Source organism: Idiotropiscis lumnitzeri, unplaced genomic scaffold (genome assembly GCF_059441095.1).
Source record: "Idiotropiscis lumnitzeri isolate Australia: NSW breed Sydney's pygmy pipehorse unplaced genomic scaffold, RoL_Ilum_1.0 HiC_scaffold_186, whole genome shotgun sequence".
Lineage (NCBI taxonomy): Eukaryota > Metazoa > Chordata > Actinopteri > Syngnathiformes > Syngnathidae > Idiotropiscis > Idiotropiscis lumnitzeri.
This window is the reverse complement of record NW_028283724.1, coordinates 157450-229538: the sequence shown is the minus strand read 5'-3', so window position 1 is coordinate 229538 and position 72089 is coordinate 157450. Positions and strand designations below refer to the sequence as shown.

The 72089-nt window shown below is 42.8% G+C and overlaps 1 long non-coding RNA gene across 2 annotated transcripts; it reads left to right on the top strand.

Annotated features, from left to right (window-relative positions):
* Positions 1 to 31363: 31363 nt before the first annotated feature.
* Positions 31364 to 38223, top strand: LOC148314894 (uncharacterized). Of its 2 annotated transcripts, none has more exons than XR_015841429.1 (7): positions 31364 to 31442; positions 32097 to 32216; positions 32816 to 32950; positions 34201 to 34389; positions 36684 to 36779; positions 37742 to 37894; positions 37999 to 38223. It is a non-coding gene; the product is annotated as an uncharacterized LOC148314894 (long non-coding RNA). The 2 variants fall into 2 exon arrangements; XR_015841430.1 differs by having other exon boundaries at positions 37678 to 37894.
* The last annotated feature ends 33866 nt before the right edge of the window (positions 38224 to 72089 follow it).

The window sequence follows — 72089 nt, the reverse complement described above, 5'->3', positions numbered from 1 at the left end:
ATGTTATAACAAAAAAAACAAATTATTATTAAAACGTATTATTTTTTTATTCCCCAGCCATTCTTTTTGTATTTATTTAATTACTCAGACTTTTACCTGCTGGTACGCCGTCTGGTGTGCCCTGTGAAATGAAAGGTGCCATTCTTTATTTATTTATTCATTTATTCATTCATAACTGACAGCTTCGCGCTCCGCTCGTGCCCGGGCGGAAGAGGTGCTCCAATTCGGCTTAACTGTGACACACGCCCACCCTCCTCCCCCGGAGCTTCCATTCGGTTAAACTTAGGGGCCGCTTGGCACCGCCCGTGCCCGGGGAAGGTGCTCCTCTTCGGCTTACTGTGTCGCGAGCATGCCCTCCTCCTCCGGAGCTTCCATTCGGTTAAACTTAGGGGCCGCTTGGAACCGCCCGTGCCCGGGGAAGGTGCTCCTCTACGGCTTACTGTGACGCGAGCATGCCCTCCTCCTCCGGAGCTTCCATTCGGTTAAACTTAGGGGCCGCTTGGCACCGCCCGTGCCCGGGGAAGGTGCTCCTCTACGGCTTAACTGCCACGCACGCCGGCCGGAGCTCTGGTACGGTCCGAACCGCGCGAAACGTCGCCACCGATCGTGTCCGGGGGAACGTGCTCTTCTTCGTCCACTCTTCTCTTCGCCCACGCTCTTCTTCGGCGCACGCTGGCCGTCTAACCGCTCCAGCGCCCCGTCGTGCCGCTCGGCGAAACTACAATGCCCCCGAATATTTTTTATACCCGCGAAGCACTGAACCCGCGAAAGGTGAACCGCGAAGTAGCGAGGGTTCACTGTATATATAAGACCAAGACCTACAAAAAAGTCTCTTGGAGCAATGAGCTAGGTTTTACAGGAAGTCGGCCATTTTGAATTTATTAAAAGGGGGCGGGTCACCACAATGGACTTTGTGTAGAAATTATTATTGGGGCCCGAGCAGCGACCGCGGCGAGGTCCCTATTGTTTATGTAGAAATTATTATTAGGGCCCGAGCAGCGACCGCTACGAGGTCCCCATTGTTTTTGTGGAAATTATTATTATTATTATTATTATTAGGGCCCGAGCAGTGACCGCTGCGAGGTCCCTATTGTTTTTCTAGAAATTGTTATTAGGGCCCGAGCTGCGACGGCTGCGAGGTCCCTATTGTTTTTGTAGAAAATATTATTACTTTTATTATTATTATTATTATTATTATTAGGGCCTGAGCAGCGACCGCTGCGAAGTCCCTGTTGTTTTTGTAGAAATTATTATTATTAATATTTTTCCGATTGTACGATCGCATTTTTGACCCCCGAAACATGCACAAAAACTCACCAAACTTGGCAGTCTCATCGGGCATGGCGAGAAATTTGATATTTTAACGTCTAATATGAACAGGAAGTGAGTTATGAATTTTTGAAAGTCCGACTTTTGCCCTTTTTTGCATGTTTACAGGGGTCATTCTTTTGCACCCTGATCCTAAAGGCTTCATCTGATTGCCTTAAAATTCTGTCTGTAGCATCTTAAGACCTGGGACAAACACTGGGGCTAAAATCTTTTGTTTCCGAAATACTATATGACGGGGGCGGGGCTTCAAAGTTTTCACTTAAGATTTCCTTTGCCGCAATGGACAAAATGCTTAATAACTCTCCTGCACATGCTGCTAAAAATCCAAAACTTCACATATACATAAAGAGTCGGTACCTGAAGACATCTATATGTTTATATTCTGTTATACACCTTGCGCCAATCAATATCATTTTTTACATTTTGACGTACTGCACGGTGCCCTTTTAACGAATCCGATTGAAAATTGGCTAGAAAAGACTCAAGACATTGATCTTACTCTATCCCTATTTTTGTGACTTTCCTTCGAAGGGCGTGGCTATTGCGGTGCCGCAGAGTCTGATTATTCTCCGTGGCAACAAAAGTTCCTGCAAAATGATTCAGATGATCCATCTTCTCGAAATTTTTCACATTTGAGGATATTCAGGCCCTGAAGACGGCTGCCAACTTATTTTTGATCGCAGTGGTAGCGCCACCAACTGGTTAAAACAAATACAAATTATTTTCGTTGATGTTTTTCTCCGGGCAGGTTAACAAAATCTACCTTATATTTACTCGGATGAGTGTTTAGGCCTTGAGGATGTCACAATACGAAAGTCTTTCGCCTTCTTCAGAGTGTCACATGATGGTGTCTTGTGACCCGTCTTTATCAGCTGATGTTCCATGAGGGCGTGACTTACCTGTCACAAGAATGAAGGCAAGTCACGCCCCCCGCTGTCCGTTCACTCCGCCAAGATGCTGCTCCAGGTGGTAGAGAGGATGAAGGCTCCCTTGTCTCTGTTCATGGTTTTTATGCCTCGCTTGCAGATCTCAATGGCCTCTCTGATCCAGCGCTGTTGTTTGTTCTCTTCGGTGCGGATGACCCTGCCCTTCTCCCGGTCCATGATGTGGTTTTCCCTTTTGCAGTGGTCAGTGATTGCTGATTTGTAATGTTCATGTTGTGCTTGTTCTTTTACTGCTATGATTTTTCATTTTTTTGACAGGTAATTCACACCCTCATGGAACATCAGCTGATAAAGACGGGTCTCAAGACACCATCATGCGACACTCTGAAGAAGGCGAAAGACTCGCCGAAACATGTCAGGTAAAAAATTTACCTAAAACATAATTGTCTGCTTTTAATGAATCTGTCAAATATCAATAATAAGAAGACAAAATGAACCTAATACAAATAAATGAATGCTTAATAACTCCCCTGCACATGCTCCTAAAAATCCAAACCTTCACCTGTAAATAAAATGTCCCGACCTGAAGACATCTTAATGTTATTATTTTGTTATACACACAGCGCCGCCAAGTGGAATAAAAAATTTGTTTTTATTTTAATTTTCACGTACTGCACGGTGCCCTTTTGACGAATCCGACTGAAAATTAGTCAGAAAAGACTCAAGACAATGATCTTACTCTCTGCCGAGTTTTGTGACGTTTTGGCAAAAGGCGTGGCTATTACGGTGCTGAAAAGTCCGATTGTACTTTGTGGCAACAAAAGCTCCGGCAACATGACTCAGATGATCCTATCTTCTCGAAGTTGTACACATTTGAGGATACTTCAACCCTGAAGACATCTACCAACTTATTTTTCATCGTAGTAGTAGCGCCACCAACTGGTAAAAGCTAATACAAGTTATTTTCTTGGATGTTTTTCTCCGTGCAACTCAACAAGGTCGCCCTCATATATGCTCGGAGGACTGTTTCGTCCATGAGGATGTCACAATACGAAATTCATCCTTTTTCGTGAAAAGTTGTGGGAGTGGCATTGCACTGTCCGGCAATAAAACAACGCTGATTATGAGGTTCTAAATATGAACGACAACTCGTGAAACTTGACACACACATCAGGCAGAGCAAATTTATCAATATTTTATACGTTAGTTGTGCAGCTTTTTTTAAATGGCTCGCCATGGCCCTCGAGAAATGTTCAAAAAAGCAGCCCTGGTTGAGTGTTTCACCTCGCTTTTTGTAAATTTTATGGAGTACAGTGAACCCTCGGTTGTCGCGGTTAATGGGGACCGAGACCACCCGCGGAAACTGAAAATCCGCGAAGTAGCGGCGCACCTTCAAAAATGCTTAAAAAAAAATACAATATATCTAATAAATATATATATATATATATATATATATATATAGATATACATATATATATACAGAGAGAGAGAGAGAGTGAAATTCATGTTATAACAAAAAAAACAAATTATTATTAAAACGTATTATTTTTTTATTCCCCAGCCATTCTTTTTGTATTTATTTAATTACTCCGACTATTACCTGCTGGTACGCCGTCCGGTGTGCCCTGTGAAATGAAAGGTGGCATTCTTTATTTATTTATTTATTTATTCATTTATTCATTCATAACTGACAGCTTCGCGCTCCGTTCGTGCCCGGGCGGAAGAGGTGTTCCAATTCGGCTTAACTGTGACACACGCCCGCCCTCCTCCCCCGGAGCTTCCATTCGGTTAAACTTAGGGGCCGCTTGGCACCGCCCGTGCCCGGGGAAGGTGCTCCTCTTCGGCTTACTGTGACGCGAGCATGCCCGCCTCCTCCGGAGCTTCCATTCGGTTAAACTTAGGGGCCGCTTGGAACCGCCCGTGCCCGGCGAAGGTGCTCCTCTTCGGCTTACTGTGACGCGAGCATGCCCTCCTCCTCCGGAGCTTCCATTTGGTTAAACTTAGGGGCCGCTTGGAACCGCCCGTGCCCGGGGAAGGTGCTCCTCTTCGGCTTACTGTGACGCGAGCATGCCCTCCTCCTCCGGAGCTTCCATTCGGTTAAACTTAGGGGCCGCTTGGCACCGCCCGTGCCCGGGGAAGGTGCTCCTCTACGGCTTAACTGCCACGCACGCCGGCCGGAGCTCTGGTACGGTCCGAACCGCGCGAAACGTCGCCACCGATCGTGTCCGGGGGAACTTGCTCTTCTTCGTCCACTCTCCTCTTCGCCCACGCTCTTCTTCGGCGCACGCCGGCCGTCTAACCGCTCCAGCGCCCGTCGTGCCGCTCAGCGAAACTACAATGCCCCCGAATATTTTTTATACCCGCGAAGCACTGAACCCGCGAAAGGTGAACCGCGAAGTAGCGAGGGTTCACTGTATGTATAAGACCAAGACCTACAAAAAAGTCTCTTGGAGCAATGAGCTAGGTTTTACAGGAAGTCGGCCATTTTGAATTTACTTAAAAGGGGCGGGTCACCACAATGGACTTTGTGTAGAAATTATTATTGGGGCCCGAGCAGCGACCGCGGCGAGGTCCCTATTGTTTATGTAGAAATTATTATTAGGGCCCGAGCAGCGACCGCTACGAGGTCCCCATTGTTTTTGTGGAAATTATTATTATTATTATTATTAGGGCCCGAGCAGTGACCGCTGCGAGGTCCCTATTGTTTTTCTAGAAATTGTTATTAGGGCCCGAGCTGCGACGGCTGCGAGGTCCCTATTGTTTTTGTAGAAAATATTAATACTTTTATTATTATTATTATTATTAGGGCCTGAGCAGCGACCGCTGCGAAGTCCCTGTTGTTTTTGTAGAAATAATTATTATTATTATTTTTCCGATTGTTCGATCGCATTTTTGACCCCCGAAACATGCACAAAAACTCACCAAACTTGGCAGTCTCATCGGGCATGGCGAAAAATTTGATATTTTAACGTCTAATATGAACAGGAAGTGAGTTATGAATTTTTGAAAGTCCGACTTTTGCCCTTTTTTGCATGTTTACAGGGGTCATTCTTTTGCACCCTGATCCTAAAGGCTTCATCTGATTGCCTTAAAATTCTGTCTGTAGCATCTTAAGACCTGGGACAAACACTGGGGCTAAAATCTTTTGTTTCCGAAATACTATATGACGGGGGCGGGGCTTCGAAGTTTTCACTTAAGATTTCCTTCGCCGCAATGGACAAAATGCTTAATAACTCTCATGCACATGCTGCTAAAAATCCAAAACTTCACATGTACATAAAGAGTCGGTACCTGAAGACATCTATATGTTTATATTCTGTTATACACCTTGCGCCAATCAATATCATTTTTTACATTTTGACGTACTGCACGGTGCCCTTTTAACGAATCCGATTGAAAATTGGCTAGAAAAGACTCAAGACATTGATCTTACGCTATCCCTATTTTTGTGACTTTCCTTCGAAGGGCGTGGCTATTGCGGTGCCGCAGAGTCTGATTATTCTCCGTGGCAACAAAAGTTCCTGCAAAATGATTCAGATGATCCATCTTCTCGAAATTTTTCACATTTGAGGATATTCAGGCCCTGAAGACGGCTGCCAACTTATTTTTGATCGCAGTGGTAGCGCCACCAACTGGTTAAAACAAATACAAATTATTTTCGTTGATGTTTTTCTCCGGGCAGGTTCACAAAATCTACCTTATATTTGCTCGGATGAGTGTTTAGGCCTTGAGGATGTCACAATACGAAAGTCTTTCGCCTTCTTCAGAGTGTCACATGATGGTGTATTGTGACCCGTCTTTATCAGCTGATGTTCAATGAGGGCGTGACTTACCTGTCACAAGAATGAAGGCAAGTCACACCCCCCGCTGTCCGTTCACTCCGCCAAGATGCTGCTCCAGGTGGTAGAGAGGATGAAGGCTCCCTTGTCTCTGTTCATGGTTTTTATGCCTCGCTTGCAGATCTCAATGGCCTCTCTGATCCAGCGCTGTTGTTTGTTCTCTTCGGTGCGGATGACCCTGCCCTTCTCCCGGTCCATGATGTGGTTTTCCCTTTTGCAGTGGTCAGTGATTGCTGATTTGTAATGTTCATGTTGTGCTTATTCTTTTACTGCTCTGATTTTTAATTTTTTTGACAGGTAAGTCACACCCTCATGGAACATCAGCTGATAAAGACGGGTCTCAAGACACCATCATGCGACACTCTGAAGAAGGCGAAAGACTCGCCGAAACATGTCAGGTAAAAAATTTACCTAAAACATAATTGTCTGCTTTTAATGAATCAGTCAAATATCAATAATAAGAAGACAAAATGAACCTAATACAAATAAATGAATGCTTAATAACTCCCCTGCACATGCTCCTAAAAATCCAAACCTTCACCTGTAAATAAAATGTCCCGACCTGAAGACATCTTAATGTTATTATTTTGTTATACACACAGCGCCGCCAAGTGGAATCAAAAATTTGTTTTTATTTTAATTTTCACGTACTGCACGGTGCCCTTTTGACGAATCCGACTGAAAATTAGTCAGAAAAGACTCAAGACAATGATCTTACTCTCTGCCGAGTTTGTGACGTTTTGGCAAAAGGCGTGGCTATTACGGTGCTGAAAAGTCCGATTGTACTTTGTGGCAACAAAAGCTCCGGCAACATGACTCAGATGATCCTATCTTCTCGAAGTTGTACACATTTGAGGATACTTCAGCCCTGAAGACATCTACCAACTTATTTTTCATCGTAGTAGTAGCGCCACCAACTGGTAAAAGCTAATACAAGTTATTTTCTTGGATGTTTTCCTCCGTGCAACTCAACAAGGTCGCCCTCATATATGCTCGGAGGACTGTTTCGGCCATGAGGATGTCACAATACGAAATTCATCCTTTTTCGTGAAAAGTTGTGGGAGTGGCATTGCACGGTTCGGCAATAAAACAACGCTGATTATGAGGTTCTAAATATGAACGACAACTCGTGAAACTTGACACACACATCAGGCAGAGCAAATTTATCAATATTTTATACGTTAGTTGTGCAGCTTTTTTGAAATGGCTCGCCATGGCCCTCGAGAAATGTTCAAAAAAGCAGCCCTGGTTGAGTGTTTCACCTCGCTTTTTGTAAATTTTATGGAGTACAGTGAACCCTCGGTTATCGCGGTTAATGGGGACAGAGACCACCCGCGAAAACTGAAAATCCGCGAAGTAGCGGCGCACCTTCAAAAATGCTTAAAAAAAATATACAATATATATAATAAATATATAAATATTTATATTTATATATATATATATATATACGGGGAGAGAGAGAGAGAGAGAGAGTGAAATTCATGTTATAACAAAAAAACCAAATTATTATTAAAACTTATTATTTTTTTATTCCCCAGCCATTCTTTTTGTATTTATTTAATTACTCCGACTTTAACCTGATGGTACGCCGTCCGGTGTGCCCTGTGAAAAAAAGGTGGCATTCTTTATTTATTTATTCTTTCATAACGGACAGCCTCGCGCTCCGCTCGTGCCCGGGCGGAAGAGGTGCTCCAATTCGGCTTAACTGTGACACACGCCCGACCTCCTCCCCCGGAACTTCCATTCGGTTAAACTTAGGGGCCGCTTGGCACCGCCCGTGCCCGGGGAAGGTGCTCCTCTTCGGCTTACTGTGACGCGAGCATGCCCTCCTCCTCCGGAGCTTCCATTCAGTTAAACGTAGGGGCCGCTTGGAACCGCCCGTGCCCGGGGAAGGTGCTCCTCTTCGGCTTACTGTGACGCGAGCATGCCCTCCTCCTCCGGAGCTTCCATTCGGTTAAACTTAGGGGCCGCTTGGAACCGCCCGTGCCCGGGGAAGGTGCTCCTCTTCGGCTTACTGTGACGCGAGCATGCCCTCCTCCTCCGGCGCTTCCATTTGGTTAAACTTAGGGGCCGCTTGGCACCGCCCGTGCCCGGGGAAGTGTTAAAGAAATTTAAGTTTGTATGTTCATCTGTTAGTTTTGTTGTTTAGTTTGTCATCTTAGCAAGTTTCAAACTATAACTAATCTTACAGGCCCCCTTTGTTGCACATGCATTCGTATCTTTCTGGCCTCTAATTAAACTTTCGACAGCTACGGGTGCCAGGTACGGCCTCATCGCGAATGTGACTCCCCAACGCCAGAACCCTTTTCTGTAAACACCTCCCTTGGGGTGTTGATGACCTCTTTAACCCTTCGTAGATAATGTTGGGGCCCGAGGCCTCTTAAGGCTGTAACTTATGCATTTAGGGAGGTCCAACACAAGGCTTGGTATTTCTAAAGCAACAATATCGTCATGGCCATAAAATAAGTTCAACATGTTAAGCCTTGTGAAAATACACTACACAGGTCAAATGAAGTTCAGAGTGAACATGCTCCCTTTTGCTGTTAGAATAAGCAGAAGTATGAACAAAAGGTGTCTTGTAAGCTGAAACCGTTAGAATAGGCAGGAAGAGGGTGGGCAAGTGGGATGGAGTCAAATGTCAAGTTTTCCATTCTGTATGTATTGCATATTCAAATTGCTTATGCTGATGCAAATAAAAACCATGTGTGCAGTCGAACACGCTGGCTTCGCCTCGGAGTTCGAGGGCTGCCCCGCGCGGAAATGACAGACAATCTTGGCTGGTTGATTCATTTGTTCAGGCTTGTTTTGATAGAAACATCCTTAACATTACTTGGTCCTTCGAATGCCGGATGAAAACGTGTGATCTGCGGTGGACGATTGACGACGACTGAAAACGGCGCCATCGTGAAACGTCCTCTCTTCCAGGAGGCCGGTCCTCGGCCATCCTCCACCGGAGAGAACACAGACTTCATCCATGAACCGCGAGTGTCTCGACCAGAGGAGAGATTGTCACAGGTCAGTGGTTGTATACAACAGATAGTAAAAAACTTTTTTGGGTTTTTGAAGGATAGTAGGGTTTCAGGGAGTTCCTTTACCCGAAGAGATAGTACATCTTAGCTTAGCTATTTTCTGGAAGAAATACAGATTTAACTTTGCTATTTTGGAAGACTTGTTGGAAGACTCGGACAGTACAGAATTAACTGTTGTTTATTCTGGAAGGCAGATTAAGGCATTCCTTGTCTGGTAGAGAGTACAAGTGTAGTTGATTATATCTGCTCGGATAGTACAGAATTAACTGTTGTTTTTTCTGGAAGACAGATTTAGGGGTCCTTATTTCTGGTAGAGTACAGATGTAATTATTACTATATTTGGAAGTGATAGTACAACGTTTGTTATTTATAGAAGACGAAAATAGTTTATCTATTTTCACAGACACAGAACTGATCAATCTGTGAGTGTGTATGTGTATTGTATGAATGTCCAACGTTTGAGAAATCTAAAACTGACCGAGGGTTGTGAGTAAAAACACCCAGGAATACCCGCTCCAAATTGGGAGTAGAAGCTTGGTATTCAACCCAAAGTCAGGCAATTTGAATTTTTCTCAACACTGAGGAACCATAACTAGACACCATAACAATTAAGACTGTCAGAAATGGCGGCAGAATTGATGAAGGAAGTTAACTGTCAACTTTCCGAATTTGAAATAAAGGAAAAATGTAGGTTAGTTGAAATTGAAAAATATTGATTAGCTTCTCGTTTGTAGCTGTTCAATGTTGAGAACTGTGTGTGTTGTTTTGTGGGCCCGTGTATATGTCTGAGTCTGACTATGTGTGTGTGTGAGAACAAAGAAGAGAAAGGGTGGGGGTTGAGTCAGTGAGCTGGAGTGTGTGCGATTGGGGATTACTAATACCACTTGGTATTTTATCCCATGTAATACAGTAGGATTATAAACAGCAGACTGTTGTGGATGTAATAGACAAGAAATCTCCACCTGAAAAAGTTGAAGTGAGAATTGCCACAACAGGAAAATTGAGTTGCTGTCCTACTGATGAGAAACCAGTTTTTAGAACACCCTAGGTGTTGACAAACTGGTCCAATTTTCTAAAATTGGGGTATTGGGTAGTATAGTAAAGTCCAGGGAAACTTTGCAGTGTAGAGATTGGAAGTTAATAAGAAAAGAAAAGGAATGTGTAAAGAAAGAAAAAGAATGTGTAGAAAAGGGAAAGGAACAATTAATGTTCCATAGAAAGGATTGATGAAGTCCAAATGATAGGGCAAGTGAGAAAGGTGTCATAGGCAGATTTGCAAGTGGAAAACTGTATAGAGTAACAGAATGAGAACCTATGTGGTTGAGGGATGTAAGACACTGAGTTGGTTGCATGAATTGAAAGAGAGAAGTAGGTGTTATGAAAGATGGAATGAAGGTTTTGAAAGTGAACATGAGGAATCTTTGCAAAAGCATAGGTGTTTCCTGATTTTGAATTTTAAGTGGTGTCAAACCTGAGGTGCGGGGGCAGAATTTGGTTCTCTAACTGAGAGGCAAGGTAGGTTGAGAAGGAAAAGCGTAAGTGAAATAGGATGAGCGGAAAGTTAAGAGGGGGTTGGAGATGACTGAGAGGTAAAGTAGGTTGGGCAGATGCCAGAAGGAAAGCGTAAGTGAATTGGAACGAGCGGAAAGTTTAGGGGGAAGGAACTGTTGCCATTGGCTTGAGATTGCCTGCTCGTAAATTGGCAGGGAGGAGTGGCCAGTAAACTGGAGCCTTTGGTAGGGGGCGTAACCCCTGGCAGCTTGGTTGCCTGGGGACCGCGTGATTGGCGTATGAACAGTGAGGCCCCCCCCCCTCCCTTCTTTTTCTGCTGTGAGCGTCTAGGATAGGCTTGCACACGAGGGCGGCCAAGGAGAAGACGAGTAATTTACATAATGAATGAAGGGTTTGAGAACTTGTTTTAAGGAAGTGTACGATTGGGAAAATGAATGACTCGGCCGGGACCCCAGTGGGGCTTCGGACTGCGAGTTGATGTCCAAACCTCTGGATTCCCCCTCTGACAGTGACAACAGTGAGGACATTGAGGAAGATATTAAACATATGTTTGACCTCGAGAATTACTTAATGCGTCATCAAACTGAACCGATGAGATGCAGCTGTTAAAAAAGGAAGTCACATATTTAGGCCGCATTTTGACTGAAAAGGGGCGCATTTTTGGTGACAAGCAAAAAGAAGGCGTTGCCCGAGCCCTAAAACCAATAACAAAGAAGTAAATGATGTCCCTTATAGGTGTACGCAATTATTGCCAGGCATGGATTGCAAAGTACTTAGAAATCACACGACTATTGCTGGACATCATTTATGACAAGCCAATGACATTTGAGGAAAAAAAAAATGTTTGAACACTTGAGGTTGACAAGCTTTTGAACTTGTCAAGTGTGAACTCATTGATTAAGATGTATTAGCACTACCAAATTACTATGAGCCATTTGAGCAAACAGTGACTGCAAAAAATGGTTTCATGACCTTGTGTGGCTGCAGACGCGCAGGGCTCATGAAATCACTTGCATATTAGTCACAACAATTGGATCAAGCAGCCTTCACCCACCACATTCACATTGCACGGCGACCTAATTGTCACATTACACTGATAAGGTGCGCTCAGCCCAGCGTCACTTTTTCCCGCACCAGTAGAAGGCACACCACACGACTGTGGAAGCCGAGTCCAAATTACCACCAAACAGCGACCTGACCTCTTGGACACCTTTCTCCCGACTGGAGAGACAGTTTTTTGACGGCCGCAAAGGGGTGGGAATTTTTTTTTTAACAAAGCATTTTGTTTCAAGGGATATTAAAATCTGTATGTGCAGGACAAGCAGCAGAAACTTCTGTGCTGATCCAGAATTGTAAGATGTTTTCTAAAAAACATTTTACAATTTGGACTGACTGCCAAGATATATGTTTATGTGTTCTGTCGACATTGGGCAAACGGCGTTTTAAAAAATCACAAAAGATGAAAGAAAAGTTGTGCATAAAGCACGTCTAAATAAGTATTTGTAAATGCAAAATTTTCTGAACAGAAAATGAAACGATTACAATTGAATACTGCCTCGCTGACAATGCAGCAAGGGGTAATGCACACACACACACACACACACACGCAGCAAATCAACTTGACAATTTGATCTCACGCCAGGGAAAAATACACCACTAATTGAATGCACACATTGGGAGAAAAAAGGTGCAAACATTGCTGAGGAGTAGAGGAGTAACATGAGTGACACATGTGTGTCAACAGGGGGAAGTATGATATGAAATTGTTCCCACATATAGACTTTTCAACAAAAAACTTTTTTTTAGACAAAGTGTTAGTTGTTTGGGTTGCAATATTGTTTGGTTATAATTAATGTGTTTTCAAAATGGATTACGTTGTTTCCAACAACACATGATGATGTTAAAACAGTTGGAAAAAGTGTTGTGTAATCGAATTATCCTGACATTTGGAATTTCAAGAGTGATTTAAAGTGAAAATGATGCATTTTGTGAATAATGTTTGTAACAAGTGGGACAGTTGTTGCAAAATTGACTCAAAGCGTCATTTTGCATACAGTCTGCAGGACTTGTGGAACGCACGAATGGAACTGACTTATCAAGACAAAGAGAAAAAAAAAAGAGACAATGGCCAGACTGTGTTTCAATCACAGCAATGAGGATAGTGCCAGCCGAAGGAAGGACACTATCCCCTTTTTATCCTATATGGCCTCACACATAGACTCTCAGGTTCATCAGAACCACCAGCGACTGGCACATCTGTCCCAGTCCACATGAAAGACATGTTTGACCACAATTACTGGCCAGTGTGTTTTGATCCACAGATAAACCACGTCCATGTGGGAGACCAACTCTTCCTCAAGGTGCTGAAACGACCTCGTTGGGACAGTGAACGCTGGGACGGCCCTCATCAGGTGATTGCAGTGACCCCGACGGCAGCAAAGGTCGAGGGGCGTGGCGGCTGGAACCATCAGTCGCAGTGCAAGCTTCTCCGGTCCCTGCTGAAGGCTGAGCGACGCAAGTCCCTTGGAGAGGATCTCCACCACGTACACTCCAATGTACCAACAAAAGACCACAGTTGGAAAGAGGGTTTTCCGTGGCAAACACACCCCTCTCGGAAGGATGGAGCAAGCCGCCGAACAGCAACTGGGCACTGCCCTGTCGACCAGATGCATCATCTACTTCCTTGCAGGGCTGTGCCTGGTCAGCGCACAACCTCGAGACCAGGACAACGTCAAACGCAGACGAGTTGCACAGGCGCAGACTGCTGACTACACGCACATCAAATAAAACCTGCAGCCTCTGAAAAAACGCTCAAGGTCACTGATTCATGTAACTTGCATCACAGAAAAGAGTTGCAGTTGTGAATGTTTGATGTTCCGGGTTTATTTTGTACATACATGTATTGGACCAAAAACTGCATTAGCTTTGCTTTATTATCTTTTAATTGTTATTATTTTTTTGGGCTTCTCGTTCGGGGCATGGGTTTCTACCCTTTTCTCCAAGAATTTTTGAGTTTTTGGGTAGTTTTTCTCCCCCCTCAAGCGACAGCCTTTGATGATGAGATTTGAAACTTGATAAACAGGAGGGATATGTTAAAGAAATTTAAGTTTGTATGTTCATCTGTTAGTTTTGTTGTTTAGTTTGTCATCTTAGCAAGTTTCAAACTATAACTAATCTTACAGGCCCCCTTTGTTGCACATGCATTCGTATCTTTCTGGCCTCTAATTAAACTTTCGACAGCTACGGGTGCCAGGTACGGCCTCCTCGCGAATGTGACTCCCCAACGCCAGAACCCTTTTCTGTAAACCCCTCCCTTGGGGTGTTGATGACCTCTTTAACCCTTCGTAGATAATGTTGGGGCCCGAGGCCTCTTAAGGCTGTAACTTCTGCATTTAGGGAGGTCCAACACAAGGCTTGGTATTTCTAAAGCAACAATATCGTCATGGCCATAAAATAAGTTCAACACGTTAAGCCTTGTGAAAATACACTAGACAGGTCAAATGAAGTTCAGAGTGAACTTTTGCTGTTAGAATAAGCAGAAGTATGAACAAAAGGTGTCTTGTAAGCTGAAACCGTTAGAATAGGCAGGAAGAGGGTGGGCAAGTGGGATGGAGTCAAATGTCAAGTTTTCCATTCTGTATGTATTGCATATTCAAATTGCTTATGCTGATGCAAATAAAAACCATGTGTGCAGTCGAACACGCTGGCTTCGCCTCGGAGTTCGAGGGCTGCCCCGCGCGTAAATGACAGACAATCTTGGCTGGTTGATTCATTTGTTCAGGCTTGTTTTGATAGAAACATCCTTAACAGGAAGGTGCTCCTCTACGGCTTAACTGCCACGCACGCCGGCCGGAGCTCTGGTACGGTCCGAACCGCGCGAAACGTCGCCACTGATCGTGTCCGGGGGAACGTGCTCTTCTTCGTCCACTCTCCTCTTCGCCCACGCTCTTCTTCGGCGCACGCCGGCCGTCTAACCGCTCCAGCGCCCTGTCGTGCCGCTCGGCGAAACTACAATGCCCCCGAATATTTTTTAGACCCGCGAAGCACTGAACCCACGAAAGGTGAACCGCGAAGTAGCGAGGGTTCACTGTATGTATAAGACCAAGACCTACAAAAAAGTCTCTTGGAGCAATGAGCTAGGTTTTACAGGAAGTCGGCCACTTTGAATTTACTTAAAAGGGGGCGGGTCACCACAATGGACTTTGTGTAGAAATTATTATTGGGGCCCGAGCAGCGACCGCGGCATGGTCCCTATTGTTTTTGTAGAAATTATTATTAGGGCCCGAGCAGCGACCGCTACGAGGTCCCCATTGTTTTTGTGGAAATCATCATTATTTTTATTATTATTATTAGGGCCCGAGCAGTGGCCGCTGCGATGTCCCTATTGTTTTTCTAGAAATTGTTATTAGGGCCCGAGCTGCGACGGCGGCGAGGTCCCTATTGTTTTTGTAGAAATTATTATTAGGGCCCGAGCAGCGACCGCTACGAGGTCCCCATTAACCGCGATAACCGAGGGTTCACTGTATTACTCTTACTCGATCTTGGCGCCGCTTTTGACACTTGATCATAACATATTATTAAAACGCCTTGAAACTTGTGTTGGCATTTCAGGTTCAGCACTTTCTTGGATTAATTCGTATCTGTCGGAGACGACGCACCGTGTAATTCATGGCAATGCGTCTTCTGATCTTTGTAAGATCACACGCGGAGTTCCGCAGGGATTGGTACTAGATGCTACCGCTTGGTGATATTATACGGAAATATCACATTAGTTTTCATTGTTATGCTGATGATACGCAATTATACATGCCGTTGGATATAACGAATCCGTGTGATTGCTATAAATTAGAGGCATGCCTTGCCGAAATTAAACTATGAATGTCTTTCAATTTTTTGCGTCTTAACTCAGATAAAACCGAGATGCTGATCATTGGACCAGCGCGTCATCTGTACCTTTTTCAAAGACACCACTATGAGTATCGATAAATTGCCCAAAAGGATTCAACAAAAAATCTCGGTCTTATATTTGACACAACTATGTCGTTTCAAATGCACATTAAAAATATTACTAGAACTGCATTTGTTCATCTGCGTAACATTGCTAAAATTCGCCCAATTCTATCAACTTGTGATGCAAAAATCTTAATCCATGCGTTTGTTACGTCTCGCCTCGACTATTGTAACGTTTTGCTCTCGGGTCTCCCCATGTCTAGTATTAAAAGTTAGTTCAAAATGCAGCAGCTAGACTCTTGACTAGAACGAGAAAGTTTGATCATATTACCCCGATACTTGCCAATTTGAATTGGCTTCCGGTCCACTTGAGATGTGATTTTAAAGTTCTGCTACTTGCCTATAAAATATTGCATGGCTTAGCACCTTCCTATCTCGTTGACCTCGTGGTACCATATGTTCCGTCCCGAAACCTTCGCTCACAAAATGCTGGTCTTTTAGTGATCCCGCGAGCCAAAAAGAAGTCCACAGGTTCTAGAGCGTTCTCTATTCGGGCACCAATGCTTTGGAATGTACTACCCTCAGGTATTAGAGGCGCCACCTCAGTAGAAATGTTCAAAACACTATTAAAGACGCATTTATACTCTTGTGCATTTAGTTGAACTATTTGTTGGCCTGTTTACTGCCGCTTTTTCTCTTATCTTCTCTTTTCTGCCCCCTTTTCCCCGGCTGGGGGATTAGGTGACGGTGACCCACTAGGAAGTTTAAGGCATTGACAAACTGGGCATGCACCTGTTCCAGTGATGTCGTCTTCCTGCAGCGCGACATTTATTTATATACTTTAGCATCTAATTTAATTATTTGTTGGCCTGTTTACTGCCGCTTCTCCTCTTTTCTGCCCCCTCTTCCCCTGCTTGGGAATTAGGTGATGGTGACCTGCTATGAAGATTACGGCACTGACCAACCGGGGAGGGACCTTCTCTGCCGAAGTCGTCTTCATGCAGCACCTCTTCTGATTTCCCTATATTTCAGCACTTTGTTGAACTACTTGTTGGCCTGTTTACTATTTCTGTTCTTTTTTTTCTGTTCCCAATTCCACGGCTTGGGAATTAGGTGATGGTGATTCACTTGGAAGTGGCTGTTCTGAATTTACCCCAAACTGACTATTTCAAGATCAAAGGCTCAACCTCGGATATGCTGCCATGGCGATTACGGTCCTGGATGAGGACCCACTCCACTAAAGTCATCTTCCTGCAGCACTTCATTTAATTGACTCTCACATTATCTCATCTAACATTGTATAGCATCATTGTATGTGTCAAATGTTGCCCACTTGGCATCCAAAGCAGCCTGGTCATCCTGGAAGGGGGTTTCCCCCCCATCTGTGGTCCCTTCTCAAGTTTTCTCACTTTTCCCCCAATGGGGTTTTGAGTTTTTCCTTGCCCTCCTGGGGGTTAAGATCAGTGGATGTTGATTGTGGTTATGTAAAGCCCTTTGAGACTGTCTGTGATTATACACATAAAATTGACTTGACTCGACTTGGACCAGAATAGAAGTGGATGAGGGAAAAAGGGAGGGGCGGTGTTGACTGATATTGTGCAGATGGAAGTAGGCTGACCGGGTTGTGTTATTATGCTTATGGAAAGATAGAGTGCTGTCAAGGATGACACCCAGACTCTTGACCTGAGGGGATGGGAAAACAATGGAGGGGCCAACAGGAATGGGAAAACTGCCAACTTTGGATTGTATTGATTTTGTACTGAAAAGAATAACTTCTGTTTTGTCGCTGTTAAGCCTCATGAAATTATTAGAAAACCAGTCATTGATTTCAGATAGACAGGAGGTGACGGAGGTGGGAGGGAGTGATATGCTGGGTTTGCAGGAGAACTAGAGCTGGGTGTCATCCGCGAAGCAATGGAAAGCGATATTGAATTTTCGGAAAATGCTGCCAAGGGGAAGGAGGTATATGATAAATAATAGGGGGGCCAGGACCGAGCCTTGGGGCAAACCTGAGGTGACTGGGAGGGACTTTGATGAGAAATATTTAAGCTGGATGAACTGAGTGCGGTCTTTGAAGTATGAATGGAACCAGTTGAGGGCGGTGTGGGTGATGCCGATGGAAGAAAGTCTTTTGAGAAGGATGGTGTGTGAGATGGTGTCAAAGGCCGCAGTCAGGTTAAGAAGGAGGACAATGGAGAATGAATCTGAGTCAGCTGCAATGAGGAGAGCAGAGGTGACCTTGAGTAGAGTTGATTCAGTGCTGTGAAGTGCACGGAAACCGGACTGAAAGGGTTATTGCAGGTGAGATGAGAGTGGAGTTGAGTGGCGACTACATTATCTAGGACTTTTGAAATGAATGGTAGGTAGGAAATAGGGCGGAGGTTCAGGAAATAGTACTGAGCGGCTTTTTCTTAATCTCATGAGAAAATGTACTTGGGCAAGCACAGTCGAAAAGAGTCGTGCGTTATCTCAGCCCAGCCTCACATTCTTCCCCCGGCACGGGTCTACGTCCAAGGGAAGGTCCTCTCCAGATTAATCATTGTCTGGATGGTTGATTCCCAGCTGGTCCCCAAGACTGGTATTCCACGGCTGGCCTTCTCCGGCGGGAAGTCTCTCTGTCTCTCCTGCTGGTATTCCCCTGTAATCTTGTCAGTGTGCATGTATGTGTGCTCCAAAATCAAATTATGTCTTTCAGAATGTGTTTTTGCAATGGCGTCCCCTTGAACCCTCCAATCAATCAATCAAATTTTATTTATAAGAGCACTTTTCATACATAAAATGCGGCTCAAAGTGCTGTACAATAAAAACATCCAAATTACAACGAAAAACTAAAACCCATTCCACCCACTCAACATAAACACAAGACACATCCACATACACGCCTGAACTCGCACACACACAGAACACTCGCATTCACACAACTTAATAAACCATCTTAGTAGAAAGACAGGGTAAGGCACAGAGAAACCATATGAGAAAATGTACCCAGGGTAGGTCATCCGCGCTGAGAGGGATGACGGCTCACGCCCACAGGGAGCTGCGCCAACACACAGACCCCTAGCCCAGACTGACCGGGGTAGACCCTACACATAGTGCAGAGGGCCCCGGTCCGCCGGGCCTAAGGAGCCTCCGGGATGAAGCCCCCTGTGAGAAGGCCAGCCACACCTCCCAGCGCGGAGGCCCCCCTTGAAGAAACACTGGAGCTAAAATATATAAAAGAAAATGATAATGCTAAACAAAAATGAAGCTAAAAATTAAAGGACAATAATATAAAAAGACGAAGCTAAAATATATAAGAAAAATTATGATACTAAAAGACAGAGAAGAAGCTAAAAATTAAAAGACAATAATATAAAACGACGCAGCTAAAATATATAAGAAAAATGATGATACTAAAAGACAAAGAAGCTAAAAAAAATTAAAGACAATGATAATATATAAAATGACAATCCTGAATTAAAAGACTAAGATAAATTATTTAAAAGCCAAACAAAAAAGGTGAGTCTTGAGCAGGGGTGGGCAATTATTTTTTCCATGGGGCCACATAAGAAACATTAAATATTGTGGAGGGCCGGGCCAAAAGGCTGAACTCAATTCTGCATAATATTAATTGTATTTCTTTTTTAAAAAGCAGTAAATAGCACTGTTTTGACAAGCTGGCATTAAAGTTAAGCAATGAAACTAAATACCAAATAAACTGAAAAAATGAGGTTGCCTTACAAAAATGTATTCATTCAAATTTCTCAACACAATGGTAGACAAAATATTAACATTTTTTACTATTTGTGACTCATATTAGTAAACATATTCTGTCACATTCACTTCAAAACACATTTTGAGTTCCATATACTGTTGGATAGTTGTGTAAAGGTTCTGAGCATTTTAAAGACATCACAATATTGTCTTTTTGCACCAAACATTAAGCAAGATACAACATATTGACTGTCACTGAACTGTGATTTTGAGAAAAAGTGTCCCAGTTCATTGTTATCTGGTGCCGTTTTTATATTTCTCTGCATGTTTCGTCTGGTAATGCCGACTCAAATTGTAGTCCTTCAACACGGCGATCTGCTCCCCGCAAACTAAACACACAGCTTTACCTCTAACTTCAGTAAATAAATACTTCGCTGTCCAATTTTTGTTGAAAATTCTACATTCGGCATCTACCTTTCTTTTTGTAGCCTGAGCGGACATTTTTGAGGACGAACGTTGTCTTGTTGTGATTCAATCGCGCGCATGTCTTGATAAACGCATTACGTCATTATGTGCGACGCACATTGTGCGGGAATAAAAAAAAAAAACAATTTCAGAATAAAAGCAGTGCAGCTTTCGCCCATGAATGAGGTGAAATTAAAAAGTATGTTTATTTTGAAATTTCCAATTAACCTTACACTCGCGGTCAGAGTCAACCAAAGGTATGTGGCCCGGGCCATACAATGCCCAGGTCTGTCATACGGGCCAGTCAGTGCCACCCGGCGGGCCGGATGTGGCCCGCGGGCCGTGCAATGCCCAGGTCTGGTCTTGAGCCTCCTTTTAAAAATATCAACAGTCTCTGCGGACCTGATGTCCTCCGGCAGGCTATTCCATAGACGAGGACCAGAATGGCTGAATGCAGCCTCGCCATGTGTTCCAGTCCTCACCCGAAGAATAATTAACAGGCCGGTGCCAGAGGACCTCAGGGTCCGCGAGGATGGCCCAAGACCGTTAAGGCATTTAAAAACTAATTGAAGAACCTTAAAATCAATCCTGAAACACACGGGGAGCCAATGCAGCGATTTTAAAACTAAATCCAGTGCCCAATTTGGTATGTTTGCATCTCTATGTCCTATGTGGAGAATGTGCTTTGTCATATTTGTCCATGAAGTGCTGTCTGGCTTGTCATCAGTTTGTAATGTGCAGACTGAATATGTATGATGTGAATGTGAGTGTAGGTCATGAAAATACTATGTTCACACATTTATAAACTAAGTAATATAACTTTAGCATGTGAAAATAATATCATAAATCAGTAAAGACCATGACTACAATCAGTCATTCCTATGCGTAGTAGAATTAGAATTAGAATTAGAAATCCCTTTATTGTCATTGTACTCAAGTGTGCAACGAGATTAGAAGGCTCCCCTCTCCAGTGCAATACAACAATAAGACAGACAAATATATAAATTAGATTAATAAATAAGAGAGTGCAATGGAATTTAGTACAGAATAGGGTATATAAAAACACATCACGATGCTGTTCTGCAAGGTAAGGGTGTTCTCGTGTGTGTGTGAGAGTTCAGAATGGAGATGGCTCTCGGAAAGCAACTGTTTCTCAGTCTATTGGTCCTCGATTTGATGCATCTGTAGCGCCTGCCAGAGGGCAACAGGTCGAACAGGTGTGAGTTTGGGTGGGTATTGTCTTTGACGATGTTGAGAGCCCTTCTGAGGCACCGGGCGGTGTAGATGTCCGACAGTGAGGGGAGAGGGCAGCCAATAATCCTTTGCGCTGTTTTGACTGTCCTCTGGAGCCTCACTCTGTCGGCCTCAGTGCAGCCGCTGTACCAGGTGGAGACACAGTACGTCAACAGGCTCTCAATGGACGAGTGGTAGAAGGCTAGCAGCAGCTTCCTGTCCAGGTTGAATTTCCTGAGGACTCTCAGGAAGTGCAGACGCTGGTGGACCTTCTTTACCACTGCTGTGGTGTTGTGAGTCCAAGAAAGGTCGTCGGAGATCTGTACTCCCAGGAACTTGAACGTGTGGACCCTCTCCACACACACGCCTTCGATGCAGAGGGGGGGCGGCACCGTCTTGTTCCTCCTGAAGTCGACGACAATCTCCTTTGTTTTTGCAGTGTTAAGGTGCAGTCTGTTGTCCTTGCACCAAGCTGTCAGTCTCTTTACCTCCTCTCTGTAGGCTGTCTCGTCACCTTCCGAGATCAGACCGACCACTGTCGCGTCGTCAGCAAACTTGACGATGGTGTTGTTGCCATGGGCCGGGCTGCAGTCGTAGGTGTAGAGGGCGTATAGGAGAGGGCTCAGCACGCATCCTTGAGGGGAACCGGTGCTCAGCATGCAGGTGGAGGACGTGTAGGGGCCGAGCAACACAGTCTGGGGTCTGTTGGTCAGAAAGTCCTTAATCCAGATGCGTGTGAGGGCAGGGAGGCCGAGAATGTCAAGTTTGGCGACGTGGATGTCTGGGATGATTGTGTTGAATGCCAAGCTGTAGTCCACAAAGAGCATCCTTGCATAGCTCTGCTGTTGTTCCAGGTGGCCCAGCACAACATGCAGAGCAGTGTTGATGGCGTCCTCAGTGGATCTGTTAGCCCAGTATGCAAACTGGTAGGGGTCCAGAGTGGGAGGAAGGCAGTCCCTGATGTGCTGGAGAACCAGCCTCTCGAAGCACTTCATGATGACTGGTGTGAGAGCAACAGGACGGTAGTCATTCAGGTGGACGGCTGGTGACTTTTTGGGGACAGGAATAATGGTGGAAGTTTTCAAGCAGGAGGGGATGACTGCTTGAGCCAGGGAGCGGTTGAAGATCCTGCAGAATACATGTGACAGTTGGTGGGCACATGTTTTGAGGACCTTGCCTGGTATTCCGTCGGGTCCAGTAGCTTTCCTGGGTTTAACAGCCAGGAGCGCGCGCCTCACATCGTGTTCCTCTACGGTGAGTGGGGGGGAGTTGGAGCATGAAGTGCGGGGGTGTGACGGTTGGGGCGAGTCAAAGCGAGCAAAGAAGCAGTTAAGCTCCTCTGCCAGCGATGCACTCGGGTCTGCAGAGGTCGTGCTGCTGCCACGGAAGTTGGTGATGCTCCGTAGACCCTGCCACACCTCCCGTGGTCTGTTACTGGCAAGGTGGGCCTCCAGCCTCCCCTTGTAGGTTGCCTTGGCTAGCTTGATGCCTTTGCTCAGGTCAGCACGAGCCACCCTGTACTGGGCTTTGTCGCCTGACCTGAAGGCAGCGTCACGGGCCTTGAGGAGAGAGCGAACCCTGCTGGACATCCAGGGCTTCGCATTTGGGAAGGTCCGTATAGTCCTGTGTAGGGACACAGTTTCCATGCAGAACTTGATGTAGTCCACTACACAATGTGTGTAGACATCAAGGTCCTGATGATCAAAGAGGCCCCAGTTTGTGTCTTGAAAGCAGTCCTGTAATTCACTCATGGCGCCGTCACGCCAGGTTTTCACAGTCTTTGTGGTGGGCCTGAATCTGCGCCTGAGAGGGATGTATGCAGGTGCGAGCTGCAAGGACAGGTGGTCTGACTGGCCGAGGGGGGCGAGTGGGAGGGCCCTGTATGCGTGCTTGATGTTCGAGTACACATGGTCGAGAGTGTTGTCTCCCCTCGTTGGGCACTTGACATGCTGGTGAAACTCTGGGAGTACAGTCTTTAAATTGGCCTTATTAAAGTCTCCCGCTACTACGTGAACGCCATCAGGGTGGGCCCGCTGATGTTTATTGATGACGCACGCGAGTAGCGAGAGCGCCGTGCTAGTGCTAGCGTCGGGAGGGATGTAAACAGCTGTGACAATCACGACCGTTAGCTCCCTCGGGAGAAAATAAGGCCGGCATTTAACGGACATGAACTCGATGTCGGGGAGAGTGCTTCTCGACGATCGTGCTATCGCCGCACCAGTTCTCATGCACGTAAACACAGAGCCACCCCGCCCTGTCTCTTACCGGTGTCCCTTGTCCGATCCGCGCGATGTAGCGAGCGCCCGGCCAGCTGGATGCTAGCATCGGGGACGTCTGCGTGCAGCCAGGATTCCGTGACGACGATCACACTGCTGTCTCGCACATAGCGGTTTCCCAGGATTTGTAATCCCAGGTCGTCGATTTTGTGGACCACGGATCTGGCGTTGGTGAGGTACAGACTCGGCAGTGGTTGCCTATGGGGCTGCCGTCGCAGCCGTTGCAAGACACCGGACCTGCAGCCCCGCTTCTGCTTCCTCTCTCTGCGTCGCCTGCGCCGCCTCCCGGTCCCGATGACAAGCCACGGTGAGCCGGGCAGCCTCGCGAGTTCGTCCGGAATTTTGCGATCATAGCATATTCAGTAAATATAAACCTGCTAAATTAAATAATTGACATTCTGTCCCATAAATGTTTAAAATGCCGGTAATTGCCATACAATCCTTCAAGGGTCGACGAGCGATGTTCGGGAGGAGGAGCAGTGGTGGTGGTGCGTTTCCCTCGGGCATGTGTCGGTAAATCCAGCGGAGTTCAGCGGCAGTGGATTGAAGTTGTCCTGACACAGGTTGATGACATGACAGGAACAGGCAGAAGTGCGAGAAGCAGACTGGCCTGCGGGTCCACATGGCAGACAGGTGCTAACTTTGATAGGTAAGCTAAACTTTAGCCACAGTAGACGCGTCAGCGACTATGCAATCGGTGGGTGGCATTCATGAGAATCGGGATCGCTCAACATACAGATAATAATAAATAAAATCACTGTAACTGGAGGGATTGTAAACTGCTAAAGCAGGTACAACAAGCGGATCCAAAAAATTTCTGAGAGTTACCGGTGAGCAGTGGCAGCCAAACGTGCCAGCGTCCACTCAACCGGGAGTTGATTCAATATTCACAATATTTTATTATTTTGTCGTACAGTTGTTTAAAAATGGCTCGCTATCGCCCCCTAGAAAAAAAAAACAACAAAAAAAAACAGCCCCATATCTCTGTTTCACCAAACTGAAAATTTGATGAAGTGTGTACAAAGCCAAGACCTAATAAAAAGTCTCATGGAGCCGTATGCTAAATTGAACAGGAAGTCGGCCATTCTAAATTTATCAGAATCCGAAATCCTTTTATTGTCATTGTACAGTGTGCAACAAGATTAGGGAGCTCCCCTCTCCAGTGCAATACAACAATAATTTAATCAAATATATAAATTAGATAAATAAGAGAATAAATATTGTGATGGAAAATAGTATGAAATTGGAGAAATACAACACAATACGTCGCTGTTCAGCAAGGTAAGGGTGGTCGTGTGTGTGTGCATGTGTGTGAGAGTTCAGAATGGTGATGGCTCTCGGAAAGAAAATGTTTTTCAGTCTATTAGTCTTTGATTTGATGCACCTGTAGTGCCTGCCAACAAATTTACTTCAAACATTGACGAGGCTTTGAAAACAAAAGCTGCTCTAACTTTAACTACAAGCAAATTCCTCTTGAAGATTCCTCACGTTATTTCTCGGAAATATTTCACATTTCCAACGTGCCAGTACCCCAACGTTGTCCGGGTGGCGAGGGCCCTTTATAGCTGCTCGCAGCTCTAGTTTTTAATTAATTTTTTTAAATCAATGGTGATGACAGTGAAATATGTCTTGTCTGGTATCATGATAGCTGGAGGATATTTTGTCATGATATTTTAGTCAGGCCTGATAACAGTGATGTATGCTGATTTAAGGCTACTTTTATTTTGAAATGCCGTATCACATTTTGGTGGGACCGCATTTGATGGACAACTGGGGTTGTCTAGTGTCCCCCAAAATGGGTCTGATATCACGATAGCTCGAGGGTATTTTGAAATGATTATTTTAAAATCAGTGTTGATGACAATGAAATGTGCATATTTCAGGTGGGTTTTTTTTTATTGTGAAATTACACATCAGATTTTGATGGGACCATTTTTGATGAACAGCTGGGGTCGTCTAGTGTCCAACAAAACTAGTCTGGTATTACGACAGCTCCAGCTCTTTTATTTTAAAATGCCTCCTTACATTTTGATGGGACTACTTTTGGTGGAAAGCTGTGTTGTCTTGTGTCCTCCAAACCTGGTTTGGTATTACCATAGCTAGAGGATATTTTTTAATGAAATTTTAAAGTCAGGCATGATGACAGTGAAATGTGCAGATTTCAGGCAACTTTTAGTTTGAAATTACAAATTAGATTTCGATGGGACCACTCTTTATGGACAGCTGGGGTAGTCTCGTGTCCCACAAAACTGGTCTGGTATCACGATAGCTCGAGCTATTTTTTTTTTAACTCAGTGGTAATGACCGTGAAATAAGCGAATTTCAGGCTACTTTTATTTTGAAGTGCCACATCACATTTTGATGTGACCACTTTTGGTGGACAGCTGGTGTGGTCTAGTATCCCCAATCCTGGTTTGGTATCACGATAGTTTGAGGATATTTTTTAAAGATTTTTCTTTTAAATCAGTGTTGATCACAGTGCATATTTCAGGTGATTTTTTTATTTTTAAATGCCACATCAAATTTTGAAGTGACCACTTTTTGTGGACAACTGGGGTGGTCTGGTGTCCCGCAGAACTTGTCTGGTATCACGATAGCTTGAGGATTTTGTAATGATTTTAATTTTTTTAATCATTGGTGACGACAGACAAATAAGCAAATTTTCACGCTTTTATTTTTAAATATCCCATCAGATTTTGATGGGACCACATTTGTTTTTACGGTTCCGTCACCACGCGAGTGGCTACCTGCTAAAGCAGCACGGCTCACTATTTGAGCCTTTTTTGCGTGTTTTTTCCTTTACCCAGTTTTATTTATTTTACCTCATCGCAGCAATGGACATCCAAATTGCGGTGGTTTTATTGCTGCTGGGGGCTGTTTTTTGCGTGATCGTGTCCGGAGATGTCACTGGGAGCTACGGATCAATCGTTTACACAAGAGATCAGCTGTTAGCACTTCGTGCTAACCCCGTGCCGACTCCCGGAGCGAGACCCGATATCCCCCACGAGTTGAGGAGGAAGAGACGGGGGATGTCGCGCGGGGGCGAAACGCCAGGCAAAGAGGAGGCGTGACCACCCCGTCCTCCTGTCCGTTTTTATGGGAAATGTTAGATACCTTCCCAAGAAAATGGACGTGGCACGAGAGGAACTTCCAATGAGCTAGCTTGCTGATGTTCACGGATTCATGGCTAACAGACCTAACGCCGGACACCGTCGTGGAATTTGACGGCTTCCAAATACTACTTGCGGACAGGACACTGGAAAGAGGAAAGAGGAGGGCTGGCTGTGTTTGTTAATGATAGATAGTGTAACCCTAGGCACATCACAGCTAAGGAGCAACTTTCCAGTCGGGACAATGAGCTGCTAGCTGTTAGCATGCGTCCATACTTGACAAGCATCGCGAGTTAACAAGGACGTGCACGTAACAGGTGCGTGAGTAAACTGCTTAAAACTTTGATCGTCATTCAGCTGACCTACAAATTGAGACGCTACAGTCAGTTTGACGTTTTTGTTTGCTTGATTGTGGATTGACATGGAGGAACAAGACAGTGGAAAGCGGACATTAAAAATGACTGAGAAAAGCTGTAGAAGATCACAAGCCTAAACGGATGCAGGCACGCAGGTGCAAATTTGCTCAATTGACCTCCATGCAACGTCAAATTGAACAATTGATGGAGGATGATGCAAATGTTGACGCTGTAAAAAACTGAGCTTCGTGTTTGCTTTAGCGGCATGGAGCAAGAATTTGTGGACCTCAATTCCGGTGTGCAAAATTTAAAGACTGAAGAGGATTTTGCCGATGACCAAAATAACTGCTTTGATCCAAAAAATGTAATTAATGGAAATGTGAGCAATGGAAGAAGGACGTTTTGAAACGTGCAGAGGAAGGATGCAATAAACAAATATCACCTGATGATAGTAGATCTGCATCAACTAACTACACCCATAGAAGTAGAAGTAAAGAATCTAACAGACAGAAGCTCACTTCTGTCAACGTCTTCAATTAAATTAAAGGCTCAAATGGAACGAGCATGTTTAAAGGCAAAGGCTGCTGATTTACAACAAAGGTTGGCACTTGAGCAAGAAGAAGCTGCAATTAAGGCAAAGAAGCAAATGCATGCAATGCAAACGGCACTCCCTGAGTCTGATGCTAAATTGGATGTCTTGAGAAGATATGAAAATACCCAGGAGGATGGTATCCACATTCCTGATGAGTGTGTTACAATTTAAACAAGGAAAAACATTCAATTACCATCACAGCCTATCAGAGCAACAAGCAGTGTTGACCTGAAATGCTCCCACTTCGACTATTCCAATGGCTAGATTTCCACATCAGACAGAAAGTAGAGAACAACAGGGACATGTGCTTGATGGCCTTTGCCAAGCAATCTCACAGCAAGCCAGTGTCGCAGAATACTTAGCAAAGAGTCAAAAAGCATCGCTACTTCCCGAACTTTCCATTCCTACGTTTAAAGGCGACCCTCTGCATTATAAAACCTGTATAGGTGCCATTGAACATGGGATTGAAGGCCGTACAAGTGATAACCGTGATCATCTTCAATTTTAGCTGCAGTATACTAGTGAACAACCACATGAGTTGGTGAAGAGCTGCATCCATATGGAACCTCTGACAGGATATACCAAAGCAAAACAAATCTTGAAGGAGTTTTATGGTGATGACTTCATGATAGCAGAAGCATATTTAAAGGAAGCCATGGATTGGCCAACAATCAAGTCTGAAGATGGTGTTGCACTTCAGTCTTTCACATTATTCCTTATGGGCTGTTTGAACATAATGGCAGATGTTAATTACATGGAGGACTTGGACAACATGGCTAATATAAAGGCATTGGCAAACAAACTTCCATACAGACTTATAGAATCTTGGAGAAAATTTGCCTGCAATCTCCAAGAAAGAACAAATAGAAGAGTGAAGTTTAAGGATTTTGTTGACTTTGTTGACAAGCACGAAAGATTCTATAAAACAGAAAACAAAATCACAACACACAGAAACACCAAAATCAAAGAAAGTCTTCACAACAGTCATTGTGCCCGCTAAAGGAGTGGAAGAGTTTAAACCTGGCTAGTTTTATTCGATGTCCTGCATCTTGTGTCACTGTTATTCTGTGGAATGCTGTGTGTGTGGCTGGTGAAGTTGGAAAAAGAAAGTGAAAGAATGTGAGGTTTGGGAGGTTTTAGGTCGGTGCCTGGCGCAGACAGATACCTCGAGGGGGAAGGGATGCACAAGAAACTGGACCCTTCAGCCACAAGCAGGAGGGGCCACCACTTGAAGAAAGACCAAGAGAAGCAAGCTAAAGTTAACTGCAGCATACACATAGCCAATAGAATCATGCCAGGATGCCTTTGTCTCTGTGTCATTTGCATATTGTGTCTATAAATTAATGCTGAACAGCGAAGACAGAGAGAGCTGTATTGAGAGGGACCCAAACTCAAGTTGTAGATTTGTGTGTTAGGAATAAATCCACTCGTGTGTGAAAATGCCGGCTTCCTGATACCTTTCTATTGCAGAACGAGCGCGCATATTGTTGGATGAGTGAGAGTTGGGTAAAGTCACAAATTGGAGTCAGATTATTAATTTGAGTTTGCATTGGTTTAAAATTAAATTCTAACATTGATTTAAAGATAAATTCCAACACCGCCAAGATGGAAAACAACAAAACCACCACGCCAAAGGCAGAACCTGTTTCAGTGGATGCTATTGCCAAACCATGTGCTAATTGTAATGGAGAGCAACAGTCTCACAATTTGTAAGGAATTTAGGAGAAAGCATCACAAGGATAAGATTGACTTCTTGAGGAGCAAGGGTCTGTGTTTTGCATGTTTGATGCACGGTCGCATTAGCAGTTGCTGGAAACAAAAGCTTCAATGTCAAGAATGCTCTAGACTGCATCCTACAGCACTACACATTGTCCATAAACTTCTGCAAAGAAACAGCCTAAGACGATTGTAAATAGCAGTACCTATTAAGCGCCCTCGTACAAACAACAGAAACCTGGGGTGTCACTGGGGCCTGTAAATAGGACTGCATCCTTTCAATAATTCCGGGATGGGTCAAGGCACAAAAAGGAACCAAGACAGTGACGACTTACTGTCCGGTTTAAAAATGCCCTGACGCCTTTTTTAGACTGAAATAACTTACTAAAGTTTTCGTTTTGTGCCATTCAGAATGGGAGAGGGAGCCAGGAGGCGAAACAGCCGTCTTGCCAGTTCAATCCCGCACACCCTCTGACTCTCACCCTCCGTTCTGCCTTTTTATTGAAACTAACTCATCAATAACTAATCACCAGAAGACAGAAAAGCATCAACAACTAATCACCAAGAGACAGAAAACATCAATAACTCACGGTATAAAGGTCAGTTTAACTAAAGCATCAATAACTAATCACCAGGGACTCCAGCAGGCAGAAAATCATAACCCAAGGTCAGTTTAACTAAACACATCTTCAGGATACGGTGTCTGTGTGTGTGTGTGTTAAAATAACAAGTAAGTGTCTCTGTGTGTGTTAAACATTAATGAGTGTATAAAAACATGATTATGAATACACAAACTGATTACCTATCCTCAGCCCATCTTACATTTCCCCCCTGTTGTGGATTTAAAAATCATGTCCTTACGGCTTTAAGACAGATCATCATAATGAAATCATACAACAGTGTGATCATCAGTGGAGGAGCGAAAACCTCACATTAGGGAAAAATTCCCCTCCTCCCTTCTGGCGTAGAATGAGATCCTCATAATTTGATGACCATCAGGGAATAAAACTTGTCCCTGGGGTGACTTGGTGGAGGCCCTTGCCTCGTTGTAGGAGAGGACAGCCGTCCTTACCTCCCGGATCTTCGTGTATGGTGTGTGTGTGTGTGTGCACGTGTGTGGACAGGGGCAAGAAGTCCATGTGTTTTTACGTTTTAGTGTCCAGTTTGAGTTCGTCATTCTCAACATTAATCAGGTTGTAACGGTACATTTGGGCAACAAACCTACGATTAACCATCATCTTTGTCATAAAAATAATGCAACATGAACAGACTAAACATAACAAAATGAAAACTATAATTATCCCTATATATTGTTTTTTTAAATTCTTCATAGTGGTCATAACATCAATAATTGTTTCATTTTTATTAAAAATTTAAATGCAGTAATGTACTCCAATCAAGGCTGATATTCCTTTGTTATGTACGTCATTAATTTCCAAACAATATCTAATCTTTTTGTTCTGTGGCTTCAACATATTTATCATCTCATCAATATTAGCACCACAGAGTACTGAGTTTCGAGATCCTCACAATAGTCGTTCTCAAAATGATATTTTTTTTTATCAATTTAGCTTTGTTAAGGTAAGATATTTTATTGACAATCTAACATTAATATGCAAAGAACATGTACATTAGTACGAAATGTAAAAAAAAATTGTGGTGGGGGGGGTGCGAATTGTTTTCTTCTTGGTAGGGGGGGCATGACAGGAAATAATTGAGAACCACTGGTCTAGTCACACACCAGCTCGGGTTCATTCCCTACCAGAGAAATGACATTCCATGTCCCCAGAGCTAGGCGCTTTATGTTGCCGGGGATTGGACTGCCTTTGACTGCCTCCTAGCTCAAAGGAAACCCAAATTCTTTGGTCCCGCCCACTGGTAGTGAGCCGAAGCCCTTGTATTAAATAATAAATAAATACATAAAATAAAAAAATTAATAAATTTAAAAAACGGACCGATCCACTGCTTGGGTTAGTTTGACCCACCTTGAGATCCGTTCCCACTCAGTGACAGTGTCTACAAGCCACTGCCACCAGGCCAGTGAACCGACGTCCAGGCAGTGACAAAAAACGTGATCAAATTACATTGCTCATCATAAGGTGTTTGTGAGACGCTCTTTGTATGTTTCCTCAATTAAGACCTGTTTTCCATTGGTGTATTTGAAAAAAGTGGTGAACCTGTTAAATTCACTACAAAACGTTAAGAAGATGAAAGTAATGTTTGAAGGAATATTATTTTTCTATCGACATGCCGGCGGGCGGGCACAGATAGAGAGTGATAAAGCAGCACCACCCGCGCGGGGCGTGCTGACGAAAAGGCAAGCGCTCCTCCTCTCATCGCGTCCTTATTAAGACAGAAAAAAGACGCTGTTGAATTTGACCTATTCGCAGTTCGAGCAGGTGCTTAATGCTGGAGAATATCACCACTTCGAAGTTCGAACTGCTGTTGAAACGGAGAGGTAAGTGTTTTTCGTTTGTTTTTATTCAAAACATGCCTCCAGTGCATTTGTTCATGGTTAGAGATAGTTGTGTGGAAAACACTATACAAAGTAGCACCATGGATGTGGGCCTACAACACTGGCCTAGCAAACATGTGCTCCTACATCGACATAATTGACGAGCTCCAGTTAAGCATTGAATAATTATAAAACGTCATGGTGCTTTTACTCATTTAAAGAACTAAACCGACGCGTATTTTCATCCGGTGGTCAGGTTTGCATTGAATGTGAGCACGAGGGACGCTAGCTTGTTGCGTTAGCTTTGCGGAGCTAACAGCTTGCACTTTTGTTATAGAACAACAGAATGCAAGTACCATGATAATTTCTGTCATTAATTTTTGTGTAAGACACGATGTTCACTGGTTAATTACATGATTCTTAAAGCAAAGGTTACTGTGAATGCAATTTTGGTAAGATTTTTGTAGTCACACTGCATAAATCTGTCTGTTGTTTAAACTTCAATATAAACTATTATGGTTGAAATCGTTAATTGGGATGGAGGGATTGATATTTTTTTAATTTATAATTTATTTTTCTTACACTGATATTGTTAAAACTCCATTTAGCCTATAGTATTAATAATTCTCAACACAAAACTGTCTTTTTTCTTTATAGAATAAACAATGCCTTCCCTGAGATGCAGGAAGTCCCCAAAGCAGGATACTATTGAACATGCAGTCAAGGGTCTGGACAAGACTGCAGAGTTAGAAGCGAAGTATATAAACTCATTTAAAGGTATGATGTTAACGCTTTTGCTAAGATATATTATTGTTTTCTGATAACCAAGCTGACATCGTTTTTTAAGTGGTTATTTTACATTAAGAGTGTCTTGACCTTTTCTTTGTCAGTTTCAAGTTATTTCAGTGAGCGTGAAACCTGATGGTAGGAGTTCGATCTAAATTAAGGCTGTACTTGATGACGCCCTCCGGCATTTTTATACCACAATAGACCGGTGAACAAGTCCGATATTGATAGTCTAGTGTAAAGCACGTTATACGTCACAGAGATCACGTGACGCGATCCAATATGACTGTGTATACAGTGTATGTCATTGTTATGAAACTAAATAATCTTAAAGTTTTTTTTTTACGTAACCAGGTGCCATTGACATTTGTACTTTCAGTCCTAATACATACTGGCTAATGCAATGCTGGAAAATGAATTTTGGCTGGTCTGTTCCTTTAAAATCATAAAGAAGGGCTCTGCTCTATCCCTCACAAGAAGCAATGTTTCAAACCACCCTACATTAGTATAGTGGCCCAAATGAATATGATGACTCCTTATTTGTGTGCTTAAAAATATGACGAAGCTATCTTGATTTCCCTGTTAACTAGGTCGAGGAGTATTTACCAAGGCCCCTTTCAGGAAAGACGACTTTATTCTTTATTATGGAGTACAGAGGAAAATTGATAGATTCTGATAAATCTCAACGCAGGAAGATGGATGGAAGAGGCACTGTCTTTTTGGAGGTGAGGCAAAGATTGAGATGTTATCTTATTTTTGTTTTTATTTAAAAAAATAAACACATACTCATCCCATAAGTGTTAGGGGAAAAATCATTCTCTAAGCAAAAATGTATACCGTATTTTCGCACCCAAAAGACGCGCCGTGTCAAAGGGCGCAACACCTGTTGAGGCCGCTATTTCTGTCTTTGTAACATATACTGGACGCACCGCCTGACAAGACAATAGCACAGCTGCTGTTAGCATAGCATGAACTTGGCAGAGCTGCCCACACTGACACAGCCGATAGCAGCCTACTATGCCCCAATAACATGAGCAATCACCCCATTGTTGCAGCAGACGCCAAGTCTCTATTGACAATAGCTGACAATGGCTCAGGCCAATATTAGGTGCATTGGCAATAGCCTACAAAGCAACGTCAGGGGAGGGACTTGGCTGCTACCACACTCCTTAGAGTCACGGTTTCAAAAAAAAATAAAAAACTCATCATACAAGCAAACAATGAAACATAGAAATAAGATTAACACAAACATGTATCTCTCATGCCATCAATATACCCAAAAAAAATGAAAATAATACAAAAGCCACTCAGCCTTAGCTAATTCAAGCAATGCATTCTGGGAGCAGAGACCCACAATCCCATAGCTGTTTAGAGAGATTTGCATGGCTGTTTAAAGAGATGTGCTGTTATGCTTTGGACTTTTTGTCTGTTGTCTAAACCTGGGACGTTTCTTGCTTGCAATAACATAAATGATAAGACAGACTAAAACATTGTGGACAGCTGCCCTTTGTCCAGCTTTTTCCAACACCATCACCCAAACATTATAGTCAGATGGTGTATTTGTCACGGTCGATTGTAAGCATGGACAACTCACTCTTTGCCCAGCAGGGTGTGCTAACATGCACTTCCAACAGCTCGTTGATGACAAGGGCTGATGGACGTGAGTGGTACTTTGTCCATTTAATGGACGCATCGACTGACAGGGCGCTTTGTTTGCTTATGACTGCGAAAATACGGTAATTACTTTTATTCATGCGTTGAATCTGTACAAATGAAAATATAGACCATGAAGTCTCAAAGACAAGCTGTTAATAGGGCCTGATTCCAATAGAAATTTATTGTATGATTTGATTTAGAAGATTTAAAAATTGTGGATTTCCTATTTTTATGTTTTGTGTACACAAGATTGTCTCAAAGATTAATTTCTGACATTGATTGAATAATTGTTTTTTTTTTTTTTTAAATCTATTTTAAGTGTTGATGCCGCTCAAGAAGATGGCAGTCTGGGAAGACTGGTTAATGATGACCACATGCACCCCAACTGTAAAATGAAGAAGAAGACAACAGAGGACAGACCACACCTCTGTCTGTTTGCGCTCCGAGACATTGATGTTGGCGAAGAAATAACTTAAGACTATGGACCAGCTGGCCTTGGAGAACACAGGTTTGTAAGATGCATCTTTAAGTACAATAACAGAGCCCACTTGTGGTGTTCTGGTGATGTAGTTTCCAATTAGTTTGGCAATCTAATAAATGTATGTTGAGGTTTCTATGGAAGTTGAACATGCTGACTGACTGGGGGAGTTCTCCATTGTCCACTATCTGTAATTCAAATTTGTGGGTCTGAGTCAAAGTTTGGCTCTTCAGGAACAACGAACTGGTCAGGGAGTGACAGTATTACAAAGTTCTGCGTTACTCTTTTCTGGGCGGTGGCCCTGTTAGGCCATCATATGCCATATTGCAAATATCCCCATTGTGGGACTAATTAAGGACATCTTTATGTTGTGGTTTCCCTACCAGAACCAGCACCAACCCTGTATATTCATGATATAAAACACTGTTTCAATTTGATATTTAGCCTTTCTATACTGTAAAAATAGAAGACCCCAGGCTTTCCTGCGCCCCCTTGCCCAATTGGTGGTGTTCAGGAGACAACCTGGGACTGAAATATCAGTCACAACCAGTGTTGTTTTCGTCACTGATGACTATGACGAAAATACTTCGTTAACGCCCCTTTTTTAATGACGATGACAAGCTAAACGAGGTTCTTTTATGACGAAAACATGACGTGATGTACATGAATTTTTTTCGTTGACGAGACAAAATTGTTAGCATGTGGTTCATAAATTATTTTATGTTGCTTTTAGTGAAATAAAGCCACGACAGTTGCCCAACAAAATGTTTTGCTTCTCTGCTTATTTTGGAGCAGTGAGCATTGATTCCACTGTTGCCACTTTTTTCTGTTTGTAATGAAGAATCCTTTGTAGTCCATCCAAAAGTCTTTGTTATTGGGTGGAAACCTTGAATGCCTTGTTTTAACTCAAATGGACTTAAACCCATCCATCCATCCATCCGTTATCTGTACCGCTTCTCCTCACTAGGGTCGCGGGGGGTGTTGGAGCCGATCCCAGCTGTCTTCGGCAGTAGGCGAGGTACACCCTTGAATTGGTGTCCAGCCAATCGCAGGGCATACATAGACGAACAACCATCCACGCTCACACTCATGCCTAGGGGCAATTAGAGTGTCCAAGCAACTTGCCATGCATGTTTTAAGAATATGGGAGGAAACCGAATTACCCAGAGGAAACCCACGCAGGAAGGCCGGAGCCAGAATCGTACCTACGACCTCAATATTGTGAGGCCATCCTGCTAACCAGTTGGGCCACCGTGCCGCTTGGACTAAAACCTTTGTGAATAAATTGACGAAAACTAGGGTAAAACTTTTTTTGCGTTTCCGTCGATTAAAACTGGACTAAAACCCTTTTTTTAGTTTTCGTTGACTAAAACTGGACTAAAACTATAACGAATTGGGATGACTAAATGTGATGTAAACAAATCAGCACTTTGTCCAAATGACTTGGACAAAATCTAAAATGCCTGCCAAAAACAACACTGGTCACAACACGTGTCTACAGAAGATTAATTGGCATGGGCGAAATTAATTAGTTTTATTTCATTCATGAGCTTATGTTTTGTTTTGGGTGGCTAAGGCTTAAAATGTGTAAAAATCTAATCCAACCTCAAATATAATTAATTCAATAAATTTATGATGCTACTAAAACATCGAAGCAGCCTCCTCCAGGCTTTACAGACTCAGAAATGGAGGTATGCGTATCGTGTACTCATCCTGTCGTGTCTCGAGATGTTAAAATTGCAGTTAGATAGACGTGTGCTGATTAGACAAGACTTCTAATATATCTGGTGTCACAGGATATTTGTCAGTGAATGTGTATGTCTGGTTTGAGGCTCACTCAGCTTTTTCTTGTGTTGTGGGGTCCAGTTGAGTTGAATTGCGTGTCAGGTATGTTGGCCATCTGACACCCAACTGTCAGGTTTGTGTTTGTGGGGACCCCGTAGAGCCATTTTTATTGTTGACATAAATCATAGCTAATCATCTTTTCCTTCATTATCATATGAAATACAGTTAGGAGTTGTATGTGCCTTTACTATGTTATAATCTTAGAACCTACCAGCCACTACAGGTGTCCGACAAGAAGACTTTTGGCTGTCCTGTGCTCCATTGCGCCCCTGGTGGCGTTCAAAAGACAACCTGTGACTGAAATATCAGTCACAACATATCTCTACTGAAGATTAATTGTCATGCGCTAAAGTAATTGGTTTTGTTTCATTCGTGAACTTGTTAGTTTTTGTTTTGGGTGGCCAAAGCCTAAAATGTGTAAAATTCTGATCCATTTTCTTTTTTTAATTCATTAAATTAATATTCAACTTGTTCATTAGGATGGAGGACAACCGACAATGACTGAATCGGCTGAGGTTGATGCCACCAGAACATCGAAGCAGCCTTCTCAAGTTTTGACAGACTCTGAAAAGGAGGTATGCGTATCATGTGGTCATCCTGTCGTGTCTTGAGATGTTAAAATTACAGTTAGATAGACCTGTGCTGGTTGGACAAGTTTTCTAATATATCTGGACATAAATCGTAGCTAATAATATTTTCCCTCATCATCATATGATATACAGTTATGCCTAGTATATGTCTTTACTATGTTACAATCTAAGAACCTACCAGCCACTACAGTTCTCTCATTGGGAGACTTAAGCTTTCGTCAGGTTGTCGACTGCTGCATTGCCCTCTTATTGGCTTTAAGTACACAACCTGTAACTGAATTATCTGTCAGAACAGAACCTATGTGTCTACAGCAGGTGATTTGGCATGTGGATTCTTCAGATTTTTAGAAAATAGGTAAAATTGTGATCAAAAGTTTAAAATGTCTAAAATTCTGGTATAGTTTGCAATAGTATATCTATTAAATCATTTAAAAACTTCTTAACAAGGATGGAGAACATTGGCTGTGACCGAATTGGTTGAGGTTTAGATTACCAGGACCATTGAGCAGCCTCCTCGGGATCTACAAATTTAGGAATGAAGATATGCATCCCATGTTACAATCCTGTTATGGCCCGAGGTTTTGAAGTTGCAGTTACATATTGGGCTGGGCGATATGGCTGATAAGTACATAGCGATATAAGTATTTCATATGGGTCCATCGATACACATTGAATTCTTTTTTTATATTATTTTATTTATTATCGTTTTTATTTTCCAATATTTTCACTGCCCTGTTAAAAAAACATTTAATGTAGTTTTCCTCCCGGGAGCTTTTTGTTACGGTCAATTAATTTTGTTATTACATTATTTTGTCATATCATTCATCAATATTTTAGTTTTTTTTTTTTTTTTCAAATAGAATTAAGACCTTTTTCTGTGCAGATTCCTCTGGGGATTAAGTATTTAATGGGTTCTCAATTTTCTCTTGGACTCTGATGCAACCCAGTCTCCTCCCTTGGACAAAAAATATGGGCTGAATCTTCCTTGGAATAACGACACAGATTCTGACGAATCATTGTCAAATCCTGCCCCTGAACTTTGCGCCTCAGACCCAGACCATATTACTATCCCAAGGCTCAGGAGGACCAAAAGTATACAGGTAAACAACCCATATAGATTTCAGGGAATCTTACAAGCAAATTGCATATATTTTATTGGTCTCCTGCCTTCTATCCTTTATATTTCGTTGTTGTTGTTTTTTAGATTAAAAAAACAGGCTGACTTTGGAATGGATAAGCATTATTACTCCAACTCAGATGACAGTGGAGATGAATATATTCCGGATACAAGTGAGGCCTCTGATTCAGACGGAAGTGAATCTTTGAAAATTGTGGACCCTCTCTTGAAGTCTAAGAATGCCTTCAGAGATTTTTCTCCCACACCACGAATCTCAAAAGCCACCTCAACGCAGGTTGTTAATCAAGGGCGTTCACCCGTTCGGAGGAGTAGCAGCACTGGTGTGATTCTTGAATTCTATGGCTCTTCAAATATTTGTGCAGTTTAACACAAATCATCCAAAATAGAATTCAAGCACATCTGTGACAGAAATTCAAATTCAGAAGTCAAAGAGAGAGAACAAAAAAAAAAATCTAATGCTGCGCTTCTTCCGAAGACATATACTGTAAACATTAAATGTATGTTAGGACAATCTTGAAAAAAGTATTAGAACACCCTTTACTTTTATTTCTTGTTAATTTTATTAACCAAAATATGTCCATTTTTATTACAGATTAATGAATACAAAATTAAAACTCTAATCAGCTACTTTTTAATCGTTATATTTGTCTAAACAAATGTTATACATCTGTGTGTTAACTTATACAAGAAATGACGGAAAAGCAAGGGTGGTTTAGTATTTTTTTATCGTATATAGTCTGTATAATATCTTTAACCTATGCTGATGCTGTTTAATACTGATTTAAATAATAATAATAATGTCATAATCTGTTGGTTTTACATGAACAAAACCTTTCAAGCACTTTTTAAAATTCTAAATACTACCTCTTGTCAGTAAGTTGGTTCACAGCACTGCCTTGGAGTGAAAGTGTGTAGTGCTGAGACAGTCGGTATGTGCTGAGTCGTCTGACGTTTGTGTGACTGGTACCCAGGAAGGTAGCAAAACCAGGCAGTGTGTATGTCGTACCCAGGAAGGCAGAGAAACCAAGCAATATGTATGTGGTACCCACGAAGGCAGAGAAACTAAGCAGTGTGTATGTGGTACCCGGGAAGGTAGCAAAACCAGGGAGTGTGCATAGATACAGACCCCAAAAGTGATTAAAACCAAATAAAGTCCCCAGAAGATCATCTGTAGTCAGGTGAAGGACCCTGTACTTTGTTCAACTCATTTACTCCCTTAGACGTACAAAGACGTCTTTTAATGCAATGGCGCCCTCTACCAAAGACGTATAAGTACGTTTCCTGTCTTTTTTACGTCATAGTGTACATAAGGGTCTGATGCAACCTCTGACTGAGAATCAGCCTTGTCCGCATTGTGAATCATGTAAAAATCACCCAGCAGGGGGCAGAGGTGCAAAAGATCCGCCTTGAATCTGCGCCAGAGGTACAAATGGGGGGCGGGATCCTGGGGTAGACTTATAAGTGTGGAGAGCAGCGTGGGTAGCAGCAGCATCGGCAGCACTAGCAGCAGTCGCATTAGTAGCGTTAGCAATGAAATCCTCCAAGCAAATGACGATCGAGGAATGCTTTTTTGTAAAAAAAAAAGCTTCCTAAAAGCATCAAGGCGATGGAGACGCTTTGGTTGAGAGGATGACGCTTCGTCGTCGTCACAACAAACAGGCGTCTAAAGAGGGTGCGCGTGCCTTGCGGCCTGCCTTCGGACAATAGCCAAAGCAGCTGAGAGTCCTCACCAGATCCCCCCGAACGAGGAGGTAAGCGCTCGCAAGTTACCATTGAACATGTGGTTTTACCCCTCATGCTTTTATTGTACATATCATGCATCTTGCGGGCAGAAAATGTCGCATAAATGTGCAGTTAGACGCGAGCGTATCTCCTCCCCGACGAGGAAACAACAATACTGAATGGTGTGGTAATCATGCATACTTTCTAAAATTCACAGATTGTGCATCCCGCGGCAAGAAAGTTCCTCCTCGTCTTGTTGGTGTAAAGAAAGGTAAATTATAATATGAAACTTCACACGCCAGCAATAAAATGCAGCAATAAATATATATTTCCAATTGTTTATATTTCTGTAATTTACAGGTTGTGCATCAGGAAGCAGTGGTTCCGGATGGCGTCACACTGGATGGCAACCGAGGAAAATCGACTTTACAGCAACCCCTGGACCACTGAATGCCGCTGCCCATTTGGAGTCTGAGGAGCCAGCTGATTTCCTGCAGCTGTTTCTCACGGATGAGCTTCTGCAGCACATCGCGGATGCCAGCAATCACTTCCCAGACAATTATTTTCACACAAACCCCAGTGGACAAACACAAGCTCGCCTATTTTCCACGGACCAGCAAAGCCAGACCACAACGAAAGTGTCGGGTCTGTTTGCGCAAAGGCAAACGGAGTGAAACAAGAATGTGGTGTGAACTATGTTGTGTGCCCTTGCATCAAGGCAACTGTTTTATTTTATATCACACAAAAAAAAAGTATGTATGACACTGATGTATTTCATTTTTGTACATAGTTCAACAGTTCAGTCGTTTAGTGTTATGTGCAAATAAATTTATTTTATCAAAAACATATTTTTTGTGCTTTTTTTTGTTATTTTATAGAAGGCATGCATTATTTAGATGTTAGAGGTGTCATAAAAGCCATAAATAATAGTGTCAAAGTTCAAATTATGGTCAAAATGCATCAGTTTACAAAAAGCTCATTTTCTCAGTTTTTTCCCCAGGGATTGGAGTTTTCATGAAATTTAGCTATTTTCAAATGCCGATTGTTCAAGAATGGAAAAAGATAGGAACAAACATTTTTTTTCTGTTGAAAGAAGAGAGTCTCATCTTTCTTCGGGTGTGCTCCATGTCTATATAGCATTAGAATACAATATTCTGTGGGCCTTGCAATATTAGTCAAAACCCAGGAAAACTCTGGGATTGAGTGGGTTGCTCCAGTGAAAATGGCTGGTATTTAATGAGTTAAGACTGGTTAGGACATCCGGCTCGCAGTCCCAAGGTGCAGGGTTCGATCCCGGGACCCAGCTTTCCTGTGTGGAGGTTGCATTTGTGAGTGAGTTTGAGCGCAGGTGGTTGTTCGTCTTTGCGTGCCCTGCGATTGGCTGGCAACCACTTCAGGGTGTGCCCCGCCTACTGCCCGTTGACAGCTGGGTAGGCTCCAGCACGCTATCCTTGTGAGAATAAGCGGATTGGATATTACATGTATGTGTTTATGCCCTAGGCCAGGCGAGGGCAAACTACGGCCCGGGGGCCACATGCGGCCCGTTAAAAGTTTTAATCCGGGCCGCCGAACTTGAAAAAAATTTAATGAATAAACCTTGTTAATGTTTTATTTTCTAAACACTGTGGTTTTCAAAGACAAATATTATTGTTGGAATGCTTTTATTCACTTTCATATAAAATTAAATGTATTTTTTTTCTCAGATGAGGTGAGGTTTCCAAAAGACTCCATCCATCTGCTCCTGGTCCGGCCCCTCTGTCATATTTTAGAACCCATTGTGGTCCTCCAATCAAAAAGTTTGCCCGCCCCTGCCCTAGGCTTTGTGTCTTTGCTTGGTTGACTGTGTAATGAGTGTATGAATGCATTTCTTTCTACCAGACACCTTGGACTTCCCATGGCAGATTAATAATCTATTTTATCTATCCATCAGGGTCACGAATGTCATTTGATGAGTAGAGAATTTAGAGTCTCCAATTAACCTAATATACATGGATTTGCGCATGGAAACCTGAGAAAAAGCCCTTAGTCCTACTTTTCCATCTGAACCACTTTATCCTCACGAGGGTCACAGCCGTGACATCCCAGCTGACTTCAGAAAGTAAGTGGGCGACGACTCATGATCTCTTGGTTGAATAATATTGTTAGGGGCTCAAAATGGCCCTCTACAATAAAATGGCAGAAGAATATTACATACTCTCTGGCAGAAGAATATTGCGTTTTTTTGTTTTGTCCAATTAACTTAAATAAAACTTGGGAAAATTTAATGATTACATGTAAACCAGCTGGTCTTCCCCATACCAAGCCCTGGCTAAAACTGACTGAAAAATGCATGATGTGTGCCTTTTAAACTCCTCGGCCCATCCACTATGCCAGGGATGGGCAAACTTTTTGATTGGGAGGGGGGGGGGGGGCACAATGAGTCCTAAAATACATTTAATTTTAAACGAAAGTGAACAAAAGCATTACAACAATATATATGTCTTTGAAAAACCACAGTATTTAGAAAATAAACCATTAACAAGGCTTATTCATTTAATTTTTTTCAAGTTTGGGGGGCTGGATTGAAACGTTTAACGGGCCACAAGTGGCCCCCGGGCCGTAGTTTGCCCAAGTGCCCTAAGCCAATTGATTCTAAAAAATAACAGTTTTCTTCATCAAAACAACATTTTATGATCAACATAAATGTTAGTGAGTACATAAAGGTATACTCATTCGATCTATCATAACCCCATGCACTTAGACTGTACAAAAAAAAGAAAATTTTTATTTTAAAACCTAGTATTTCGCCATGACGTCACACGCTAGCGTCAAGTGCTTGGCGCTAAAAACCCGGAAGTAACAGCGGCGCTCGGTTTGAAAGTGGAGAGTTGTGCATGGTAGGCGAATTCGGGAGAAATGTTTGTTGAACACGAGGACTGTGGCGTAGAAGATGGTTTAACAGCGATCTAGTGCGCACCCAACCGTGATGGCTGACCAACGAAATAAATGTGGACCGACGGAGTGGACTGACAGGACGTGGAAAACAGGTGTGTGGCATGTGTGCGTGTGCACGAATGTGGGAGCGCGTTCACTATGGTGGCAGCGATCGCAAAGCAGCAGCACCACTCCTTGACAAAAGTATTGTACTTTCTCTGATGTTTTGGGTTTGCTCTGCTTTGGGGTTTGTAGTTCTGGCCACGCAAAAGTAACAAAGCAAGTTCTTGGATGTCTGCTTTTTTCTTGAACTGTTAATTGGTTAACATCGTGGCTCTTATTTTTATCTAATGTATGGAGTTTGGTGGCTATCTATATGCACAACTATATTAGTTGCACTTGAAATTGCATACAGAAAATTAGTATAAATAGGTTACGCTATAAAGTATAACAATATTAACAATCGTTATTGTTGTTACTGTTTATTTATTTTATTTTGCAATAACTGTGCTCCAAGCTTAGCTGTTGTGCCAGCTGCCAAGTAAAAATATGTAATCTCACTCAATAATAGGAATAAATACTTAACTAACATCTCAATTTTTCGGGTTGGGCTGTGGGGGAGGGGAGGGTGGCTGCCTGACATAAAGCAGACTGTCCTGCACATGCGCAGACCAGCCGAGTGTGTGAAGTGTGCGTAAGTGCAGTACCGGGACCGACCACTAGACAGCGATCCTGAGTAATTTTTCCGCACACACATTTCTAGCACACTCGTCTTGTTTTTGTGACCTTCCTGGGAAGCCCTGAAACTTTGACAGGACCTCCCCCTGAGCTTCTTATCACTGAATTCAATGCTCTTTTTTGTGGGGCCCAGATTTTTGGTCCCCACAAAAATTTTGGTCCCCTACAGTGGGTGTGCTGTCCGATGTTGGTCCCCAACATGTAGCTTATACAAACACACACACACACCCCTACTTGTTTTTGTGACATTGTTGGGCCACCTGAGCAAAACTCACATTGTGGGAACCACCCTTTCTAGTGGTTGTACAGCTCTGAAAAAAATCAGGCAGTGTCCAGGAATTTAGTTAAACACAAAAACCACTTCAAATTACCAATTAATGACCTGGAGGTCAAATGAGTGACTCAAGTGCATGTAATTCAGTCACTGTAGCCCAAAGATTCTCTGGGCCAGTGGATGAACCATTATTCGTCTTGGACAGCATTGAAGCAGGCCGTAGCCTGGTTTCTAAAGCTGAAAGACTTACTGACAGAGTAAAGGAAAATAGAAAGGAGTTAATCACATTAGGTGAAGAAGGCAAGATGAATTTATTCAAGAGAACTGTCAAAGGAAAGTATTTGACCTGCGACGACTTGGATAAAGCAGAAAGAGAACTTGTGAAATACTGTCAAAGGCGAAGTTTCAAAAAAGATTTAGCCATATTTGAAAAACAAAAAAGGGTGAAGAAAAGTAGCCCACTTTACAAGTTCAATATAGTACTTCAAGATGGTGTCATGAGGGTTGGTGGACAGTTGAGCCACGCAGCCATGCCTGAAACAGCAAAACAGCAAGCCATCTTGCCAAGGATTCACATAACACAAAGCTAGTCCTGAGATACATTCATGAGATTACAGCTCACGCTGGAAGGAACCACATGATGGCTAATCTGCATCAACAGTTTTGGATACCTCGAGCTGCTAGAGTCATCAGAAGAGTGCTACCTGACGATCCGCCTTTCAAGAGAATTGGCGTTGATTATTTTGGTCCATTCTAAGTAAGTAGGGTTAGAGGACAAGTAAAGAGATACGGCGTGATTTTTACATGTCTCGCTGTACGAGCCGTACATCTGGAAATTGCATCTTCACGTGACACAGATGCTTGTCTCAACGCAATCCGAAGATTTCTTGTCAGAAGAGGACAAGTGAGAGAGATGTATTCTGATAACGGAACCAACTTTAGATCAGCTGACAGTGAAATGAAGAAATCAATCAAAGAATGGAACACTAAGTAAATCGAGAAACACTTGCTGCAAAAAGGTATTCAGTGGCATAGCAATCCCCCAGCAGGTTCCCACCACGGAGGAAGCTGTGAGCGACTTATTTGGTCTGTGAGAAAAATCCTGAATGTCACTGTAAAAGAACAAATTTCGGGTGAAGAAAGTCAATATACCTTGCTTGGTGAGGCTGAAGCAGTTATAAACAGCAGGCCTATCACAAGGACATCTTCCGACCTCAACGACTTGGAAGCACTCACACCCAACACTCTGTTGTGGCTGAAGGTCAAACCTGAGTTACCTCCTGGAGTCTTCTGTAAAGACGACCAATACGCCCCAATACGTACCTCTGGGAATGAGCTGGTCAGCTCTTTAAAGAGTATTATGTAAGTTGAAATACATTAATCCATTTTTCTTTTTTGGACCATCTTTAACTGTGTAGTGTGTAATGTCTAAAATACAAAATGATCTGATTTTAGGGTGCAGTTGACGACTGTGGCACAGGTCCTCGCTCTACAAGTGCTAATAGTCTTCGGCAAAGAGAAAAATCTGCCATAAGGTACAGAAAACATTGGCATCAGAGTAAATGGATGCATGTTTTTGCAATGTGCGAGGAAACTGGCGAACTCAGAGAAAACTACGCAGGCTTGGGAGAACATGCAAACTCTACACAGGAAGGCCGGAGCCGGAATCGATCCCACAACCTCTGCATTGTGAGACCATCGTGCTCACAAGTCGCCCACCGTGGCGGCCGTCCATTATGAATGCCATCCCACCATCCATTATCTGTACGGCTTCTCCTCACAAGGGTTGCGGGGGGTGCTGGAGCCTATCCCAGCTATCTTGGGGCAGTAGGTGGGGTACACCCTAAACTGGTTGCCAGCCAATCGCAGGTCACACAAAGACAAACAACCATCCGCGCTCACACTCACACCAATTTAGGGTGTCCAAACAACCTGCCATGCATGTGTTTGGAATGTGGGAGGAAACCGGAGAACCCACGCAAGCGTGTGGGAAACATGCAAACTCCAAACAGGAAAGCCGGAATCAATCCCGCGACCTCTGCATTGTGAGACCATCGTGCTAACAAGTCGCCCACCATGCATCCCTGCTAAATAAATGATTAATTTTTACATTTTAGTATTTGTAAGCGATCTTGTGTTCATGACAGCATTTTCAACAGTGTGGGTGTTTGTATGAAAGCATTTCACTCGTGTATGGGCATGAGCATGTTTCAGTTGTATTTATGAATAACAATAATTTCACAATTGTGCCTGAGCGCCTTTCACTGGTGTGTATGAGAATGTTTCACCTATGTGTATGAGCGCATTTGACGAGTGTATGAGCAACAACTATTTCACTAGTGTGTATGAGAGCGTTTCACTCGTATGTATGATAGCGTTTCATAAGTATGCATGAGCAACAACAATTTCACTGGTGTGTAAGAGTGCATTTCAGAAGTGAAGCGATTCCTGACTTTTGTCCCCAACGGCACCTCATACTCCCCATCTCCCGCTCACTTCTCCTGACCCCATGAGCCATCCCCGTTGCTACTACATGGAGATTTGATGTGTTTTTTTGTTTTTTTTGTTATTAGCTTCTTCAACATCTCTTCTGATTCTCATCTCTTCTCTGGCGCTCGTCTCCGCCTGTCTGATTTGAAGTCGACCTCAGAATTTGCACTATTTTGACATGACTTCTGTGGTAATCACTACTGACATATTGTGTCATTTGCTCAATAATACATTAAAATTATAATAAATAATAAAAATGGGTCCGGTGCCGAGCTCTGGCTTCATATCTTTAAAAGTGGTCTTCTCAAATCTGTTACTAATGGCCTCTAAATCGGTTGTGGTAGAGAAGGGGCAAATTAGACCTTATGGCATCTTAATTTGGTCAAGTCTTGTACCCATTTTCAAGGCCAGCGACTATTGCTTTAGCTATATACAAGAAAAGGATTACTCTGAATATACACAACAACAAATCCCAGATGTCCATCCCAAATGTTGTTTCAAAATAATCCAGTTCAGATGATAAACAAATGTATTGGTATGTTGAGGTCATTATTTCAAATCAAAATATACACTTCTTTTTCAGACAATGGGGAGGATCGAAGAAGTGGAAAAGTTGCAGGAGTAACTTCAAAACAATGCAAAGAGACAGAATCTGGAAGAATGTCAAGTTTGTCCATGTTTATATTTCTGGAATTTAGTGGGCGTGCATCTCGAAATGTTTGGGGATGGTTCGGGCTGCCAGACAAGACTTTCACTGCGAGCGCTGGACCACTGGATGCTGCGGCAAACAGCGGACTTCTTGCAGCTATTTATTACCAACAAGCTACTCCTGCACATCAATGATGCGGATGGCACAGACTGCTTTGCAGACAATTATTTTGAGGCAAAACCAAGAGGTCTGTAAGCACTCTGAAAACAAAGTAAAATATTTGACACCCACGGCAAAGAAAGCCATGCTACAGCATAGGGCTGGGCGATAAACCGAAAATTTACCGTTACCGAAATTTATTACAATGACCGAAATCATTTTGCCCATGTCGGTAAATTCGATGAATAAAAAAAGAAAAGCCTTTTGTCTGCGGCAATGTTCATGCCCCTTTAAGACCGCTACAGCGCCTCTAGTCATGTGACTCCACCCGTCTGTCGCTCTCGTTGCTGGCGATTCAAATCCAGAAGCTTTCTCACCACCCACAACACAACCATGCTGTGCTGAAAGTTCAAAGTGAGAAGCAAGGTTCGACAAGTGACAACAGCCCATGAACGGAGGCGACACCATACGAGAGAACGTCTCAGAGGTGGACGCGATAGCCTAGCACATAGCTAAAGATAAAGCTCCTCTAGTTACGTGGCGCGCACAGGATTTAAACGCTTCATGAAAGCCGTATTTCCCGATATGGACTACATCGGGCCGGGAGCTTAGACATGTCAAGCATTTTGCATCTACATCCGACTTGTGGTCGGGTCGCAACATGGATCCCTGATTGAGCCTAACTGTGCATTACATAGATGACAAGTGGCGACTGCGCAGCAGAGTACTCGAGACGGCACATTTTCCCCGATAATACCCACTTGTTTATTTGGCTTGCATTGACATTTTCTTTCATTTTATTTAGCGTTTTTTTATTTGCCATTATTTACATCATGAGAGCATCTTGGCGCAATCTATTTGCAGAAAAAGATTTCGCAAGAGGTACCCTTTTTCTTTGTGACATTGTTCAAGTCATGCAAAGCAAGCTCAGGGTTCGCGGTTAACCGCTTCCCGATTGCCCGGGGCAAGTGAAATTTGGCCACGGGCAAGGTAAAATTATGGGCAACTTGCCCGACCGGGCAAGCATTTTTTAAAGCAGCCAAATATCTTTAATTTTGACGAAAACGGTGGTGTGATCTGTTTGTGTGCACTGTATGGTGATGGTTTAACCCAGACAACCCCTTATGTTTTGGTATGGTCCATTGGCCTTATCGGGGGCAATGGGCGGGCGCTACGGGGATCAGTTAGTTCAGTGAATGTCGAGTTAAAGTGGACGTCAATAAATCCCGCAGTATTGGAACTCGCTGTCGTAGCATCCTCATTTGAAGTTTGAAAAACACAACAAAAACCTACGATATTTTGGCCGAAAATTGACAGCCGGAAGTTTTCTTACCTTCTGCGCATGTTTACGAGTGGCGACGAGTTCGTTCAAATCCGAACATTTCGGATTCCTCTGACATGACTAAAATAGCTCGAATATTTTTAAGTAGACAATTCAGTTGTGAGTAAGGAAGGGAGTAATATTTGATTATTGGCTGTTAATTCATTAGCTCCATGATGTGACCTGACATAGTGTCAGTGACTGTGTTCTGTTTATGCTATGAAACTTATGGAGGCAGCACCACAGGCACTGGTCTTAAAGGAATACACAAATTTGCCACACTCATAATTTACTCATGTGATTCCTCAATTAATACGCTCTCCTGGACTTAAAATTGATCATCTGGATTGCTGTAATATCATTTTCCCAATTTAACATGCAGATTTGTTAATTATTAAAACTACAATTAACATTTTCAATAACTGCACAGGATGATACATTTGCTCTTGTGAGTAGGGTTTCATGGTTGATGATGAAAACAAGATTAATTTATGCTTATCAGATTATATGTTTATTTACATTTGTGGCGCACATTTTACAACCATAAACATTTTATTCTTAGAGAAAAAAAATTGTCACTTGCCCAAGTCGGGCAAGTAATTTGGCCACTCGGGCAAGGCAAATTTTAGTGGCACTTGCCCTATGGGCAAGCAGTTTTTAAAGTTAACCGCGAACCCTGCAAGCTATTTGGAATGTTCATACAAATGATTTTTGTACTTTTATTTTTCATTGAAAGTAAAGTGTACCAGTTGGTCAATAAAAAAAACAGTCAATATGCAATTCCTGCATTTATTTTGATTTTAGTCCACGTGGGAATTTATTGTGCATTTATCGTTATCGAGGTAAAATTGCTCGATTTCTCGCGATATTGATTTGAGGTCATATCGCCCAGCCCTTCTACAGCATGTATACAGTGTGAGACGTGTTGTGTTCACTTGCTCCAAGGCAATTGTTTTTAAGTGTATACCACATACCCAACGAATTGTGTAATTTGTATGGCGGGGTGTACACATGCGTTGCAAAAACACATGCACACACTGTCACTCACGCACTTCCGTATATAGTTTATTTCAGCACCTTTTGTCATGTTGTTTTTATTTTATAGAAGGAAAGCATTATTTTGATGTCTGAGCTGTCACAAAAGAAAAAATAGAACTGTTGAAGTCAAGTCAAGCTTGTGCTTGAAATGTTTGTTCTTAGTTTCTCAGTTTTTCGTGAGCAATGGGAATTCAGTTATATTCAAACGCTGTCAGGTAAAGGCTCCATATTTTTATAGCATTATAGCACACTATTCTGTGGGCGCTAGAATTGAAGGGTTTGCGTTAGTAAAAATAGGTGGGATTAAATGAGCTGAAGTGTATCTCTTGAGTGCTCCTTAAATATTTGCCTGTGTTGGTATATTTTATTTTGGTCGTGTCATGTTTATTCTTACGCTGAAAGAGACATGAGGTGTTCGAAAAAAATAAAGGATTTTTTTTTTTCCCGGTCAAAACTACCAATGGTGTCTGTTTTTTTTCCCTCCGTGAAATGTACGAGTTATCACTTTGACGCGCATGATGTCACGTGGCTGGAGGACTGGAAACTTGCACGAACAACATTTACGTTGAAATGTAACAATGACACATATATCGACATCTAACAAACATGCATGGGCATCTAACATTGACACTTACATTGACGTCTATAACATAAAACATTACAATCACATCTAACAAACACGGACATCTAACAGACACATCGACATCCATCATAAACATTTACATAGACATCGACATCTAACCAACCTCTACATAGACATCTTACACACATCGACATCTAACAAACATTTACATAGACATCTAACATAAACACATCTAATATAGACACATAGATTGACATCTAACATCGACACATTGAGATCTAACATAGACATACATTGACATCTAACATAGACTGTTACATCGACAACTAACATCGACACAAGGCTTTGTCAAATGACACGTCATGACGACATATACAGAGACACAAGGCACAACAGCATATTTTTGGTACAAATTGAACCCGATATGTTAGCTACCTCGTTCGACTTAAAGGGTTAGCGAACTTGTTATGGTGGTTGAGGCGTGGTGGCTACCCAGCTCGTGTAGTGTATATTAAACTTAAGTTAATAATTTATGACCAGTAAACACGGATGTTGTAACGCAAAACAATGTTCAAATGTTAGTTTTTTTTCAACACATTTCATGAGAAAAAGCTCTACTTGTCTGTGAGAAATGTATGTTGTAGACCCATTATATAACACAATATTACACAATTTTACATTGGAATTTCATTTAATAAAACATTGACAATTATCTTTACAAACACTGTGTATGATTCATCTTTTCATTTGTTGTTCAATGAGCAAAACAGTGGCGATCAAAACAGTGCAAATTAAATGACATTTTATAGGTATCTGGTTGCAATACAGTGAACCCTCGCTACTTCGCGGTTCACCTTTCGCGGGTTCAGTGCTTCGCGGGTCTAAAAAATATTCGGGGGCATTGTAGTTTCGCCGAGCGGCACGACGGGGCGCTGGAGTGGTTAGACGGCCGGCGTCCGCCGAAGAAGAACGTGGGCGAAGAGGAGAGTGGACAAAGAAGAGCACGTTCCCCCGGGCACGATTTGGGGCGACGTTTCGCGCGGTTCGGACCGTACCAGAGCTCCGGCCAGCGTGCGTGGCAGTTAAGCCGAAGAGGAACAACTTCCGCCCGGGCACTAGCGGGGCGACATTTCGCTCCGTTCGGGACCGTGCGAGAGCTCCGGAGGAGACCGGCCGGCGTGCGTGGTTGTTAAGCCGAAGAGGAACACCTTCCGCCCGGGCATGAGCGGAGCGCGAGGCTGTCAGTTATGAATGAATAAATGAATAAATAAATGAAGAATGCCAGGGCACACCGGACGGCGTACCAGCAGGTAAAAGTCGAAGTAATTAAATAAATACAAAAAGAAGTAATTGAATAAATACAAAAATAATGGCTGGGGAATAAAAAAATGTTTTAATAATTTTTTTTTTTTTGTTATAACATGAATTTCACCCTCTCTCTCTCTACCCGTATATATATATATATATATATATATATATATATTATTATTTTATTTATTTATTTTTTTAAGCATTTTTGAAGGTGCGCCGCTACTTCGCACTTTTTTTTAAAAGCATTTTTGAAGGTGCGCCGCTACTTCGCACTTTTTTTTTTTTAAGCATTTTTGAAGGTGCGCCGCTACTTCGCGGATTTTCAGTTTTCGCGGGTGGTCTCGGTCCCCATTAACCGCGATAACCGAGGGTTCACTGTAGTAAGTTACATTCTAATTTACATTGACAGGTAATGGAAATGACTACTGGTAACCTCAATTGAACTGTATTTCAGTCAGAATGCCTCAAACATCATAAAAAAATAAAACGTTGAGTATTATTTCTCCTTCAAAATGTCAGAAGTAATACTCTATAATGGCCTGACGACATTAACATAGCTTATAGTATATAGCAGGGGTGGGAAAACTTTTTTATTGGCGGGCCACAATGGGTTCTAAAATTTGACAGAGGGGCTGGACCGGGAGCAGATGGATGGAGTGTTTTGGTAACCTCATCTCATCTGAGAAAAAAAATACATTTAATTTTAAATGAAAGTGAACAAAAGCTTGTCTTTGAAAAACCACACTATTTTGAAAATAAAACATTAACAAGGTTTTTTTTTTTTTTTTTCAAATTCGGCGGGCCGGATTAAAACGTTTAACGGGCCGCATGTGGCCCCCGGGCCGTAGTTTTCTCACGTCGGTATATAGCATAGCGGCATAGGTTCCCTCGTCAACATCAAGTGAGTTACCCTCTTACCAAGACCAAAATACGGGGCTCTCCATCTCCCGGTCACTTCTCCAGACCCCAACAGTCACCCTCGTTGCGAGAACTTGGAGATTCGATGTTTATTTTTTTTCGCTTCTTCAACTTCGTGTCTGATTCTTTTCTCTTCTCTGGCTCCAGGATTCCGCTGTCAATCAGATGACGATTGAGGCGGGACTTCCGGTTCAAAGTCACCCTCAGAGTTTGCAACCATTTGAGATGGCTTCTGTGGTAATAACAACTGTCATAGGTGCAATTTGCTCTATAAAGCATTAAAAAATAATAATAATAATAAATTACAAAAAATAGTCAAGTACAGCACTCGTCTCATAAACTAGGTAAGAATTTAGCGTTACTAACGTTGCTACACTATAAAGAGTGTTTTACTGACTAGCTAAACCCAGTTTGCTTAAACTGATCGTACACTGGACGAAATCTTACCGTTGTCTTTTTACAAATGGATTATGAAATTGTTGCAGAAATTGTTTTGCTGTGACGGAGGGCAAGTTTTATAAGGTTCGTTCATCGGGAAGGTTTTATATTAGACGAGGATGGTCTTGTTCTTCGGATTTTTTTTTTATTTATAAAAGGCCGAGCATTTGTATTTGCGCTCAGACTGTGTTGCACAGTGCACACGAACCAAAAGCTCTAAAGAAAACACAATACCCGATCCAAACGGAGGGACGTGTTATCTTTATCTTCCACACCGCCTATCTTGTACTGGCTTGCGGGGAGGTGCTGCCGCCTTCCCGTCTGACTTTGGGCGAAATGCGGGGGGGACGACCTGAACAGAGAAATACAAAAAGAAGCAGTACAGCGTCAGTGTAACTCCTTACGGGATAATATCCTCGTCGCATAAACAAGGTAAGAATTTCACGGTATGCATTTTGGTGAACTATAAAGCGTGCTTTACTGACTGAAGCGACGTCGAGTTAGCCTAAATGTATCGTGCATTGGACTAAATCTAGCAAGTTAGAATTATACGATTTGTTCTTCGGGAAGGTTTTATATTAGAGGAGGAATTAAGATCTTGCCCTTCGGACATTTTTTGTGATAAAAGGCCGAGCATTTGCATTTGCGCACAGTATTAGTCCACGAAACAAGAAATACCCATGTACAAATAACTTGCAATTATAATAGTTGGAGCTGTAACAAAGTGTTTTTCATACGGTGTTGTATAAATTAGCAGGAAATTAGAACACAAATTAAAACACGTACAGTAGATACAAGAAGAACAACGACAGTCACATGTTGAGTCGAAAGCTAAAGAATAAAAATGTGTCTTCAAAACGTTTTAAAAGTGGACAGAGAGGGGGCTTGCCTAACATTCAATGGAGAGTCAGGGAATGGACTCCGAGTGCAAGTTTCAGGCCATCTATCTCAAGAAAGAGCTTCTGATGCACCTCAAACGGGTACTGCAAATTTAGTAAGTTCAGCGCATAGTTAATTCCCATGAGCAGGAGACTGGCAACATTTCCACAACCTCATTTTCTTAAGCAACAATGGAAACAGAGGCATGGGATGTGTCTTCTTGTCCCTCACTTGCTTGGAAGACATAGAGTACGTGTGTCAAACTCAAGGCCCCGGGGCCAGATCTGGCCCACAACCTAATTTTATGTTGCCCGCAAAGGGCAAATCATCTGCATCAACTTCCTGTTTCTAGCATATTTTCTTCACAACAACACTGAGATATGAGATATTGCCAATTATTTGTTACCAATCCTCCCCTTTTAAAATAAATTGAAAAATTGTTGAACAATTACTTACTAGCTTCTGATTTCAAAACTGGCTTTCCAATCAATTTATATGGGTTCACAGTCCCTCTGAGGGAAACCACAACTACGATGTGGCCCGTCCATAAAAATGAGTTTGACACCCCTGACATAGACCTTCAGTACTTGCTTGGCCTGGTCCTCTTTTGCTTGTTCTCTGCTGACTTCCTGAAAGAGCATATACATCCATGGTTAGGTGCATAATGTCCCAAATTTGTGTTTGCTTTTTATAGTTCTGAATATCGCTGTCTTCAGGCAGTATCCAAGAAGCTCCAGAATCTTCACCTTGCAGGAGACTTCCAATGGCACGTTTTTGCAATCATTAACACTGCATCATCCAAAGAGAGCAAACCATTTTCAACATTTGAGATTGGTCAGTAATATTTACAAGTAACACCCACTCGTGTGGATTGACCAATAGATTAGATCTAGAAAAACATGAAATTACTCAAATTATGACAACATGTTTCAGCCGGACACCAGTGATATGTGACAGTATTTGCAATCTGCATTACATGTTTATAACAGCATATATGAGAATCAAAAAATAAATAAAAAGGGCAATGAAAACGGAAATTAAAATAGAAACCTCAACCTCAAGGATAGGATTTTTGTCGAAATCTCAAAATCGAAACTTTGGACCTTCTGATTTATTTTGTCAATTACCCGAAAGTAACCTTTGCCAAATTCCAACCCTTTAGCCAGAGCAGGTCACATACTGGCAGCAATTAATTTATTTGAATATTGTGACAAATAAAAATGTTTGCTGCACAGTCTATGAGTTAATTGCAGCTTTAAAAACGTAATACTGTTGTAATTTACCTGGTAGTCCGTGATGAGTTCCTCTGCAGACTGTCCGAGGAATTTCATCAAGGAATGGATTATGCCTTCCAGCTTCAACGTTTTGCTATTTAAAAAGACACAAGATGATTAAGTGTCTTAAATAAATAAAAGCTCACATATGCATTGCTTACATCCCAAAAAGTGCATCTCAACTTTAAATAAAAAAAATAGCAAGATATCCATAAGCTCTAACAGATCTTTTATTGTTTTATTCTGTTAATGCTTATGATGGACTTATCCAAAATAGTTTGATGCAAATTATATTTGCAGTAATAAAACACAACCCTCTTACATGACTGAGTGAACTGAGCATAGGTCTTATTTCAGTGCCAGTAACTCGGCCTTTTTTTCCAAGTATCTCCTTCAATTCCAGGGTGTAAAGTTCCATCTTGGTTAGCCAGGTTCTCTCAAATTGAACATATGTAATTTGTTTGAACTCTTTCTTAATCTGAAACATTTTTCCCTCAATTAGAACATTTTCAAAATTAAGAAATCTAAATCACGATTTAAATTTTGATTAATCGTCCAGCACTAGAAGATACAGCAGCAGGTATTACTCCTCCTCTAAAATAATAAAGGCAGTACAATCATCACTTAATTTGACACAGAGTTTGGATTAATTGCTGGACTATGGTCTGATATTTGTCCCACTTGAAACTAAATCTGAATATTGGTTATTTGAATGTGAATATCTTAACTTTGATATTTGAATTGAAACCTGAATGTTTTGAATTGAACACTGAATTATTGAATTGAAAAACTGAATTCGAATTACATAAATTGTATATTTTTAATTTGATTCTGAATTTTTCGATCATAATGTTTTTGTTAAGAACTATATCCCAATAAACTTGAATGTAGGACTTTAAAATGCGTTTTTAATTCCTCAAAAAAAAGGTCTCCTCACCAAAAATTCAATACTGCATATGCTCAAATTCAGTTTACTAAGTAAAAATTCAAGACTCAGTGACAGACATACGGGAGCTTTAGGGTGCCTCAAGGATGTGCAATGGATTCCAATCACCTTCCACCTATCACATCAACCCCCCATCCTTCAGCAGATCCACTGGCTTCCAGTCAATCAACAAATCATTTTCAAAATTCTTCTATATATTTTCAAATCTATGGCTGGCGACCAGTTCAGGGTGTAGTGCGCCTTTCGCCCGTAGTCAGCTGGGATAGGCTCCAGCACCCTCCCGTGACCCTGTACGGGATAAGCGGTGTGGATAATGACATGACACATGACTTTCAAATCTCTTCACAACCTCGCCCCTCCCTACCTTTCAGACATCATCCATATTCCCACTCCATCCCGCGCTCTCCGGTCTTCATCCTCCTCACTCCACCCCTTGCCTGCCACCATGGGGGACAGAGCCTTCAGCGATTCGGTTCTCCAGCTCTGGAACTCTCTCCACCTGACCTCTGTAATTGCACCACCCTCCCTGTGTTTAAAACTAAACTCAAAACCAATCTGTTCCGCCTTAATTACTCTCTCCAATTCCAGATATGTCCCTCATCCACTTTATTGTATTTTATCCTGCTTGATTTACGTGTTGGTGTTTCTACCCGTATTTGTGTTTTTACTTTCGTATTTTACTCTGTACAGCGGCCTTGAGTGTCCTGAAAGATGCTTCCAAAAAAAAAAAAAAAAAAAATATATATATATATATATAAACACACACACACACACACACACACACACACACACACACACACACACATATATATGTTGTTTGTTTTTTTTTCATGGTGGAAAAAAATTTCATCTAAATAACTCTAATGAATTTGTCTTTTATCATGGTGGTCTGTAGGATGAATTGGATCAAGAGCCTGCCAAGTGCACCATGGTGGTGTTTGTTGTCCGGGAGGAAGAGGATCTTCAGCCACCACATTACATCGGGGCAGTTATTGTAGGTGTGAAGGTTCTTTGTCAGTTGCCATCTCTTGCACATAGATGTGTGATGCTGTTTGGCCTCATCTCTCCACTAAACCTGTCTTACCTAAGTAAGTTAAAACACGCTTTTGATGCACCACAAAAAAATACTCATGGAGATAGAACCAAACAAATTGACACGAATAGTGTGCGGTTTGAGTGTCAAACTAAATATTTGATAGCCCAAAAAAAAACCATTTCAGAATGTCCTTTTTAACCGTTTGTAGGTTGTATTCAGAGAAAAAAACTACAGCATTTTTCTAAAACAAAATTACATCAATTTAATGTCTTTATTCCAAAGTAACAAATATATATATATATATATATATATATATATGTGTATATATATGTGTATATATATATATATACACAGACCAGTTGTCCTTTCATTTTACCATGAAGAGTCCTGAGACCTCTATGGCCCTGGTTAGACGACCACCCACCGCTGTGTTGTTGGGAATAAATGTGCAACATTGTTCACTGAACATAGCACAAACACCACCTCTCTCATTCAACAATACATCAACAGTCATCCTGTTTCGGAATGCCATTAGAGATTGGTTGATAGCCGTTCATGCACAGTTTCAAACCCACTTTGCGTCCAATTACCTAATTTTTGCACGTTGTGATGATGCAGTTGACCTGTCTGCGTTCTTTGTTCTTCGTTCGAGGACTCAAATCCTGTTACTTGATCTGTTAATTTACACTTACTTACTTACTTACACTAAGGAGAACACCGATGGCTTCCATGTATGTTGAATCATTTTTTTTTTTTTTTTTGCCGTGATACTCTGCTTTCTCTTTTTTAACGTCACCGATGTCCTGTCATGACATTGGACAGTTCACACAGTTTATTAACAAACAATATAAAACATACCATTTACGATCAATCAATTACATTTTGTGAAATGGCACTCTCCAGAAACTACCAATAATTTATAAGCAGGGCCTAGTTATGAAAAACACATACAGATATGCACTAAGTCTCAAAACCTTTTACATTTTTGGGTGATTTATCAAATGATCTATCATATCCACACCACCACCAGATTTCCCCTCTTGATAGTGATTGAAGTTTATTTCAACCACTATCAAAACCAGACACAGTGGTGGTGAAAAGATTCCTAACCGCTTAGCTCTGTCAGCAACATTAATGCTATTTAAATTTTCAAGAGCAACTATCATAGAAAACATGTTCATCTACATCAACTCTAGTCACAGGATACACGCTGACCCAATCCATACATGTATTATCAAGATAAGCATTAATATAATATCAATAATACAATTTCATTTGCTTATTTTGGATATCTCGTTGTCCAATTGCTATCTTTTCACGAAAGTACAGACTTTCTCCTGTAACTTTGTTCTGTGGACCAATAGTTGCCCACTTGAGTATTACTCATGGTTCCAACTCAAATCTATCAACATGTCGTCCAAGCTCCACAAATATGTCCCATCACTTTTTTTTTTTCAATTATCTGCTTGGTGTTTGCAAATCCATTTTGATTAGTAATTGGGATTCTTACTGTTGGTATTGTACTATAGTCACATCATAGTTTGTTTATGTAACTCTGGGTTGTTCCCACATATAACACAACAACAAAAATATCAGAATAAAATTGTATACATCCAACATAGAACAGCTGCTTTTAACCACTTCAGGGTCATTTTGTCTGAAATATCCCCTCTACTTAGTCTGGTGTCTTATGAAATAAGACCACCCTATCATCAGACTTCCGCTCATCTCCTTTGTAGGAGATTTCAACCAAAATGACCTTTTTACATGTGTCAAATGAACCAATGTTGACTCTTCTACTATATTTACAGCTGTGAGAGCTGTCAATAAAACTAAACATGGCATTCCCCCTTGGGTAATTACATATGTCTTATCTTCAAACTTCTTTCAAGCATCCAGTCTCCTGGCTCCACTAGTTTAGTGCCCTGCTAGGAGACAGAAAGATCCTCACCACTCTAAATTTGTGCCTGTCTTTGTTTTTCTAACACTTTTCACATGTAGTCAGCTAAAGTTGCTTCAGCATCTATTTCCCATTTGTTCTTAAATTTGAGGTATTCTATAAGGCCTTCCAAACAATGTTTTACAACGTCTCGGTCCTAAATACAATGAAATACAATACAGTGCAACTCTCTGTATATAACTCAAATTAACTCACATAAACACATTTACAGTAGATACCAGAAAAACAACAGAACAGCAACAGTCTCATGCTGAGTCAAAGGCCCGAATATTCATCTTCAAGCGAGGTTTAAAAGTGGACAGAGAGGCGACTCGTATAACATTCAATGGAAAGTCACAGTGCTTGTCGTTTTTACAAACAGTTTTACTAATTTCCATACACTGTGTCCACTGCCTCCCCGTTTCCTCAATGCATAGCCTTTTCACTTTTTTTTTTTTGTTCATTCTTTTCACCAATCCAGAGCTTTGAGGGTGGTAAGCACAATTATCTTTCAAATCAACGTGAAACATTCCTATCTCTTTCACAAGTTAGTTAACAAAATGGGTACTATTATCACTGTTTATTATTTTCAGGAATACCATATCTCGGAATGATATCCTTACAAAGTACTTTTGCCACTGTCAATGCATCTGGATTTGTTGGTTAGAAAGAGTTCTAACCATTTCGAATTCACATCTATGATGACCAAACATTTATTTTATTTTTTTTCTTCACTTTGGTTTTTATCAAATAAGTCCATATGAATAATTTGAAATGGATATTGTGGTGTAGGAAAGCGTCCTCTGCGTGGACTCAAATTACCTTGTGAATTGTGTTTCGCACACGTTAAACATGCCCTACAAAAATGTTTCGAATAAGCATTAAAGCCGTAAGCCGTATAATAACGTAATATCTGATGCACCATTTCCCCTGTTGAGACATGTGTTATCCCATGACTCAATATAGCAGCCCATTTGTAAAGATTATTGTTTGGTCATACAGAGATCACGTAGCGATGTTACACCATTTTCCTCCAAAGCCTTTGTTTAACTTTGGGACTTCTATCACTAAAACGTGTATGTCCGCAACAGCTTCTTTAGCTGTATTGTCTGCAATGTGTATTCAAGGAAAACACTTATGCAATGTATGCGCTACACATTTTAAGACGACTATATGTGTAAATAGTAACACAATTTACTCTCTTTAGTTTACACGCTTTTGTTTAAGATACTAATTCTGTTGCATGAGCTGAGTAATTTGAGGAGTAACTGCTAAGTTCTTTTTCCCAGTGTCATTTGATACAACTACAGTATTTTATTTATTTATTTATTTATTTATTTCCATCTACAAATAGCACTTCTCCGTTTTCTGAAGGCGAATCTTTTTGATGCCTTTACTTTTGGTTACTTTTTTCTACTAACTCATAACAATCTAGTTTTGTACCATCCTCCTGACATAATAATGACAGCCGGGTTTAATGTTGTACATCTCTCTATAATCAGATGTGGTTTTGATAACAATGTATTCATACACTATAAATGTCCCGCCGGTGACAAAAACGTCATGTTCATCAGCAAAAGCAATGCAGAAACCGCACGTGGTACTCTCAAAACCAGAGGATGGAACAAAACTATGGTTGCACTTGTTTCTGCAATTTCCAGATTGTGGGACTAATAAAAGACCATCTTTATCTTAATCTTATATCTACAGCAATAGATACTGCATTAACTGTTCTCATGCAGTGCTTCAATGCACATTCTACGTTGTCTAGTTTGGAATAGAAGTATGCGATTGGTTTCATCTTATCTCCATGTTTCTACACTAAAACTAAGGCCTTTTGCATCTGGACAAAGGGTCAGTGCCATACTTCATACGAACACTTGTTTCCTTTCACAAAAGCTGAATATGCTTTATCAGTCCAGTGTAAGGACAATGTCATTTAGAGGTTTTCCTCATTCATCATTTTACTCAGTGGCACAGTAATTTCTGCATAATTTGGAACTCAGACTTTACAATAATTTGTTAATCTTAAGCATGTTAATTTTATTTTTATTTCCTATTTTTCTAACTTTATGACTCATTTTACTTCAACCAGTTCTACCTCAAAGTGAACAAGTACACATCAATGTTATTTGTAGTCTCTAATTTCTTCTCTGCTTTAATTCCTTGGATGTTAAGATGGCGGCGCGCATGGACGCAGTGGCTAACAGCTCCCCCTCACAGTGCTCCTTATTACTTTTTATTAGTGTTTGCTTGCTCTTATTGGCATCAACTGAGGCACAACATCGATATACCCGCCAGGACATCGTGAACATTGGATATCGATGCGAAATAACCATCACAGAGGAATTTTGCTATGATCGCAAAATTCCGAACGAACTGGCGAGGCTGCCCGGCTCACCGTGGCTGGTCATCGGGACCGGGAGGCGGCGCAGGCGACGCAGAGAGAGGAAGCAGAAGCGAGGCTGCAGGTCCGGTGTCTTGCAACGGCTGCGACGGCAGCCCCATAGGCAACCACTACCGAGTCTGCACCTCACCAACGCCAGATCCGTGGTCCACAAAATCGACGACCTGGGATTACAAATCCTGGGAAACCGCTATGTGCGCGATAGCAGTGTGATCGTCGTCACGGAAACCTGGCTGCACGCAGACGTCCCCGACGCTAGCATCCAGCTGGCCGGGCGCTCGCTACATCGCGCGGATCGGACGAGGGACACCGGTAAGAGGAGGGGCCGGGGGCTCTGTGTTTACGTGCATGAGAACTGGTGCGGCGATAGCACGATCGTCGAGAAGCACTCTTCCCCCGACATCGAGTTCATGTCCGTTAAATGCCGGCCTTATTTTCTCCCGAGGGAGCTAACGGTAGTGATTCTCACAGCTGTTTACATCCCTCCCGACGCTAGCACTAGCACGGCGCTCTCGCTACTCGCGTGCGTCATCAATAAACATCAGCGGGCGCACCCTGATGGCGGTCACATTGTAGCGGGAGACTTTAATAAGGCCAATTTAAAGACTGTACTCCCAGAGTTTCACCAGCATGTCAAGTGCCCGACGAGGGGAGACAACACTCTCGACCATGTGTACTCGAACATCAAGCACGCATACAGAGCCCTCCCACTCGCCCCCCTCGGCCAGTCAGACCACCTGTCCTTGCAGCTCGCACCTGCGTACACCCCTCTCAGGCGCAGATTCAGGCCTACCACAAAGACTGTGAAAACCTGGCGTGACGACGCCATGAGTGAATTACAGGACTGCTTTCATGACACAAACTGGGACCTCTTTGATCATCAGGACCTTGATGTCTACACGCATTGTGTACTGGACTACATCAAGTTCTGCATGGAAACTGTGTCCCAACAAAAGACTATACGGACCTTCCCAAATGCGAAGCCCTGGATGTCCAGCAGGGTTCGCGCTCTCCTCAAGGCCCGTGACGCTGCCTTCAGGTCAGGCGACAAAGCCCAGTACAGGGTGGCTCGTGCTGACCTGAGCAAAGGCATCAAGCTAGCAAAGGCAACCTACAAGGGGAGGCTGGAGGCCCACCTTGCCAGTAACAGACCACGGGAGGTGTGGCAGGGTCTACGGAGCATCACCAACTTCCGTGGCAGCAGCACGACCTCTGTAGACCCGAGTGCATCGCTGGCAGAGGAGCTTAACTGCTTCTTCGCTCGCTTTGACTCGCCCCAACCATCACACCCCCGCACTTCAAGCTCCAACTCCCCCCCACTCATCGTAGAGGAACACGGTCAACCCCAGGAAAAGCTACTGGATCCGACGGAATACCAGGCAAGGTCCTCAGAGCATGTGCCCACCAACTGTCACATGTTTTCTGCAGGATCTTCAACCGCTCCCTGGCTCAGGCAGTCATCCCCTCCTGCTTGAAAACCTCCACCATTGTTCCTGTCCCCAAAAAGTCACCAGCCGTCCACCTGAATGACTACCGTCCTGTTGCTCTCACACCAGTCATTATGAAGTGCTTCGAGAGGCTGGTTCTCCAGCACATCAGGGACTGCCTTCCTCCCACTCTGGACCCCTACCAGTTTGCATACCGGGCTAACAGATCCACTGAGGACGCCATCGACACTGCTCTGCATGTTGTACTGGGCCACCTGGAACAACAGCGGAGCTATGCAAGGATGCTCTTTGTGGACTACAGCTCGGCATTCAACACGATCATCCCAGACATCCTCGTCGCCAAACTGGACACTCTCGGCCTCCCTGCCCTCACACGCATCTGGATTAAGGACTTTCTGACCAACAGACCCCAGACTGTGTTGCTCGGACCCTACACGTCCTCCACCCTCATGCTGAGCACCGGTTCCCCCCAAGGATGCGTGCTGAGCCCTCTCCTGTACGCCCTCTACACCTACGACTGCAGCCCGGCCCACGGCAACAACACCATCGTCAAGTTTGCTGACGACACGACAGTGGTCGGTCTGATCTCGGAAGGTTACGAGACAGCCTACAGAGAGGAGGTAAAGAGACTGACAACTTGGTGCAAGGACAACAGACTGCACCTTAACTCTGCTAAAACAAAGGAGATTGTCGTCGACTTCAGGAGGAACAAGACGCTGCCGCCCCCCCTCTGCATCGAAGGCGTGTGTGTGGAGAGGGTCCACACGTTCAAGTTCCTGGGAGTACAGATCTCCGATGACCTTTCTTGGAGTCACAACACCACAGCAGTGGTAAAGAAGGTCCGCCAACGTCTGCACTTCCTGAGAGTCCTCAGGAAATTCAACCTGGACAGGAAGCTGCTGCTGGCCTTCTACCACTCGTCCATCGAGAGCCTGCTGACGTACTCTGTCTCCACCTGGTACAGCGGCTGCACTGAGGCGGACAGAGTGAGGCTCCAGAGGACAGTCAAAACAGCGCAAAGGATTATTGGCTGCCCTCTCCCCTCGCTGTCGGACATCTACACCGCCCGGTGCCTCAGAAGGGCTCTCAACATCGTCAAAGACAATACCCACCCAAACTCACACCTGTTCGACCTGTTGCCCTCTGGCAGGCGCTACAGATGCATCAAATCAAGGACCAATAGACTGAGAAACAGTTTCTTTCCGAGAGCCATCTCCATACTGAACTCTCACACACACACGAGACCACCCTAACCTTGCAAAACAGCATTGTGATGTGTTTCTATATGCCCTATTCAGTCTTATTTATTTATCTAATTTATATATTTGTCTGTATTATTGTTGTATTGCACTGGAGAGGGGAGCCCTCTAATCTCGTTGCACACTTGAGTACAATGACAATAAAGGGATTTCTATTTCTATTTCTATTTCTATTTCTAATGTAAATACTAGCCCTTCTTATCAAATTACCATCTTTTTTTTCCGTGTCATTTCCATCTGTGCATTTCATTCCAGTTACTAACTACAGTTACCTTAATAGAAAGATCATCAACTGAAGTATGAAACATAACATATTTATTTCTTCAAATCATCCTTACAGCAGAACCTAATTCTTATCCTTATTCATTTGTTCAAGTCACACCTTCTTCAATCACCAAACTCTCTCTCTGACTTCCTCCCCCTACTTGGGAACGAGCATCTAACTTCAAAGAGCTGTTAACTCTTTGTTACAGCACACTCATGAGTTACGATTACACCAATACCCATTGCCCTCTGTCAAACTTTCCTCACTCCTTTTTTTTTTTTAATTTTCCAAATTCACTGTAGCCTTACCAAAGCCACTCAAAACTATCAAGGTATCAAATCAAAAACTACAAAATCAGGAAACACCTATGCTCCTACAAGGGTTTCTCATGCTCACTTCTTCATTCAATTAAGATTTCACAACACCTACTCCTCTCTTTCTGAAAAAGACACAAGTATACAATTAAGTAAAACCCATCATCAGAATGATATACCTTGTCTGTCGGATCATGTAAGTATAAATTGTGCCATCAATAATCTTTTTCTGTAAATTAATCACATCCCCACAACTTGGGCTCTCATTGTTCTGTAAAAGTAAACCTAATTTCAATTCATGCAACCAACTCAGTGTCCTTCTGGGTCCCTCAACCACACAGGTTCTAATTCTGTTACTCTAGACAGTTTTCCACTTGCAAATCTGACTATGACACATTTCTCTTGCTCTATCATTTGGAATTAATTTATTACAAGCAATCCTACATGCACCAGTGTCACATAAAAAGGTAATTGGTGACCCATTTACCAATAAGGTTATTTCAGCTCAGTTATTTCATCAAAGGCCAATATCTCTTGTAAATTTAGGAGGACCTCTTCATCTAGAAACTCATCTGTTCCTTGATCAGCCTCTAAATCCTGTTTAGATGCTTCCTATCCTAGTCATGCTGAAGGTTGCTTTTTCTCAGGGCAATCTCTTGCTATATGGCCTTCTTTCCCACAACGCCAGCAGCCTGATGTATTTTGCCTGTTTGCTCCTCTTCCTATTCTTCCTCCTCTCTGTCGTCTGCCCCTTTGTCCTCTAAAGCTACCTAGGCCCTTTCCACCTCGATAAAAGACCTCCTGTCCTACCTGTCCTACCTGACCTGTCCTGTCTATAGACCTCTGCTTCTTTTTATTTTCTATCTTCTCAGCATGGAGGGCGTGATTTACATACTCCTCCAGGGTACCTGTTGGCAGGCAAATGAAATGTTTATTTACCCACTTATGAATTACCTCTCTTGAGCCTGCATGTAAAGCATTCTTCAACTGCTGTTGAAATGGCCCATTTACATTACCATTTTCCTGTAGCCCGCTGTGATTTTTAAACACAGCTGTCATTCTCACTTTGTGTTGCTCAAAAGTCTCATCATCCTTTTGTTTTACTCTTCCTATTTCAGTGTAATTTGCTCTATCTGACTTTTCGCATTCCTTTCCTTTGCTTATTTTGTTTTCATTCTCTTTTTGTTTCCTGTATCCCTCTTCTCTTTTTAAGGCTACCCTCATCCAATATTCTGTTTCCTCAAAGCCATTTTTCTTCATCTTTTTGGGGTCTTTTTCGTCTTTCCTATGATTGATCCCTGCAATGCGGCTATTTTTTGTGTATTTAACTGACCATTAAAGCCATGTTCAGTTATCCATGTATCTAAATACTGAGTTTTATCAGGATCCTGTTTTTCGATGAACTTCCAATCTCTACACTGCAGCGTATCCCTGGGTTTTATTTTACTACCTAATATCCCCATTTTAGAAAATTTGGACCAGTTTGTCAACACCTAAGGTGTTCTAAAAACTGGTTTCTCATCAGTAGGACAGCAACTCAAATTTCCTGTTGTGGTAATTCTCAATTCAACCTTTTCAGGTGGAGAATTATTGCCTTTGCATCCACACCAGTCTGCTGTGTACAACCCTACTGTATTACATCGGATAAAATACCAAGTGGTATTTGTAATCCCCAATCACACCGTTCACTCACTTTACATACGGTTTGCGCAAACATTCACACACGGAATTTAAGTGTACACACAGACTCCGCCGTCCTACTTTCTCCACGGAATTTCTCGGACTCCGCCGTCATATACCTGCCATTGACTAGTATTCACAGGGTTTTTTTATTTCTCACTCCACTGTCCTTCATGGACCTGCCATCGACTAGTATGCACAGGATTTCTTATCTATACACAATTTCTTTCTCTTTTCTCTATCTTTCTTTCTTTCTCTTTTCTTATTTCATCTCTACTTCATGTCTTTCTTTGCTTTTTTTTCTTTTTTATGTTTTATTTTTATTTATTTATTCTTAATGCTCATTTATTTATTCTGAACACTTATTTATTTATTCTTAACGCGCAATGACCTCCAGTCAGTCACTTCCCCCCTAAAAAAAAATATCTCACCACTGTTGTCTTCCCTCCATTGGATCGCCGTCAACCGTCAGATCCCAGCTGGTGGGGTGAGGTCCAGTCCTGGAAAAGGATTTTTAGGCTCTCTCTAGTGAGCCTGCCATGGCCATGGTCTTTCTGGAGTTCACCACACCCGCTGGAATCCTCAGGTATCTTGGCTTCCCGCTCGAAGGACCAAAATAATGTCAGGTTCAATCACCTAAGCATTCACTGAACAAAGGCAAAATGAATGAAAGGAAGACAAGAGTTGATCTTTTACTCGCGAGGAGAACGAACGGAGGTGTGCTCAGTTACATCTCCAACTTCGTTCTGGAGCACACTCCGCCGAGCCCTCTATTTTATTTGGGAAGTCCCTAAACAATACAATGTATTTGCACTAAGGAACGAAGGGGGGAGCACCAGCAGGAACATGTAAACATTTCAGACACAAGAGGAAAGACAGACATCAATGGCAGTCATTTACTGATTGAAAAGGCAGATATGCCTTTTAGTGCTCTGGCACTAAAGTCTCAGTCCTTTTGGTTCAGAGGTGTGTCTCGGCACACCTCCTTTGATGTTGTAGACGTTGATCCTGTCTTCAGGCATCCGCTTCTCTTGAAGTCTTCTCATCCATATGGTCAAACATAGGTCACGCTGTGGAACAATTCTTTTGCAATACTAATAGAGTAAAATATGGGATAAAATATATCTTCAACCTAACAATAGTGTAAACTGACATACTGAAGACTGGACAGTCATTAATTTGATTGTCCAGTCTTTCCCTCATGAGATAATGCTTCACTTAGAAAATGTGTACAGCGCGAGCTGAAAATGCATTTGCAGTACTAAACTACCACATTTCTATAACAGCTTAATTCAACGTTTCCAATGTAAATTTCTTCCTTTATATAGTGTAAACTGACATACTGAAGACTGGACAGTCATTAATTTGATTGTCCAGTATTTCCCTTATGAGATATTGCCTCACTTTGCAAATGTGCACAGCGCAAGCTGAAAATGCATTTGCAGCACAATAAAAACCCAAACTTCTATAACAGCTAAACCAAACGTTTCCAATGAAAGATTCCACCTTTATATCGTGGAAAAAGACATCCTGAAGCCTGGACAGTCATTAATTTGATTGTCCAGTATTTCCCTTATGAGATAATGCCTCACATAGCAGAATCATAAAAACATGGACGTGATGGTAAACTGTCCATTGTGCCGATAGATGGTATTCTCATGAGGTTAGGCTTGCTATGGAGAGTGGCATGGGGGTTGTGTCTCATGGTTGGAATGGGAAAGATGTCAATTTGGGACACATCGTCAGTAGTGTTCCATCAAATCACTGGGTGTTTCGGCCTTTATCACTAGACACCCTCATCGATGGTGGCCAGCGGCCGGTTGATCACGCCCGCGCTTATGTCCCATGCCCAATTAACTGTGGTGGATGGTTCTGCCCTGGGTACTGAAGTGGGATGACGCAGATTAGTGGTGGGATGGGGAGGGGGGACGGGGGTCATGTTGCTGATCTATGAGCCCAGTAGGGGTCCTTCCTCTTCATCCAGATCCACTGGCTGCTTCTTTCAGCCGCTTTAGAGAGCGATCTGACTGTGTGCCGCAGAGCCTGTCCATGGATTCCCAGGTCTTTCAGCAGCTTGATGGTTGATGAGGCCAGAAACCCTCTGCATCCAACTTCGACGGGATAGACCTTGGCTTTCCACCCTCGTTGTTGTGCGTCCGCCGCCAGTTCAGTGTAGCGCAACTTCTTACGCTCATAGGCCTCTTCAACTGCATTTTCCCACGGGACTGTGAGCTCTGCAATGTAGACAGTCTTCAATGAATGGGACCACAGCACTAAGTCTGGCCTTAGGGTGGTGGTTGCAATCTCTGCTGGGAAGATTAGTTGCTGACCTATATCGACCAGCATCTTCCAATCCCGAGCCTTGGTTAGCTGACCAACTTCTGGCTTGAGAAAAGGATGGTTGGGCTTTTCCTGTCCCTCTCGGACAAATTTTGGTGCTGTAATGGTAGTGGTGGCTCTTAAGGGCAAGGAGTTGATGGTAGTTCTCCTGCTTTCAAGCACTGCTGCCAAGCTCTTGAGGACCTGGTTGTGCCTCCAGGTATAGCGGCCTTGTGTGAGGCTGGTCTTACAACCAGTCAGGATGTGTTTGAGAGTTGCTGGTGTTGGGCAGAGGGCACAGGTTGGATCTTCGCCATACCACTGGTGGAGGTTTTTTGGGGATGGCAGCACGTCATTGGTAGCTCTGATGATGAAGCTGATGTTGCTAGCTTCCATCTCCCAGAGATCCCTCCAGCCAAGCTTTCTTTTCTCCAGGCCTTCCCACCTCATCCACTGTCCCTGCTTGGCAAGCGAGACAGCCTTTGCAGACCTTTCAGCCTCTTCCTGGCGGCGCACCTCCTCCACGACCATTTTTTTCCTCTCTGCGGTTGAGGCCTTACACCAAGTTGGTTTGCTTGCTGTAAGGCCAAAGCCTCCTCTTCCCCTCTGGACGTGTCCCACAATATCGCTGTGCCTCAGGGCTGCTGTGGCATGCTGCACTGCACTGGATGGTGTCCATTTCCGTGCAGTTGACAGGGGTGGTGCCGTTTCACTGATGGTCCGGTCTCTGGAGTCCGTCAGCGTCATCTGTAGTCTCACTTTAGAGCACTTGTATTCTTCAGTGAGACTTGTGATGGGCAGTTCGAGGACTCCTTTGCCATAGAGGCTGATGTTATTCAGACAGCGTGGGACACCAAGCCACTGTTTCACATATACTGTGATGGCTCGCTCCATCTTCTCCACAGTTGTTAGTGGGACCTCGTAGACAGTGAGTGGCCACATCACGAGAGGGAGAAGCCCAAATTGCAGACACCAGAGCTTGAGCTTCCCTGGTAGTGGAGTCTTGTTGATGTTGTTCAGGTCGTTGATGATATCCTGTCTTAGCTGCTGCACCTGGTTTTTATCCTTAAGACTTGAGTCATACCATCTGCCCAGGCTTTTGACAGGTTGTTCTGCCACCGTTGGTATTGGTTCGTCACCAATGCAGAACTTCACGTCTTTTAGCTCTCCCTTGATTATCGAGATGCTACGTGACTTGTTCGGCTTGATTTTCATCCGGGCCCAGCTGATGTTTTCCTGCAGCTTACCAAGTAGCCGCCTGGTGCAAGCTGCAGTGGTGGTCAGAGTGGTCATGTCGTCCATATATACTCGGACGGTGGAAGGCGGATCCCGTTCCTGGTTCGCTCACCCCGCCACCCATTTTGAGGCCCTGATGATGACCTCCATGGCCATTGTAAAGGCCAGGGGTGAGATCGTGCAACCTGCCATGATGCCTACTTCTACTTGCTGCCATGATGTTTTGAAGTCGGGTGTTGTGAAGCACAGCTGCAGGTCTTCAAAGTAGGATTTTACCAAGGTAGTGATGGATGTTCGAACGCGGAAGAAGTTGAAGGACTCCCAGAGAAGGCTATGCGGAACTGAACCAAAGGCATTGGCTAGGTCGAGAAAGATGACATGAAGATCCCCTTTGTTCTTCTTCGCTGCTTGAATCTGATGCCAGATCATACTGGTGTGCTCCAAGCAGCCAGAGAATCCAGAAATTCCAGCCTTTTGTACGGATGTGTCAATGTACTCGTTTTTTCTCCAGGTAGGTGGTGTGTGTCAAGACGCTGAAAAAGATTTTCCCTTCAACGTTGAGAAGGCTGATTGGCCAAAATTGACTGATATCTGCGTCCTTCTCTTTTGGAATTAGTACACCTCCAGCCCTTCGCCATGCCTTTGGTATTATCCCCTTCTGCCAGACGATTCTCATTAGCCTCCAAAGATAGCGTAGGACATCTGGTGAGTTCTTGTAGAGCTTATATGACACTCCATTTGGTCCTGGTGCAGATCCTGATCTTGCACGCCCACCATGTTCTCCACTTCTTTCCATTTTGGAGGGCCGGTCTCGATGTTGACCTCTGGTGGTCGAATGGGGGGGATATCATGTGGGATGGCTAGCTGTTCATGCCTTTTCGTGTCTTGGTAGACCTTTTCCAGGTGCTCTTCAAGTTCCTTCTTTGAAGTTTGCAGGAACCCGCTTTTGTCCTTAGCGAAGAGATCTTTGACAAACTTGAAGGGATTTTTATAGAACAGGGTTCTTGTGTGTTCCTTCTTCCTGCGAAGTTTCCTCAAGTTCTCTGCTCTTCGTAAGGTTTTCAACCGGAGCTTGATGTCCCCATGGAGCAGCATGAGACCTTCTCTCTCTGGATCAGAGGCTTTTCTCCACTGTTTCCGCAGGTCCCTTCTTTCCCTGATCAGTCTCTCTATCTCTTGTTGCCTCCTAGGTTTGGTTGGTGGTGGTATTTTGTTGGTGGTTTTCCAGCTGTTCACTCCAAAGCGCTCCTCTCCATAGTGGTAGATGATGTCACCGATGTGTTCCAGCTTTCTCTCTGCAGTGCCCACTTGTTGCTCCAACATTTTCACCAGGTCGTTATTGACGGTTTCCCACTCTCTCTTCTCAATAGTTTTGGGCCACCTCACACTCTGTCTGTGCCCTTTGATCTTGTTCTCTTTGGGAGGTCTCTGTGGCTGGGTGGGTTCTACCTCCTGCAATTCTGTGTTTATAATACCCTCCTCAGTGACAGGGGGGCTGATGCTCTGCGAACTTTGGTTTTTTTCCCGTCGCTGTGCTTCACTCGACTGATTTGACGCATTACTTCGTAAGAAGTATTGGTCAATGCGAGGCCCTTGACTCGGCTTTCCCAAACACCGCTTCTTTCCTTGGTGGATCTTCAACCCTGTAACTGATGTTACTTTTGCCCAGCCACAGGTGCAGACCTGAAGTGAGTGTCCTGCTGCCATTGTCTCATGCACCGTGTTCTTGCTCGTAGTCATGTTTGTTCCTAGGTCTGTAACCGTGTGGTCAGTCATTGAGCCATCTTGCGCCCCCGCTCTCGCAGGCTGTAGGGGTGTCATTCTTTGTAGACTTTCTGTAGCACTTGGCGGGTGTCTCCAACAAACTGAACACAGTGTCAGAGACTGCCAGCATGGGTAGCTAGCCCATGTCAGCCCCAGTGGGGTCTATTCCCTCCTGTCAGCAGTCTCTCCAGGCTGTCACACAGACTTTTTCTAAGTGTTGCTGTATCTCATGAAGGAAATACTGGACAAAGAAATTAATGACTTCCCAGGCTTCAGGATGCATTTTTACACTATATAAATGTGGAAATTTACATTGGAAACGTTTGGTTTAGCTGTTAATGAAGTTTCGTTTTTTTAGTGCTGCAAATTCATTGTCTGCTGGCGCTGTACACTTTTTCTAAGTGTTGCAATATCTCATGAAGGAAATACTGGACAATCAAATTAATGACTTCCCAGGCTTCAGGATGCCTTTTTACACTATATAAATGTGGAAATTTACATTGGAAACGTTTGGTTTAGCTGTTAATGAAGTTTCGTTTTTTTAGTGCTGCAAATTCATTGTCTGCTGGCGCTGTACACTTTTTCTAAGTGTTGCAATATCTCATGAAGGAAATACTGGACAATCAAATTAATGACTTTCCAGGCTTCAGGATGCCTTTCTACACTATATAAAGGTGGAAATTTACATTGGAAACGTTTGGTTTAGCTGTTATAAAAGTTTGTTTTTTTAGTGCTGTAAATGCATTCTCAGCTCGCGCTGTACACATTTGCTATGTGAGGCATTATCTCATAAGGGAAATACTGGACAATCAAATTAATGACTTCCCAGGCTTCAGG